Source organism: Elgaria multicarinata, chromosome 5 (genome assembly GCF_023053635.1).
Source record: "Elgaria multicarinata webbii isolate HBS135686 ecotype San Diego chromosome 5, rElgMul1.1.pri, whole genome shotgun sequence".
NCBI lineage: Eukaryota > Metazoa > Chordata > Lepidosauria > Squamata > Anguidae > Elgaria > Elgaria multicarinata.
Genome location: NC_086175.1, coordinates 68,865,583 through 68,937,671, shown reverse-complemented (window position 1 = coordinate 68,937,671; position 72,089 = coordinate 68,865,583). Strand labels below are relative to the sequence as shown.

At 39.2% G+C, this 72,089-nt stretch overlaps 1 protein-coding gene across 1 annotated transcript; it reads left to right on the top strand.

Moving 5' to 3' along the window:
- The first annotated feature begins 13,409 nt into the window (after positions 1-13,409).
- Positions 13,410-64,038, top strand: TRAPPC10 (trafficking protein particle complex subunit 10). The gene is made up of 23 exons (XM_063126566.1): positions 13,410-13,614; positions 28,699-28,780; positions 29,838-29,973; positions 30,361-30,557; positions 35,106-35,301; positions 36,037-36,148; positions 36,382-36,629; positions 40,023-40,169; positions 43,297-43,411; positions 45,083-45,159; positions 46,003-46,094; positions 46,837-46,977; positions 47,909-48,021; positions 49,282-49,796; positions 53,722-53,863; positions 54,954-55,112; positions 56,934-57,157; positions 57,742-57,842; positions 58,307-58,433; positions 60,052-60,222; positions 61,223-61,400; positions 61,520-61,714; positions 62,882-64,038. Exons 1-23 carry the CDS (start codon positions 13,485-13,487, stop codon positions 63,118-63,120), a joined length of 3,837 nt encoding a protein of 1,278 aa, XP_062982636.1. The 5' UTR covers positions 13,410-13,484; the 3' UTR covers positions 63,121-64,038.
- The last annotated feature ends 8,051 nt before the right edge of the window (positions 64,039-72,089 follow it).

Sequence of the window (72,089 nt, the reverse complement as noted above, 5' to 3'; positions counted from 1 at the left end):
CATGTCTTCATCTACTGATAAAACCAAGGGTGAAACCAACTGAAACACTATCTTTAGCCAAAAGAAGATGGCTGCTTTTGAAACAAGCATTCCTACTGAATGGCAAGCTGTTTCTGATCGATAGATCTACAAATGAAACAAAATGTAAATGATGGGAGAGGGGATGTCTATTTCCCTACCACCTACTTTAATAGAAAGCAATGGTCAACTGTAGATCTACCACACCGAAAGCCTGCTTGTTCTTCAGCCAGGAGGTTCTGTTCAGATCATATAAATCTTGCACCTTTTACTAAAGATTTCCATGGAGAGGAACATTTTTGAGATGGTATTAGTATACAAGCCCTATATAACTTGGGACCAGGTTACTTCAAGAAATGTCTCCCTCTGTATCAACTTCCCAGGCCATTTTGATCTTCGGGGGTGGCCCTGTTGTCTGTGCTGCAGCCTACAGATTTCCATATGGTGGCACCATGGAGACAGCCTGCTCTGTGGAATTGTCTCCCTTCTGCGGTGTGCCAGGCCTCAACACTGGCATGTTTTAGATGTTTATGGAAAACTTATCTTTTAAACTTTGGAAATTTCCCAGTCCACGATCTGTCTCTGACTCAGTCCCTAATATACTACTATTTATTGTATTGGATTTATTGTATTCTTTTGTAAATCTTCCGGGATTTTTGCAAATGAGAAGCAGTATAGAAATATTGATGCTGATGCTGATAAAACTGTCATTTAGCAAAGGTGTGCCATTATACATAGTGAGGCAAACTACAAGTGTGTTCTGGGAGGGGAGGAGCTAAATGGGAGCTGGTCTCAGCTAAGCTGATGGAGGAACATTGAAACCTCGTTTCAAACATTTGCATTTCAAACATCAGCACTCATTTCATTTCTTCAACAAATGTTTAAAGGAGAAAGTGTTTTAAAATCCCTCTGTTCTCTCCAGGGGTTACTAGGCTTACATAGTTATTGTTCTGCAGAGGGATTGATTATAACAGTTTGTGAACATTCCAAACTTTGTCAGAAGCTTCATTCAAATAAAATATGTTTTGCATTTGTGGTGCTTTGAAACTTCAGACCTCACAGCTAACTAGGAAGGAAAGAAGGGCAGACAGACAATGCACAACAGTGAACATTCTTGACATGTGATCAAGCAATCCAGAATAATATCACTATAGGTCTCTGTTGACCATGGTAACTTCCTTCTCTTTTGAGCACAGTAGAATTTACTTGATGATGTAGACAAGACATCCTATCATTGGCCAATCAGCTATATCACAAGAAACTGTTGGCTGAAGGCAAAATAATTGTGGACAACAAAGAATCCTTTGTTCCCAGCCATCTAGAATTTGCACTCAGACACAAAAGGTTAAACTCTCTGCCTAGGCTGCCCTAGAATTGCTGTGCACTTAGATTCTCCTTCCCTGGAGGCTAGTTGGATTTGTGGGGAAAGGAATTGATTTGTGTCAAGAACTAGCACTACTTGGGCCTGTTGCCTCTGCTTGGGATACATGCTCAGGCACTCATTTTGAGTTTAGATCTAAACTGTCAATCTCATGGCCACAACATTTGGCCCAATTTGTGGGCTTTCTGGGTATTTCACCATCCCACTTGGTGTGTGTTTTTACCCCCTAGCCACACTTGTACAATGTTTTGTGGCATTTTGGTTGATCTAAGAACATTGCCCAACAGTGGATTTTGGATCCACCTCTCCCCTCTATAGACCAGTGTGGCTATCATTATTTTTTTATGCTCAACCTGTACTTTAATATATTTTTTACTCTCTAAAGTTGCAACTTAGCTCAGAAAGTAAACTCTACCGAAATCAGTATGTATGCTGTGTTGCCTGAAAGTGACCTGTTATAAAAGGAAAGGAAAGGGCCATAGGCAAGTGGTATAACATGCATCAGAAGGTCCCAGGTACCACCCCTGGCATTGCCAGGTAAGTCTGGGAAAGACCTCTCCTGAACTCCTGCCAGTCATTGTAGGCCAATACTGAGACAGATGGCCCAGTGGTCTCACAGACATTTTATAAGGCAGCTTCTTAGGTCGTTTATGAAAGCAATGTATCAGTTACTGCTACAGTAAGGAGAAGTTGGAAAGAACCCTCCTTAATTCCTATCTTCATTTCCATTTGCTTAGCTGACGCTGCATGAAGCTTTGCTCCCATGAAGGCTTCTAATATGGCAGTAGAAACCTTTTAAAGATAGGGAAGCGGAAATGATTAATAGACGAGGCTACTGTTCAGTTCAGTGGGTTAAGACCAAAAGATTTCTGATGTGTGGCTTTAACTTTTCTTCTTCTTGCAGACCACAAAGAAGCTGACACACAAAAGACAGGTACGGAGCCATGGCAGCCCAGGAAATAGATAACAGCAATTCTGAGTACAGTAATAACATCCAGAATTAATGGCCATCAGGATCTATGATCTTGAGTCATGGTAAACTCCTTAGCTCACGATTTGGTTGAGGCAAAGTGAGAGGAAAGAGAAACAGGCTCAGGGTGACACCAGCCATTCTCGGCATTTTCCATACGGTGCTCCTCTCCACCCCTGCTCCTCTTCCCACTTTCGCCTTGATAGCTGCAGCAAAGTATTATCTCATATTTCTAAGAGTAAGGGTTTTTTTGTTTTCGTTTTCAAAAAGAAGAGTTTGTATTTATTTTGCATAATGATTTTATCCATAATTTATTATGGAGGCCTCGGTCATTCTCATCAGAGATCAATGAACAGGCTCACACTAATATGCTCCTTGGCAGCATTCTAATACCTAAAACCACAGCAGGATCATTTTTTCTTCTCCAGTATATTCTTCTACAGTTGATCTTCTTTTTCCGCAAATTGACAATGACCACATTCGCACAATCAAAACAGCCCACCATGAGCTGTTTAAGCCACAATAACATGTGGTATGTGCCAGCCAGCATTTTGCATTTTCAACCCCCGACCATGGGTTGTCATTACATCCAAATCTGGGCTCAATGGCTTATGCGAGGGTTAAACAGCCCTGGTGGGCTGTATTAATCATGCAAACCGGCCTTATATAAACTTACAAGTGAGACTTGTAACAAAATGTGTGGAGGCTCCTATTTACTGCTCCTCCAGTCATTTAGCCAAGCCCTCTGCCATAATACTCCATTCCTCCCACCCCTACACATTTTTCCATTCTCCAGCCCCAACAGCCGGCATTCCATGGCTACTGAACACACTCCTTGGGCTATCTCGTTCTCACCACCCCACCCCAACCATATTTTGTCCTTTTGCAAACCTTAGTGTTACCCCAAGCCAGCTTATTTTTCCCTCTTGTATGTGAATGGTGCCATTTTGAGCTACATAAGCATTGATGCTCATGCTTGGACATCAGAATTAGGGAGAATATAATTCAGTTTACTTTTCAGATATAAATGTTCTTTAAACTATCTGTAGATTCACTTGAAAGGGGTTGGGTCTTATTTATTTTCTACTCTTTTTTTCAACGTATGGCCATAGTTTCAGAATCATAACTTACTATTTGAATTCTTTCCAGCAATTTTCTTTAAAGAGACCACTTTTAAGATCAATAGTGATAAGATGTTCTACTTTGACCCCCAGTTAGGCAAGCCATTCTTAAATTGGCAAGCTGATGATCAAATGACAAAGCTCCGGGGAAGACATGCATCAGAATCCTTTAAACTGAATTCACAAGGAAAGAAGTAAAAAAAATCTCATTTTTGCCAGACCATTTGTGCATATAAATGGCACATATAAATTTTCTAGTGGTTCGGATTTGCCTGTTTGCTCCTGCACATAAAAAGAGCAGCAAAGTTGACTCACCAAACGCATAAGTCCATCAATAGTGAGGTTGTTGTTGTTGTTTATTCGTTCAGTCGTTTCCGACTCTTCGTGACTTCATGGACCAGCCCACGCCAGAGCCCCCTGTCGGCCGTCGCCACCCCCAGCTCCCCCAAGGTCAAGTCTGTCACCTCCAGAATATCATCCATCCATCTTGCCCTTGGTTGGCCCCTCTTCCTTTTGCCTTCACTTTCCCTAGCATCAGCCTCTTCTCCAGGGTATCCTGTCTTCTCATTATGTGGCCAAAGTACTTCAGTTTTGCCTTTAATACCATTCCCTCAAGTGAGCAGTCTGGCTTTATTTCCTGGAGTATGGACTGGTTTGATCTTCTTGCAGTCCAAGGCACTCTCAGAATTTTCCTCCAACACCACAGTTCAAATGCATCTATCTTCCTTCGCTCAGCTTTCCTTATGGTCCAGCTCTCGCAGCCATAGGTTACTACGGGGAATACCATTGCTTTAACTATGCGGACCTTTGTTGTCAGTGTGGTGTCTCTGCTCTTAACTATTTTATCAAGATTTGTCATTGCTCTCCTCCCAAGAAGTAAACGTCTTCTGATTTCCTGGCTGCAGTCAGCGTCTGCAGTAATCTTTGCGCCCAGAAATACAAAGTCTGTCACTGCCTCCACGTTTTCTCCCACTATTTGCCAGTTATCAATCAAGCTGGTTGCCATAATCTTGGTTTTTTTGAGGTTTAACTGCAACCCAGCTTTTGCACTTTCTTCTTTCACCTTTGTCATATGGCTCCTCAGCTCCTCCTCGCTTTCAGCCATCAAAGTGGTGTCATCTGCATATCTGAGATTGTTAACGTTTCTTCCTGCGATTTTAACTCCAGCCTTGGCTTCGTCAAGCCCAGCATGTCGCATGATGTGTTCTGCATATAAGTTGAATAGGTAAGGTGAGAGTATACAACCCTGCCGTACTCCTTTCCCAATCTTAAACCAGTCCGTTGTTCCGTGGTCTGTTCTTACCGTTGCTACTTGTTCGTTATACAGATTCCTCAGGAGGCAGACAAGATGACTTGGTATCCCCATCCCACCAAAAACTTGCCACAGTTTGTTATGATCCACACAGTCAAAGGCTTTAGAATAGTCAATAAAACAGAAATAGATGTTTTTCTGGAACTCCCTGGCTTTCTCCATTATCCAGCGGATATTGGCAATTTGGTCTCTAGTTCCTCTGCCTTTTCTAAACCCAGCTTGTACATCTGGCAATTCTCGCTCCATGATTTGCTGGAGTCTACCTTGCAGGATCTTGAGCATTACCTTGCTGGCATGTGAAATAAGTGCCACTGTCCGATAGTTTGAACATTCTTTAGTGTTTCCCTTTTTTGGTATGGGGATATATGTTGATTTTTTCCAGTCTGATGGCCATTCTTGTGTTTTCCAAATTTGCTGGCATATGGCATGCATCACTTTGACAGCATCATCTTGCAATATTTTAAACAGTTCAGCTGGGATACCGTCGTCTCCTGCTGCCTTGTTATTAGCAATGCTTTTTAAGGCCCATTCAACCTCACTCTTCAGGATGTCTGGCTCTAACTCACTGACCACACCGTCTGAGCTATCCCCGATATTATTATCCTTCCTATACAGATCTTCCGTATATTCTTGCCACCTTTTCTTGATCTCTTCTGTTTCTGTTAGGTCCTTGCCATCTTTGTTTTTGATCATACCCATTTTTGCCTGGAATTTACCTCTGATGTTTCTAATTTTCTGGAAGAGGTCTCTTGTCCTTCCTATTCTATTGTCTTCTTCCACTTCCGCACATTGCTTGTTTAAAAATAATTCTTTATCTCTTCTGGCTAACCTCTGGAATTTTGCATTTAATTGGGCATATCTCCCCCTATCATTGTTGCCTTTTGCTTTCCTTCTTTCTTGGGCTACTTCCAGTGTCTCAGCAGACAGTCATCTTGCCTTCTTGGTTTTCTTTTTCTTTGGGACGTTTTTTGTTGCCGCCTCTTGGACAATGTTGCGAACTTCTGTCCATAGTTCTTCCGGGACCCTATCTACTAAATCTAGTCCCTTAAATCTATTCTTCACTTCCACTGCATATTCATTAGGAATATTAGTGAGCTCATATCTAACTGATCTGTGGGTCTTCTCTATTCTCTTTAGTTTGATTCGAAATTGTGCAATAAGAAGTTCGTGATCTGAACTACAGTCAGCTCCAGGTCTTGTTTTTACTGTCTTTATAGATGTCCGGCACCTTTGGCTGCAAAGGATGTAGTCAATCTGATTTCGGTGTCGGCCATCTGGTGAAGTCCATGTATAAAGCCGTCTTTTCGGTTGTTGGAAGAGAGTGTTTGTTATGCACAGTGAGTTGTCCTGGCAGAATTCTATCAGCCTATGTCCCGCTTCATTTTGTTCTCCTAGACCATGCTTACCTGTAATTCCAGATGTCATTTGACTGCCCACCTTAGCGTTCCAGTCTCCTGTAACGAAAATAACATCTCTTTTTGGTGTATTATCCAGTAGGTGCTGCAGATCCTCATAGAACTGATCTACTTCTGCTTCTTCAGCATCTGTGGTTGGGGCATATATTTGGATCACTGTGATGTTAAATGGCTTACCCTGAATTCGAATTGAGATCATTCTATCATTTTTTTTTGGATTGTATCCAAGCACTGCTTTAGCCACTTTATTATTAATTATGAAGGCTACTCCATTTCTTCTGTGATCCTCTTGTCCACAGTAGTAGATCTGGTCGTGATCTGATGTGAAGTGGCCCATTCCAGTCCATTTCAGTTCACTGACACCCAATATATCTATATTTAATCTTGACATCTCACCAATAACCACATCCAATTTGCCCTGGCTCATAGATCTTACATTCCAGGTTCCTATGGTGTGTTGACCTTTAGAACATTGGATTCGTCGTTCACCACCAGCACCGTCAGCCGCTAGCCGTCCTTTCGGCTTTGAGCTAGCTGCGTCATCACATCTGGGACTAGTTGAACTTATCCTCTGTTCCTCCCCAGTAGCATTTTGACCATCTTCCGACCTGGGGGTCCTATCTTCCGATGGTATACCGACATATCTCTGGTTGTACTGATCCATTTAGTTTTCATGGCAAGAGTACTGGGGTGGGTTGCCATTACCTTCCCCAGGGATCGTATTTAGTCTGACCTCTCTACCATGACCTTCCCGTCTTGGGTGTCCCTTCACGGTTTAGCTCATGGCATCCTTGAGGTGCTCAAGCTCCAGCACCACGACAAGGTAACAATCTCCTTTGCTGGAGCAATAGTGAGGTAAGGTCTCTAAAATTCCTTCTTCATGAATCTGAGAACTAGAAACAGAATACTACAGCATTGTAGAGGATTAGGTGTTTTCAAAAAGAGAGTTCCATCAATCATTGCCTGATGTACACTATCTTTATAAGAAATATTCCCTCTACAGCAATAATATTCCATCTGCCAGGGGAGACATTTAGGACAGTCTTCTGGCTCCATTTCTTTTCAAGTTCAAGGAATTCACCTTTTTCATAGCAGTCGCACACCGGGTTGACAGCTTTGCTGAGTTGTCCACTACAACCCCAAGATCTTACCACTAACTCAGATCGCATCAGCTTATACTTGAAGTTGGGATTTTTGCTCTTTCAGTAGACAGAGGACTCTAAGCTCTATTTAACCTTAATAAATATTAACTTAAATTTAAACTTTGCTGTTTTAATTCCGTATTTTAATCTATATCAATTTTTGCTGTGTGGTTTATCCTGGTTGTGCTTTTTATATTGTATTTTGTATTTGTGTATTTAGAGTGTTGGTCATTTTATTATGCTTTTCATGGTTTTAATTTTTGTGAACTGCCCAGAGAGCTTTGGCTATTGGGTGGTATAAAAATGTAATAAATAAATAAATAAATAAATAACCTATGTCCTCTTGGCAAGAGCCACGCAGGGCAGGAGGAATGACTTAGGTGATTTGCCTCCTGTTCCTCCAAATCACCCCCCAACCCTAAAATCAGCTGGTCCTTTCTAGCTGACTTACCGGCAGTGGAAGAAGGCAACAGAGAGGCCATAAGGTTATTCTGTGGATTTTGGCCTCTCCCCTCCCTGCCCACCCCACCATCCTGCCTCTTTTTTGACCTCATCCTGCCTCTTTTGACCTTGGGCTAGCAACTACTGCAATGCTTTCCATGGTGGCTGGAAGGGGCTAGGGCCAAGGGAATTGCCTGATGTTAGTTTCCCCCTACCAAGGTTGTAGGAATGCCTATGGCCTGGAGGGGGGATCTGACATATTCTCTAGTCCCTGTAATGCTCTCTCAAGGACCAGGGCCAGCCTAGGATAAATACTGTCCTGGCTGAGAAATGCCCTTGGTGCCCCTCCCCTCTGTGGTCAGCTTTGCAGGGCCACCCAGAGGATTGATGGGCCTGCTGCAGGTGTGATGTTGCAGACCCTGTGTACAAAGCTAGGGGCTGCATGTGAGAACTACTGAATGCACAAACTACATCAGAGCATTCTTACCCTCAGCTCTTCCTTGCCCTGGGATCAAGCAGAATGATAGAGATGGTCCATTTTTTCTTACATGGGGAATAAGGGAATAGGGATTGGACTGTGCATCTCCTGAGTACCTCCTCCAAATTCCAAACACCTTCAGGCAGAGCTTCTTTCTGCTTCCTGGGCTCAGCCCCACAGGACTTCTAGTTGTGGTCTGCTCCACTACTCAGGAAGGATTCTTCCCTTAAGGCCTGGCCTCACACCACTCCTACACAATTATTATTATTATTATTATTATTATTATTATTATTATTATTATTATTATTATTATTATTTGCTATGTACTCAGCAAGTTTGCTTCAAACTAAAGCTGTGTTTGACTGATGTTTACCTTGCACAAATGACAGCAAAGTGCAAATTGAAAAATATACTTTAAAGCTAATTAAAGGAAGATAATTTTTGTAGTTAGTACCTAAACAACCTGTAGAATCTTGGGGAAAAGGTTACAGACACTTGCTTTTTGCCACCCTAGTTCACTGCAGGCAGTACATTAAAACAACACGGCTATTGAGCTCAGCTTGGCACCTCCCTTTCAGCTCGGCACCCCCACACGACCACCCAGCTAGCCCACCCCTAAGGCTGGCCTTGCCAAGGACCATAGGATTGCTCTGTTAATGGCTCTGAAGAGTCCTGATTTTTAAACCTGTTCAGGCCATTCAGGTTTTTTCCTTTGGGCAAACCTCACTATTAAGACATTTGTGGGGAAAACAATCTCTCGCATTTTATATGAGGATGAAATATGGGTTGTAGATTATTTGACCTCTTTGGAAATTATCCAAAATAGCTTCGTAGCTTTCCTTGTTCTTGTGTGTTCCTTGAGGCACTGCTGTATTGGTTTGTGCTAAACAGTCACAAAGTTCTACTTCTACACCACCTGAATCCAAGTCATATGCCTGACACCAGATTGCTTAAACTATATCTGCTAGAGCAGCCAGAGGTGTGTGTTTTTTAAAAACAACAACTGAAGTATTAAATGTGAAATTCCTTTCTTATATCATAGTTTGTCCTTGTCAGTTGATGAAGGTAACAGTTTTGGGAAAGGATTCACAGCATGATTTCTAACTGTTTTCCCTGTGATATTGTTACAATGACCATGCCAAAACAACAATATTTACAAGTTCTTACATTCCGTTCTCTGAGGGAGGCTTTCATTAGGCTATGTTGCCAAACTGCAGTATGCTTTTCTTGATGGCAAATTCTCACACATATCCTCCTTCCCTTGAGAATCACTGGTGTATATGCGGCCAGAGGATATTGTACATTATTTATTAAACTTCCCATTATATGATGGCCCAAGATAATTCGTGTTCAAGCTGTTAAGAGTCCTTAATGAATTTTCAGACTTTGTTAAGATTTGCTACTTATCAACCCTGTTCAGATGACACACTAAGCCATGGTGGTTAAGCATTTTGAACAAAACATTATGGCTTAACGTGTCATGTGAACCATTCCTAATATGGTGGCTACATAACCAAAATTTAAACCTGATCACTAACCATTTGCTGCAAAAGCGTTAGCAGCCTAACCATGGCTTTAGCATGTTGTCTGAACAGGCCCATCATCAGAGCAAAACAAGTATATCACCCATAGAACATCTTTATTTCCTTTTTGTAGCTATTAAGATTTGCTATAAATTGGTGAAGTCATTTGATATTTCCCGTACTGATGACAATCTACTATGTTGCTGGTAGATACATTTTGTTCTTTCTATCACTGTGGTCAAATGATTCTGGACCTTTTAATCTGAATGCTCTTTTTCTATTTTGTAATGCTGTGTTTTTTTTACACAATTTCTCAAAAATGACTGTTGGAAGCTTTCAGATGCCTCTAGCTAGTCCTCTCAGAGCTTCAAGTAGTTGAATATGCCTTGAAAACCATTTTCCTGTTCTAGCCTCTAACCTTTGCACTTTGGATATGGATTAATTTTATTTCTTCATTCATTTTTTTTTTAAAAAAACAGAACAGAGGCAATATCATCTATTAAAAGTTTATCTTCATCACCGTGATCTCAGGGTGCTGTGTGATAGTTGATACTGGCCAAAAAGGTTGCATGAATTCTTATTTTATTATTTATTAAAACATTTCTGTTTCATCCTATATCATTGGGATCTCTTTACCTAGGCATGTGCCAAAATGATAACGTGTTGTGTCAATCAATAACTCCACCTCTCTGTCAGCATTCAATGAAGTAAATTTCAAAGTTTAAAACTGCATCATTTTCTGATCGGTTAGATGTGTGATGTGCAATATTCTCTCTAGATCCCTTAGTTTTCCTGTTTCAGTGTATTTGTAAAATCCTTTTTATTGATCTCACATTTCACTCTTTGGGTTGCCTTACTGCCATCCCAATCATAAACACATTTATTTTGAAGCTAAACCCATTGATTTCAAGAGAACCTAACTCCAAACAACACTGGAATCATAGATGCAAGTCCTATTACAATCAAGGATGTGGGCCTGCATATGTGTGTAGCTTTTCTGATTAAACCAGCTTAAGGCTGGAAAGTGAGAAAGTTATCTTTCTCCTCCTTTCTCCTAAAGCAGTTTCAAGGCCATGTTTGAGAGAAAAATAATTCTTACTTTCAATCTATATTGTTTAGCTTTTGCTAACTTATTCTGATGATGATATTATGAAGCAGCTCGAATGAATATTTGTTCAAGATTCAAAGAATGCTTCATTTTGTGCGCCAATGAAAGATTTTTCAATTAGAGTTTAGGACAAAGTGCTTCTTGTAGGCCACTGACAAAAACGAAAACGCATTTGGCCCATGTGTAGTTTTTCAGATTTTATATACTCTGCTTTAAATTTTTATATGATGATGATGATGATGATGTATATAGCACCATCAATGTTCATGGTGCTGTACACAGTAAAAGAATAAAACAGCAACACCTTGCCACATAGGCTTACATTCTAACATACAGTCAAATGTGTCTTTTTTACATTGTTACAACATTTTAGCATTTAGGTTTTATATATTCAAGTTTTAACTGTACATTTTGACACACATATCTCTGTTACATGGGTTTTTTTTTTTAAAAAATGTATGTTTTAGTATTAAACAATTTTAATGGATGATATTCACAAATTGTCCTGTAAATGAGAAATTGTTTTCACTGTAAAGTAATAAAATCATATTTGTAATGTTATGCTTAGTGCTTTGAAGTAAAATGAAAGAGCAGTGTGCTTAGCCAGCTCTTAGTCTGTGCTTTGATTTACTTCTGTTTTCTAGAGACACTCTTAAATGCCTCTTAGTATTTCATGAGAAGCAATTCCATATTCATCAGGCACAGTTCCAATAAGATTCTTCCAAGTGGCAACATTTACTGAATTGAGCCATGATCTTGCAAGTCATAACCGTAATATATATATATATATATAATTATATATATGGTTAAACAGTCATGATATTGGTTGACTTGGGCAGCAATCTTCTGGATGCCTCTACTACTACAGGTGAAGCAGGTGGCAACAGGACATTCTGGGTTGTGGGGCCCCATCGCTAGAATGTTCTCTCTATTAGTGCTCATCCAGCACCAGTTCTAATATCTTTTCAGCACCGGGCAAATAATATACTTTTATTTTCCCTGGTTTTTTAACTCATTTGCATTTTTCTGCTCAATTAAAACAAATTGAGGTTTTATGCTGCCAAGTCCTTCGTTTTAGTTTGCTTTTTAATATTTTTGATTTGTATTAGTTTTACTGAAATTATGTAAACTGTCCTTGAAACACAATGTACTAAAGGGTAGAGTATACATGTCTAAAATAAAATAAATAAAAGTGTACACTACATGGAGTCTTTTCCCCCTCTCTCTGAGCCTTAAACAGGATTGCCTGTCTCATTCCTCCCAATTCTAGACCTCAAAAATGAATATAGAAATTTTTTAGTTAATGGTGCTGGCTATTTTGGTAATGGAATAATTCATTTGTAAAACAGCTGTCCTCGGAGAAATTGCACCCGTGGAAACTTTCACATCAAGTTGCAAAAAGAGTGTTGTGATCCAACATCTTCACTTATAATGTCATTTTTGCAATGAAATTGGGCTTAACTTAATTAATTCGGTTAATTAACACTCTTGTTTCTATGTTATAGGATTGCTCTGATGCACTGATACAAGAATCCTTGGTCCTTTCCTCCCCCCCCCCCATCACTTCCCCTCTATGCACATATCTAATTTATTCAAAGGTTTGCTAGATGGAGCTGCAGTGCCCTCAGCTATTCTACATTGCAACAGGTTGTACTGCTGCAGTTCAACAATTATAGTACAATCCTATGCATCTTTACTCAGAATTAAACCCTACTGCGTTCAGTAGGACTTACTGACCCTGTTCAGACGACATATTAAACCACTGTAGTTAAGCATTTTGAGCTAAACATGATGGCTTAGTGTGTCATGTGAGCCATTCCTAACCATGGTGGCTACATAATGGTTTAAATGCGCTCTCTAGCCATTTACTGCAAAAGGGTTAGCGGCCTAACCATGGCTTAGCATGTTATCTGAACAGGCCCAGTCTCAGGTAAGTGTGTACACAAAATTACACCCTTAATAATATCATGTAATCTCTAACCCTATACACTTCTTTGCAGTGTACCATAGAATTTTACTGGTAACTAGCAGCTAATTCAGAATTCAAGCATAGTAAATATGGAAATGTAAGCTTGATAATGATTCTTGAGAAAAGTGTGTACTTATGCTCTACACAGCACTTGCCTTCTTCTGCAGACAGATAAGCCTGCGCAGATACATGCAAGGTAGGCTACATCCTGATCTTGTCTACACACCTGCTCTTTCTACTCTGTTCACCCCCTCCCTTTAACGCTTTTTAATCGGAGGCCACTGTAAACTCCGCCCTCCCCTTTAACGCCCGTCGCTTCCTTTGGCGGAAGCGGTAATGTGAGTCCAGTGATACAGGAAGCGGATGAGCCTGGGACTCTCTTCCATCTGTGAGGGCAGCGCGCGAGGGGGGCCAGTTGGGGGTTTGGGAGGGGGGAGGGGAAAAGGAGGGTGTTCCCCCCCCATTTCGAGACGGAGAACGCGGCGGCGGCAGCAGCAGCAGCAGCCAACAGGGGGAAGGTGTGGCGGCGGCAGCAGCAGCAGCGAGTCCATGGCGTGGAGCGGGCGGGGGAACCGAAGGCGCCGGGGCTGAGTGCCCTGCCCGCCCATGGAACCCGCCCCGGCGGCGCCGGCAGCAGCAGTAACAGCGGCCACTGAAGGGGCGCTGGGAGAGGACGAGGAGGAAGTGGAGACGCCGCCGGTCATCTACACCATGGAGAACAAGCCCATCGTTACCTGTGAGTGACCTGAGAGTCTGGCAGGGGCGGGCTGAGGAAGGCAGGTCTGCGGCGGGCGCCTCTCGGTGTCTTCCCCGCGGCGATACCAGTGAGGAGCGGGAGCCCTTAGTGCCCAGGAGCGGCGGCGAAGGGGACGGGGGCTCCTCCTGTGTCAAGGCAGCGGCTGCTGTGGCCGGTGGTCCCTGGGTGGCCTCGCCTCGCCGCCAGTCTTTGCCCTGAGCGGCTGGTGAGGTGCGGAGTCTCCTCCACGTGGGAATAACCGAAGCGCCGCGGCTCCTGGGGCCCATTTGGCACCCGAGGCTCGGTGCGGAGGGAGCCTTTGCCGAGTCGCTTTCCCTCACCTCCGCTTTCCTCTGTTTGGACACGGGAAGCACTTTTCTGTGGGGGGAAATCCACGGGACAGCTCCCTCCTTCCATGTGTTGTGTGACACATGCAGCGATTGAATATGTGTTTCCTTCATTGGGTTGCATCTCGTGTAACTCCTACTTAGAGTAGACCCATTGAAATGAAGGGAACTTCAGTTGGATTGCCATTGGCTACAACACGTTGAATGTGCACTGTTAAAGGACGGTTCTGCATGTTTTTAATGTTCTTTCCAACCTCCCCCATACACTTTATACTGAATTTTTTTAATTCTCCCCAAAATAAAGTCAAATAAACTGAAGAGAGTGAAAATGAGAGAAAGGGGTCTTGCCCAAAGCCAAACTGCTGTGTTTGTAGCAAGGCTGGGACTTGAAACTCAAATGCAAGTCGGTGCAAGAATCCACTGGTTCCAGTGCAACGTTAGCATGGTGTGGAGAGCTCCAGGCTATAGGAAGTTCACCAAGATTTTTGCTACATGCTAGCCACAATTATTCCTGCTCTCATAAAGAATTAGGTGGGTGCCCATTAAATATTTGAAGTAAATGCTCCATTTATAGGAGCTCTCACAGTCCTATATGCATGTTTAGACAGAAAAAAAGTCCTACAACTCCCAGCATTCCTCAAGCTTCCCTCAAGCAGAGGTGTACTGGGAGTTGTAGGACTCTCTCCCCCCCCCCCCGCCCAAACATGCATAGGGTTGTGTCCTCAGTTTTTTAAAAAGCAGATGTTAATAATACAAATACAATGTAAAAATGACTATGGGCAACAAAAGTAATTTAGTCTTAGTTTTTCATCAGTAAAATGAATATAACATCCCCACTTGCATATTGTATATTGTTTCTGAGGTTTTCTGCAAACAAGGTGATTGTTTTTCCACAATCCCTTTTCCTATGGTATAAAAATAACTGAGATATCCACTGATGTATTGGTAGAAGTATAGATCCATTTGGGTATAGGCCAGTAACTGACTGCATTTCTGGGAGATGTGTTTAAGATAATGCAGAAATTCTTGTACTACAGTGATTTGCCTCTCCTAACCCAAATGTTTTTCAGTATTAATATTAGTGTTGTTGTTTTATAAGTCCTATTCCATGTGGTTGGGCAATTAATATTCCCACACTGAATAAAATTATTATTTTAAAAAAGTAGAAAGCTTAAACTTGACTTGGTTCTATTGAAGTTGACATAATTGCCATTTGCTGATAATAGTAGGGTTGATAAAACATGATACTATTTTAGAAATCCTTACAATGACTTTAGAAGGTAAGTATAATACTATACTCATGTTGTAGCTTATGTGTATGCTGAGCAATAATGACTTCCTAGTCATACACTAGGAAGTGTATGACTGAGACATATAAACCCAGGGGCTTCCCTGTTCACTACACCAGTCTCATCATTCTTTAGCTAGCGTGGATTTTGTATTGCGATGTCAGTCAATAGTGACTTCTTGTGATATGCTGTAAGTATTGAAGTCTGGATTTGGCTATTTTTATGAACCTCAAAATGTGTGTTTCTGTCAGAGGTTACTTAATGTGTGTTCTCATTATGGATACCTTCTAATAACAGTTTTATAAAGGTCTGCTTGTGTTGCATTTCTAGTGCATTCTAATGAAAATCAATAAAATAAATTTGATCATTTAAATAAACTTTACTGATAGTTTAATGCTATAGCATGACGCTTTACAAGGGTACATGCTTTCAGGGATGTAGGTAAATATTTTGGTTTTTTTTTGGTCCTTTAAAGATTTTCATAAATTGATTTAAATTGAGATTTTAATTGGGGATTTTTACTCAGAAGTAAATTACATTGAGTTTAATGGGATTTATTCCCAATTAAGTATGCACAGGATTGTGCTGTAAGAATATTTTACATAAGTATATAGCGACCATAGCTTCAGAACTGAGAACTTCCTGGAAAAAATAGCAGGGCATTTCTCAAAGCTTACCTTTGCACCACAGTTTGTGATTCATTTATAAAAATGTAAATTGTTGGCAAGAGGTTGCTACTCAATTAGGGCAGTAATTCCATCCAGGGTCTTCATCTGTCCCAATGGCCACAGTCATTACATTCAGATAGGATTGCAGAGGAGAGGGCAAGTAAACTTTTAAATTGCTTCTTAAAATATTACTGTTGTGGGCAGTATTCAGCGCTACTTCTCCCTTATGTTGCGCTAGCATAAGCAACCTCTAGCGTAGCGCCAATAGCGTATGCTGATGTGGTGTGTTTTCTGGGGAAACCCATCAGTGTCAGCGTGCAGTATTGGCATTGCACTAGAGGTTTATTATGCTAGTGCAGTATCAAGGGCATAAGCGGAGCAGGAGCATTGGATACTGCCCTGTGATTGAAGCCTGCTATAGCTTATTTTTGCTCCCTTATAGCAGCAGGTTGTAGAGGCATATTGTAAAATCTTAATGTATGCTCTTAACGATACATTGCTCTCTCATTTATTAAAATGTGTCGTTTCAATCTGTCTAGGAACATGCATGGCAAAAGATTACATGAAAGAGATTGATGTTTAATCAGGATAAATTTAAGTTATTGAAGAGGAGAGAGAACTCAAAAAATGATGGAGTGAATGAAGCTTAATTAGAAGTTAGCTAAGGATCTAGGCAATAGTTTCAGTAATAGTATAATATTTCCTCAGTATATTTAAGTAGATATACTTGACTGATTATTGGCTTGTAGAAACTTTGGGCAGTTGGAGTTACATCGCTGAAATAGCCATGCATTTATAAGTGTTGGCTACTGCCTACTCTCTGGTAAAAAGAGAAGTTACATGGTGACATTGATTCATGGATTGTGACTCAGGTTACTTGAAAGATCACCTCCCGCATATACTTACCCAAACTTTAAGATCCTCTTCAGAAGGCCCCCTTGGTTATGGCACCCTGGCTGTGAAACAGAGGCTCATCTGGTGCCTGTAAAGGCTCACCTTATACCATTTCTTTTAGTTGCCTTTTTATTCACCAATCTGGGCTCTCAGTGTCAGATTTATAATTGTGCATGTGTGCTGCTATATTGGTTTTACCATTTTGTTTTCCTGGTAGAAATATTTTTATGCTTCAGGTTTTTTTTAATACTGTATTTTACTTTTGAGGGAGATGTCCAGTGAACATATGTTGTTTGGCCGTCTCTTTATAGAAGATGATGATAATGCTTCCATAATAGGTAGCAGTAGTTCCCCCATGTTTCTACACAGTTCATACGTGAAGCCATTGCTGTTGTTTGTTGAGTAAGGGTGGTTGTTGTTGTTGTTGTTGAACTAGTACAGAATTTCCAGATGCTGGGAGCGGCGGTGACATTGAGATGCTCTCTGGCTGTGGGGATTCTCTTGGGATGATTATGAGATATGTCATGGGGTTTGGCAGCTTGCTACCTGTGCATGTGCTTTGTACTTGCAGTTGCAGCAGTGGAGATTCCTGGTGGGAGTTTATATCTGGAGTTCTGAAGCAGAGTAACTGGGGATTTGTGAACATAAATTTTATCTGTCTACCCTTCCTTAGTTGTTTGGTTGTTAGTTTTGGCTGATGTTTTTGGCTTGTGCAAAATACTTCCTTTGTGGAAAGTGCCATTTCATCACCATTTATTTATTTATTTATTTATTTATTGCATTGCTATACCGCCCAATAGCTGAAGCTCTCTGTGATTTCCCATCACAGAATTCCCACTTGTGTACTTGTATACTCACACTTTTAGAATTAATAAACATTGTGTTTGATATGTTCGCTTATATATGCTTAGTGCTAAGCCATAATTGGTTAGTTTGTATGCTAGTATTCTGTGTTCCACTAAAGTCGAGAGGCACAGAATACTAACATACAAACTAACCAATTGAGCTCTTGATTAACTCCAATGGGTGTGTTTTTATTTATGATACCTATTTTGTAAATCAAACTATGCTGGAGAAAGGAGTTTGGGGCAACCACAAGTTTAAAAGCTAAGTGGGCCAGTACTCTGATCCTTCTCCACTATGTCCTCATCTTCACCCATCATACTACAATAGTTGCACTGACTTAACACTAGTGTAATATCATTTATTTATTTATTATTTATTAATTCCATTTCTATACCGCCCAATAGCTGGAGCTCTCTGGGCAGTTCACAAAAATTAAAAACATTCAAAGTATAAAACAACAATATAAAACCATAATATAAAATACAATATAAAAGCTCAACCAGATAAAAACAGCAGCAATGCAAAATTACAAATTTAAAACACCAAGTTAAAATTTATTTATAGACTGTTAAAATGCTCACCTGGCGTCTAAAAGCATATAATGTAGGTGCCAAGCGAACCTCTTTAGGGAGCTCATTCCACAGCCAGGGTGCCAAAGCAGAGAAGGCCCTCCTCCTGGTAGCCACATAACTTCACTATGGTGGTATAACTTGGAATTGGGGAATTCCAAGGGAAATTCTAGCATGACTGAGGTGCATAGGGCTTGCTATTGTATTCAAGTCCCACCTGCTTCTCATGTTTTCTTTGCTGAAACCAGAACTTAGGGGTTTCTTTTATGTTGGGGTCCTGGGGATAGATGTACCCTTCACAAGTCCTTTCTCTGGTGAAAACTTGAAAGGGAAACACAGGAGCTACCTGGCCACTTGTTGCTTGTGAATTCCTAACTAAACCAAATATAAAATAATAAAAACGTAGAAGGGGCACTGAGAAGCAGGGTAAGAGGGTGGAGTAGAGCTAACTAGGGAAGGACTGGAACAACCAGGGCTGTTCTTGAAGTTAACCTTCTCAAAACTGCACAGACTGAATACTGGGCAATTTCCAACACTGGGGCTATAGATTTCCTCGGAAAACCTGTCATGCCAGCTTACGCTGTTGCACTAAGGGTCACTAATGCTAGTGGTACATCAGTTGCATACGTGCAGCGACAGGATTGGATTCTTCCCTCTGAGTCCTAGTTGTGGGTCATGTCTATAAAGCACTTTTTTAATGGTTCGTGGAATGCCCTCCTTACCAGACCTCCACTGGCACCAGGACAAGAGAACTTGCACTCCCTCCCCCCAGTTTATCAGCTCATTGCCACAGTTGTTTTAATTAATTTTATGTTTATTGATTCTCCTGTTTTTATTTGCTCTGCCATGTTCTGAAGGTTTCATCAGTTTTTAATATATAGTTTTATTGGATATTATCATTTCATGTGACCTCCGTGGGAGTCTGTCTTAAACACAGATAGGAGTGCATGAAATAAACATTATAGGGGTTTCTCAATAAGAAAATCAGTGATGGTAGATGGGCTTACATGAAAGACAATGCAACAAGAACTGCAATTCTCTGCAACATGTAGAGGTTCTACATGTTGCATGTAGAGGTTCTCTGGCAGGCTAGTTTGTATGGAAAGAGTTCCCAGGAGAAATAAAGCTTGAGGTGTACTCAAGCTGGTAGCTGAAAGTAAGTTATTATTATTATTATTATTATTATTATTATTATTATTATTACTATTATTATTATTAGATTGGATTCAGACTAAATTAGTTGAATTTAGTACTAAATTAAATCACTATTAACTTATCCCATTGATTTCAATAGGAACTAAGTTCACCTAACTTACAACTTGTCATCATCACCTAAAGTGTTTAAAATTTACTATGCAGAGAGATTAAAGTACAAGACAGTTACTGCTTGCAGGCTCACTAATAGACATGAAACAAAAGGAATGGGAAGGGAAGAGGCAAGCAATCAGATTCTTGTAGCAATTTATGAAATAGAACTAGGAGACAAATATACACTACTGAATTATGTTCAAACGCATATAGCCTTTACTACATAGTTATGTCATGGTATCCAGAAGGTAAATATATTGTTTACTTTCCAATTAGCATGGAAGATAAAGTAAAAACGTGTGAAACCTTTTCAAGGGGTTATAATGATATCAATGAGATCATGAACAATTCAGTTAAACACTGGTCTGTATCAGGACTGGAGATCTCTTATTCAAATTAAAAAAGATGGCAGCCTTGAAACAAAACAAATCACAAAACACTATAGCCAAAAGAATAGAGAAAACATGAGCTTTAGTGGTAGTAGTTTTCATGGACCCTTGTGTAGTAGTACTTTTTGAGTGTGAGTTTAGGGGGAAAAAATCAAATTCCTTGGTGTCACCATCCAAATATACAAGCTCATGGTTTTTTTTATAGCCCCCGTGCACTCTATAGTTTGGTGTAAATCAATATATTTTCTTTCCTGGAAAATTCATGTGACCTTTCAGTTCTATGTGTTGCTTCACAGGAATCTTTCCAAAACTACTTCCGTCTCATGAAAGAAAATGTTAATGTTGGAATCTACTCTTAGTGTTCTGTTCAGAAGTGTAAAAACAAGATGTTCAGCAAGTCATATAAGACAGTAAAGGTGGAGGATTGTGCTTGTGATGATAGGTCTATTTAAAAATTAGATGCTGGAAAATTACAGACACAAAAACATTGATTTCTAATTACATAAACTCATGGCAATGGAGTGGATTGTTTTTTAGTGCCCCAGGAGGTTGATTCTATTACAAATATTCTGCGTCTGCTAGATTTGTTCAACTTGTTCTGTCCTTTGAATTTTTTTTATCTGTCAGGGCAATTTCCATGTGTCAGAATTACTTTCTTATACAGTGTGAAACATACCAGCTTTTATAGATATAGATATAGATATAGAAGGATGCCAATTAATAAAGTGTTACTTGTTAAAGTGCATTTTTCTTAAGTTAGGTCTGGTATCTTCAGCAAACCTGACCAAGAATCAGTTATTTTGTACATTTCCTTTGTAATGGATTGTCAAACTTAGTTAATGGTATTATGAGCCATGATCTCTTGTTCAAAACCTTTCTTTAGGTTTCAAAGAACTTGGACACTGTCCATTGTCAGTGTATAATATTATTGTGGTTATTGAATGGTCAATTCATACTCACTTACAGTGGGAGGATATGAAACTGCTTTGCCCATTCTGAATGTGGGGTATGTGGGCCAAGAAATGTGAATAAAGAAGGGTTTAAAAAAATCACACAGCTAATTCCAAGAGATTATTTGGTGACAGAAGCAGGTTTGGGGAGTTCAGTATTTCGTGCTGTGTTCTCCCCCCTAAAAGATCTGCTTAATTGTGCACCTGTGCACAAATAGAATGCTACAGACTGTAAGTTTCAAATACTGCTCCAAAATAAACTGACCCTGTACAGTTTCCTTTTCTTGGGTAAATGAGGAATGTGAAACTATATGCTTGCTTCAGTTAGGTTTTTATATGAATTGTTGACCTCATGCCAAAGCCTATTATAATATTGTGAGGAAGCTACATAATGTTATCCCAAAGGTAGTTCCCAACCTTTCTTAGAATTCCAGCTTTTTAAAATCAGAATTCTGATCCTCAGCTGAGTATAGGTGACAACTTTGTATTTAGAGGTACAGTGACTCTAAAGTATGAGCAGAAACAGATTTCTGCTTACAGATATTTTCTACCATCAAGGCAGCACTTTCACTGTGGTGGTCCGGTTCCCCACATACAAATGCTAACAGATCATACTTCTGGTGGTCTGTATTTATTTTTCATTATTAATATGCCTTCTTTCCAACAAGAACATCATGTAAGCACCCCGTAGGATTCTTCACCTTTGTCTCCTGCTGCACTTTTAGTTCTCTAGAAATTGAGTGGGAACAATTTCCCTTCGCATTCGTATTTACTGTGTACTTTTCAGACCTGTATTTCAGCACTCATTCAGATATGGGATAACAAGTAGCTGTTGTGTTCCAATACCATAAGAGTTTAGTCCAAAAACCATAGACTTCAGTTTGAAATTGAAACTTTCTCTATAAGCTAGAAAACTGTTTTAGATTTTTGCATCTGACTCATAACCTGCCAAATGTAAAACACATAAGCATACATAGGTGAGAAGAAGGGACTATGCAGGAATATTTTTCCCCATGTGCTGCACTCTTGTAAACTACCCACAAAGGTGAAATATCAAGCTGATGTAGAGTTATATCAAGCTTTGAAACTCTTCAAGAGAAACACCTTTTTTAACCTATAGCCTATAGTTATAAATTATAGCCTATAGTTATCAAGAATGCTGGTTCACAGTTGAAGCAACAGATAATAGCTATTCATTTCATTTGAATTTTTGAGTGTGAATTGGTACCAGTGTTCCTTTTCTGTTTTCATATAGTCTGTTTTCTGAAAACTTTCGTTTGTTTGTTTTTGTTGCTATTAAGTGATATGTAGATATGTTGCATATAGTGCTGCATGTCAAATGTCTTGAGTTTCACAAATTAGTAAGAATACAGTTTTGTCACTACTTATATTCTGTTTGTAAGAGGATTTAGAGGAAACATTTGAGACGGAGAAAAAATGCCTAAAAGGAATTTGGTACATCTCGCTTAGATGTTTAGCCTATAAAATTGCAGATATTTGGGACTGTCAATACTATTTTATGTATCTACTCATTCATGAGTCATTTGTGTCAGAGCATTCAAGGCTAGTACAACCATAAAACATAATACAACTTCATTTTAAAATCTAAACTTATCAGTAAAATGAGCAACAGTACAGGTATACTGTAGAAATAATAGAAAAAATGTAAAAACATTAAAAACAGAAGATGCACTGTAAATTTTCGTAACTCAGCATTAAGAGCAGACTTTAATCCAATCAAATAAAATCACTGGTAAAATCAGTAATACAATTTTTAAAAAGTAGTGATTGAAAAACAACAACCATAGAGGAGCCAAATAATAAAATAGTATAAATACAACATCAGTATAGAACTATCAAATACTAGTTTAACCCTGGTCACTGAAGGGTTGTGTGGTGTTCAGAAAGATGGTTATACTTGGGTTTTGTGGAGTTCTGGGTAGCCATGCTGAAGGTTGATCACATATCATGGTTGCACAAGCTAAGGACTTGATTCTTAAACCTGCCTATGGCCAAATTGTAAAGAAGCAACAGTGTTCAGTATAATATGATCTAGCTACCATTGCATTACAAAGTTCCTAATTTACCTACCTTTCTCAAATCTGTGCTGATCATCCAGTTCAGATAGATAGATAGATAGATTTACATTCCATCTTGGGTTAGGTGGCTAACCCAAGACTTGTTCATTGGTTTTTATTGCATATTATAAGAATGAAACAGCAGTGTTCTTTGATGTTCTCCCCTTTCCTATTCCCAGTAGAATTGCTGAAAGAGTCAGTCCTTCTCCCTGTACACTCTTCTCTTTAGACTTTTACTAGGACTATAATTGACCTTGCCCCTTCCTTCATACAAGCAACTGCATATTCTTTTACTTATTCCTCTATTGTGTGTTTAAAAAACAAAATAATTTCTCTCTTAGAATCACTGTTCATCTCTTTGTCTGCAGCCTTCTCTTTCTAGACTACTACACCTGTGATGTTTATTTCTTTGAATTTGGGATATGCATTTCTCTACTGCTTTGATGATACGGTTCAGCACTTGGAGACCTCAGCGCTAAGCCTGGCCTCTTGGTTGCTATCCTAACATCTGGACTGTGTGTGTGTAGTGAAGTTGGTAGCTGTTGCAACAGAATTTATTTATTTATTCATTATTATTTTTATCCTCACAGCAAGCCGGTGAGGTAGGTAGAGTCTGAGAGTTACTGAATGGTCCAAAGTCATCCGGTGAGCTTCATGGCCAAGTGGGGACTAGAACCCAGATCTCCCAAGTCCCAGTCCAGCACTCTAACTGCTATGCTATACTGCCTCTAAAGTGCCACCAGTCTATTGAGATGGTGGGGTTGAACCACCTGGATTGCAGAAATCATGTTCTATTTTTATGATTATGTCATTTCACTCTTCATTGGTTATCTGTTAGTTTCTGCATCAGTGTCAAATATAAAACAGTTCCTCCTTCTATTCCTCCCTCTTTGCTTTACTCCCCATCGCTTCCTGGCTCTATAAAACTGGCTCATAGAACAGCTGTTAGGAGCCCTCTACTTTAGCTGAAAGATGTTCAGATTGAGTGGTGGATTACAGGGAGTCTCTACAGGCATGTAGCTCCACAGAGTTAGTTATTGCTGGTGACAAATTCCCCAGCCCTATTCAGTCCCCAGCTAGGAAGTGCAGGGCTTCAAGAGGAGGGTCTATGACAGCGCTCCCAGTCTCAGCTCCAGAGACAGTTGTCCCTGTCTGGTTTGAGCCAAGGGGCTGAAGCATTAGCTGTCCAGCATGATGGCTGGTGAAGGAGGGAATTTGTTCCTTTACCCTGAAGCCATTGCAAGGGTTTATGCTTCAACCTAACTCGCTCTTCTTTGGCTGAGTTTGTGCTGTGCTGCAAAATGAAGGCAGCATGTATGTGCAGTCCTTGGTCTATGTTGGGTTTTAGATTCGTACGGGGGAGGGGGTCATTTTAATTCATCCCATTTTTTCCTGCTTACTCTGGAGATTCCTTAGCATGGGCAAAGATCTACTCTTACTCATCCTTACCATTTTGTATATGATGCAATTTGACTTTATTTAACGGATTTTATTTTATTTTTAACAAGTATACATAATAAATTAGTTTTGTAATTATAAATTTATCATCATAAAACCTTGTTAGGTTGTTGTAGTAGTGATAATTCTTATACTTCATATTATACAATGGGATACTTCATATTGAGCAGTACAGAATAAAACCATCACATCAATTTAGGGCAAGAGTTTTGATTGGAACAAACATCTCATTTTCTGGACATAGGATATACTGTTTTTAAAGAAGTCTATAGAGCAAAACTATTTCTTACCTGCACCTTATAACAAAAAGTTGAGACCAACCCACCAGGCAAGAATTTTATTTATTCAGTTCTATTCTCAGGAGCTTGTTTTTCTCCCCTGAAGTGTTGTTAAGCAGAAAGATGGTAAGCCAAAGTAAATTCTTTTAAAAACATGCAGTATAACTCTGTCTTCTGTTGAAAACTTCAAAGCACTTTGCAAGTTTATGGCACCTGATGAGAAATTCCACAAATTTAGAGAAACCTGGTTTGTATCTACTTCAGTGGGTCATAATTCATGCTTCAGTCACATCCAGGTTGGACTGTTGCAACATGCTTTACACACCTATGGAAAGCACTCAGATTATAGTTGGTGCCAAGGTGCTGATTGGGATCAGTTATTTCAGGGGTGCACAACCTTCTTGACCCTGAGGGCCATATGCAGTCACAGCTGGGTAGGTTGCATTCACTCTTACACACCCTTGCATGTGCACACACACACCTCTGAGCATGTAGAGATTTAAATCCGCCTGCCTGCCCTGCTGTGATTTAGGGATTGCTGGCAGGTGGTTACAGTCTCTCCCAGGCTGGGAGCTCTGGTCAATACCACTGGCCATCCCTCAGTCTTTGCTGTAGCCAGCAGGGATGAGAAAGGTGGTGGCCCAGCAGTGGTGCTGAATGGACCCTTATGTCTGTATGTGCTGCCACTGCCACCTCAATTACTTGGGGCCTACCAGGGCATTCGTGTGTCAGGAGTGGGGCCGGTGTGAATTAGGCAGTGGTGTCAGCATGTTTAGGCTTGCCAACGGGCCCAGCCATCCCTCCAAACTCACCACCCAGCTGAGTCACATATGCTTCACTGGCAGTGGCAATCCAGCAGCGGTAGTAGTGGGCCCTGCCTGAGCCCTGGCATTTGTCGAAGTATGCTGCATGATGGTACCAGGCATGTTTGTAATGCAATGCTTTTGACACCACATTGTGCAAGGTCCTTGTCAGGCTCACCAGCACTACACCTATATAACTCTTTTTTAGAAATATAGAGTGTAATTTCAGAGATCATATTGCTTACAGCTATTAAACCAACAAGAAAAACCAGATCAAGCACGTATCAGAGCCTGAGGGTAGTGCTAACCAGCCATAGCTATTGTGTTAGAGTGGGGGGAAATCAGTAGCTGTTGGCTAGCCACCCAGCTTTATATGCCACAGTATTCTAATAAGTTCCAGACCAGCACCTTGTCACTTCAATTGTAACCCCAAATGGGCTAAGTTTGGTTACATAAGACCTTAAGCCTTCCATGATAACTGTCAGAGCCACTTCAGGAAGACCTGCTGAAACACATTCAGAATCATGCAGCAGTTTATCACTATGTGTAAAGCCTGTCATGTATCTGGAAGATACATTTAATGGTCTAGTACTTTGTTTTTAAACAAGGACTCCCACAGAAAATTGTCAGAATATAAGTTAAAAAAACATTTGCAACCAGTGTCTACAAATAACTTACAAGAGTAGAAGTATACATACAAGAAAGTATTGAAAATCACTTTTGGATCCTTGATACTTAAAATGGAAAATCATAAGTAATGTGAAAATTGAACGTATAACTTATTTTAGACCTAAAGTTTAGAGACACAAACAATTTACAAGCTGATAGGAGAATTATTTTAGAAGAAAAGGCATAAGTAACTGCCCTGAGAGCTTCAGCTATTGGGTGGTATTTTAAATTTAATATCTAGCATCTAAATGGCATTTTAATTGATTTTATGGCTTAGCTTTTAATTGGTTTTATAGCTTAGTTTTAAATGAAGATATGTTTGTTGATATTGTTATTTGTATGGCTCTGGTCAATTTTTATGGTTGTATATTTTTATGGTTTGTCATTTTTAAAACTTTGGTCTGTAATAGTATTTTAGTCTCTTATGGAAGCCGTCTTGTGAGGCCTTTTCCCCTAAAAGGTGGTTTATAAATATTATAAATAAATAAATAAATGTCAAACCTGATGTTGTAGTTGTGGTCTCCCAGCTCATGACTTTCTTCCTTGTTTTCTGCAATCTTATTCTAGCCAATATATTGCAAATAGAATAAATTAATCTATATGCAAAATGTTGGAGGTTCATTTCGCATAGGGGATGCTTTTCATAAATGTGAACCCAGCTTTAGGAGACATAGCTGCAGCTTTTCTCCATCAAGCTGCAGCTTTTCTCCTTACCTGTTTTTCCAGCTTTGTTGGTGCCTTGTTAAGCTCCCAGACCATTCTAAGAGGTCTCTTCTCCCACAGCTAACATTGCAGGAAAACCAGAATTCTTCTGTTAATCCCTATCTAGCACTAACAGCAATTAAGTAAAACCTGGTGATTAAGCCTGATCTGCCAGCCTTGCAGATAATTTATAATCCCATCTAGCTGTTCCATTAAACCACCACCATCCTGTTCTTGCTTTTTCTTCATAAATCCTCCTTGATTTACTATTTCCCTTTTTCACCTCTGAAAAGAGTGCAGCATACTATTGCAACTATTTTGGTGGGTCCTTTACTTTTCTTCTAAACAAGATTTGTAGGCCTGGTTATAAGCATTCTCAGGGTGTCTTACATCAGGGAATTTAATGATAATAAAACTAAACAAAACAATGCAATGCAGCATAAAATCCAAACAACAGCTGGAAAGGTAAAACAATGGAAGGGTAAAACAGCTTTAAAAGGCTTGGGAAAATAAAAAGGGCTTTGCCAGGTGCTTTTAAGGCCAGGTGAAGCAGCAGCAGTTCCACCCCAGTGTTCTTGACTATTTTCAGCAAGAGAATGATTTCCTAGGGCTGATTATAGGGATCACCAGAGTAGAGTTTTATTCTGGTAGTACGTGTGTCTCCTTTGGGTAGAGGACCTGAACCTGTAGATTTTTAGGTTACTCGGAGGATTGAGAAGTACATGTTGGCAACAGCACACTCTTAATACTTGCAAAGGCTGCATTAAGCTTAAAGTTGCTGCTCTTGACAGAATATCTTTTTGAAGAAACTGTGAGATCCTTATTGCACATGCTTTTTACTTTGTGACTTATAGTTTGATGGAAAATGATAGCTTAAATGACATGAAATGAGAATAGTTTTCCTATTCAGCATCCATTCTCTCCAAATCAAAGTCATTAAAGCTATTACAATTTTAAGTACTCTGCAAGATTTAGCTGGAAGGGAAATTTCAACTAAAACTCAGAAGGCTGGTTGCCTTCCCCCTCATTACTTTGCCCAAATCTTTTAATAATGAAACATTAAAATTGTGCCAGTAGAATTCAAAATCCACAGTGTATCTTTCCCATGCCAAAATCTAGCATAATCCAAAATTACGTACTAGAATTTAAAGAACTGTATTTGCGCAGCTAATTGAAGTAGTAGTTATCAATGATAATCTTAACACTTAATAAACTAATGTGTGATGTTTCTATGTTCCTATAGTAATAGGGCTAGGTTTGTGAAGCTCATCTTGCTGCTCTTGTAGCAATACTTGGTTCCGTTGGTTGTATGATATGACTTCTGTCTCATTCTTTTTAACTTGAGGCGATGAAAATGGGTCCTCCAGTGGTTGTTCACCAAAGACTTAACAGTTAGGCAGAGCTTATAACGAAAACCAACAGCAAATACAATGCAGTCTACATACTGACCCGGTTCACATGATCAAACTATTGGATGTTTTGGAGTGTGCAGGAGTGAGGGAGCATCATGTTTCCCACCTGGTTCTGCTTTGCTAAATAACCCAGGAATGGCACCTTGTGCTCCATGACATCAGAACCTGAACTCTGGGTTGTTGAAGGAGAAACCACCTAGAATTTTAACCCAAGAATAAAACGTTCTTTTTCACTTACTGGTTAAAAGGTTCACTTCCAAGTCTCATTTACTAGTATAACATTTATATACTGCCTTTAGATTCTTGTACTAAGCAATATGTGCTGGTGTCTATTTCAACTCATCAAACATTTCTAATAATTGGAACTTAATCTTTATAATTTTGACAAGAATAATGTTCAGAATTTGATATTTTTGTCTCTTAGGTGCTGGTGATCAGAATCTCTTCAGCTCTCTGTATCCCACACTTTCTCAGCAGCTCCCAAGAGAGCCCATGGAATGGAGGAGGTAGTACCACATTTCTTATTATATCTATTGGGCAAGGAGTTAGTGTATTGATGTACTTTAGCATTCTCTGAACAAGAGATGAGTTTAGAAGCTGACTAGGAATAGACATAAGTTTATAGAGCTGTGAAGTAGCAAGCAGTGGAGAGCTGTTACACCTATATTTCTTCCCAGTTGCCCTTAAACCAATAAGTAGAACTAAAAGGAATTCTGGCTAATGGTCTTTGGATGCCATCAGCACAACATCTTTTTATATAAAATAGATTGTGTGTTAAAATAATAGAAGAACTTAAAGAAATAATTTGAAATGAATCATACCAACTTTCAAATTGTTCCTAAGTTTGGGGCTAAACATGGGATATAATGTTTTTATCTTCCATTAAACACTTCTGTACGTTCAGGTTGGTTTTTTGTAAGAAAACTAACGACAAAGGAGGAGGCAAACTCCGGTGCTCAAAGAAAGGAAGAAAGAAAATGTATTGTTTGCTACACGTTTCGGAGAAGATGGCTCCTTCGGGAGCTATAAAACAAACAATTAAATTAACTATAGAAGTAGTATCATATAGACAACACCCTCATTCTTTTAAACAAAGTTTTAGGGGCTTGTCTACATAAGAATACTACATTTTCTTTAAAAACTTTAGAAGTAAGTACCCACTTCTAATATATAATACATTGTTCCCATGTTTTTACTCCTAGATAATTTTAGACATTAGTGAAAACACTACTTTTTTATAATCACATATCACTTTCAACAAATACACTCCTTACACGAATCATTATCCTCCCCATTCCCACAAACATAAACATAAGCCATTATCCTCCCAAGACCCAACAAACATAAGTGTAAGCCAACCTGTTTTTTGTTCTTTTGAAATTCCTTAATTACAAAAACAATATTTTCTTCTTTTTAGATGCTTGTATATGCTGTTTTAACTCATCCCAGAAGCAAACCTTTGATGTGTCTTATATACTGCAGACAATTGTCATGCATGCCTTCTGTTCTTTTAGCTTTGTTCTGTATGTATCAGCTAACTTAAGTGTTCTAAATACTATCCAGGTCTTATGGACGTGCTCCTAAGATGATTCATCTAGAATCTAATTTTGTACAATTTAAAGAAGAACTACTGCCTAAAGAAGGGAACAAAGCTCTTCTGACGTTTCCTTTTCTCCATATTTATTGGACAGAATGCTGTGTAAGTATTGGTGTGTGTTCAAAGCATTAATACAACAAGCATTAGGTACAGTGATGGCCGAAGATAACTTGCAATTGGTCTTGCATCCTGTGATACCTAAATAGTGGGGAAAGACATTAAACAAAGGAGTAACCAAAATCATGCCTCATGTAGTTAGCAAAATAAGCATTATGGTGCACATGTGAAATAGACTCCCTAAAAGTAAATAGTTTACTTGAAGAATCTTTTAAAGTGAGATCTGCCAAGTGAAAATACTCATCACTAATTCAGCTTAATAGATTTTGAACTATTATTTTCTCCTGGTGTAGCCGAAAGAAAAAAGAAAAAGCCTTTTAAGCTTGCTTATCTAGTAAATTTGATCTTGTGATTCATCATTTATACCCCTAGGACACAGAAGTATACAAAGCTACAGTAAAAGATGACATCACCAAATGGCAGAATGTTCTGAAAGTTCACAGCTCTATGGATTGGTTAATTGTGGTGGTAGAGTGTGATGCCAAGAAAAAAAACAAAACTAATATACTTCCCCGAACATCTATAGTAGATAAAATAAGAAATGACTTCTGTAACAAGCAGAGTGACAGGTAAGATTTTTGTGCTATTGCAAAGCGTAATGAATAGTAATCAACAGCAGACACACCACTGTTGTCTTCAAAAGGACAGTAATTTCTGATGTTTCTCTTTGCTAGGGCATTGCCTTATACTTCCTATTACTCTGAAACACTCTTGTGTGAATACACTGCTACTGCGTGTTCTCAATTATATGTGTGTAATAGCATACATGTACCTGAGTGATACATAGCAATGGTCTTGAAACTAGAGTTACAGTGCACAGTGGTATCAATTGGTACGCTTGAGTGGGAAAAACAAGTGCTAGACCTTGAACCTGGACTCTTTTCTTGAAATAGGAAATTAGCAATGAAACATGAGCCAAAGATTAGAAAACTCAAATACATGTTTATTACATGATTGCATGCACAAAACTTGGATAGAACTGACAGCTAATTGGTTTAGAGGGATCTGGGCACAGAGAATTGATCTGGGATAAGCAGAGTGCCATGCGAGTGATTTTAGATTGAAGAAGGGATGAGGGTGTTGCTTAAGGGAAGAGGACGGCAATAAAAACTAGCTAGACATAGGGTCTACTTAGAATGTATATGCTTTCCCTGTGGAGACATGAGTAGCCTCTCTGAAGGTAGGGAATAGAACTGAGAGAACCAGAGAGAATTGAGGAGGAAAGTGTTGGAGAGCAGATATTACCCCTTCCAATGTGAGAGTCACAGAAGGAGGTTCTCTGTCAGTGTTTTGTCTGGTAAATGGAACTTTGGAGTAGTGCTTGTAGTTCCTTATAAATTATTGATTACCAAATATTGTAACCCTCAAAATACATTTTGCTGAGGGCGCAGAGAGATGATGACGGGGGATGAAATGCTAGTGATTCCTTTTTAGGTCCTCTTGAGCCCTAACTTTCCAAATAAAAAACAATGATAAAATGGAGCTAGGAGAGGAGAATGTAATTGGATAACATGGACCACATTTTGTGGGGAGATGTAAACATTGTTTTTTAAATCCGCTAATTTTGGACTAGTTTGTTTCTGTGTTTGTGAGAGTTCATCTGCTTTACTTGCTCCTATATTGGATTACATCTGAATTCTGAAGATGCTTTCACTGGAATACATTCTTGTAATTGGCGTGATGACTATATCTGTTTTAATGAAGGGTACAAAGAAGTAGATGGAAGAAAGAAGACTATTAAGAGAACTGTTTAAATATTTGATGATACTTCTTAACTATCTGAAGGAAAACAAATATTTCCATGGCTCTATGTTGGATAGTGTGCAACAAAACCCTCAGTAGATGTGTCTTCATTTCTGTGTAAGGAATGAATGACAGAGTAGCCCTCCAAAACTAAAGGCACGCATCTGAGCATTTTTATGTATTTAAATTGTCGGTTATTGGCAGGCCCATATATTATGTCACACTGCATATTATTATTATCATTAATAATAATAATAAATTTATTTCTTACCCGCCTCTCCATTCTGATCGAGGTGGGGAACAACAATAAATGATAAAATACATAAAACTGAATCAAAACATAATATACATTGTTAAAAACATCCTAAAAACATTCTAAAAACATCTTGCCATCTTCATACTTTGTTTAATGCATGTAAGCATGATAATTTATGTAGACAACATAAAAGGTCCTAGGTAATTAAGGCTGTTCTATTCATGAATTCTGTACCTGTGTGGCAACCCTTGGGAAGAATTACCATATTCAATTCTAAGACGCATTCCCCCCCCATATAAACATCTCCAAAAACGGGATGCGTTTAGAATCGCGGGTGCGTTTATTATTTCTTAGAATCAAAGCTTTTTTTCTGTTGGTGGTACTGAAATTAGTGTGCGTTTTACAATCAATGGCGTCTTACAATCGAAGAAATATGGTAATATTTCTCTGGGAAGTCTCTTCTAAACAATACTAACTATAATGGGTCAACAAACCATTGATTCCAAAGAGTGGCGAGAGGAAAATTTTATATTTTACCTAGAGAACACTATTTTGAAGGACAATGGGCAGTACGCCATGTGGTAGATCTTAAATTAATGTCCATCTGTTGCTTCTTTAAGAGAAAGATGAAGGAAATAGTCCTTGATTGTGGAACACAAATGTAATTTCTAGCCTATAAAGCTATAATATACAAATATTTGCACAGAGATGTCTAAAAACTGGGACATAATAACTTAAGACCAAAGGCCTATCGAGTCCACCATCCTGTTTCCCATGGTGGTTAACCACATGCCTATGGGACACTAACAAGCATTCTTAAGGGCAATAATGATCTCCCAGTGTTGTTCCCCAGTGGCTGGTATTCAGAGGCATACTGTCTCTGATCCTGGAGGTAGCATATAGCTGTTATGACTAGTAGCCTTTGAAACGATTTTCCTTCATGAATTTGCCATTTTAAAGCTATCTTAAATTGGTGACCATCACCACATTTTGTGGTGGTGAAATCTATAGTTGAGAGGTGTGTATAGTGTGAAGTACATTCTTCTGTCTGTCTTTAATCTCCAATTATTCATCTTCATTGCATGACACCAGGTTCTAGTTTTATCCATTCCTTCCACACAATGCGTAGTTTTGTATACCTCTGTCATATCATCCATATCCTCTCGCCTCTTTTCTCAACTCAGTAGTCCCAAACATTGTAATCTTTCCTCATAGTGGAGTTGGTCCAGCCCCCTATGGGAAGCTAACAAGCTCTCCCACACTAGAGGCATTCAAGAGGCAGATGGACAACCATCTGTCAGGTATGCTTTAGGGTGGACTCCTGCATTGAGCAGGGGTTGGACTCGATGGCCTTATAGGCCTCTTCTAACTCTACTATTCTATGATTCTATGATCATTTTGGACATACTACTTTAGTTGAGAAGATAATAATAATAATGTAATTATTTCTTACCCACCTCTCCCTCTGGATCGAGATGGGGAACCACATCAAATATAAAAATACTATAAAATATATAAAACTGATTAAAAACATAAAACCAATACTTTATTAAAATAACAGCCAGACATTTTAAAATTCGACTGGGTAGGCCTGCTGGAAGAGATCAGTCTTTATAGTTTTTATTAAATTCGTAAAGACTGTTAAGTTGGAGGATCTCTCCTGGCAGGCCATTCTACAGTCTGGGAGTGGCAGAAGAGAAGGTCCTCTGGGTAATGGTTGTCAGCCTAGTTTTCGCTGACTGAAGTAAATTCTTCCCAGAGGACCTGAGTGTGCAGGGCGGATTGTACGGGAGAAGGTGATCCTGCAGGTAGCCTGGACCCAATCCATGTAGGGCTTTCAAGGTAATAACCAGCTTTATACTTTGCCCGGAAACTAATTGGCATGCACTTTCATGCATGCAAGGGGTGTTCCTCACCCTTGTGCTCTGCAAAAGCTTCTCTGAGGGTTGAAGGATCTGGGATGTGGTACAAAGGGCTATTGAAGAAGTGAGGTATCAGGGGAAATTGGGTGGAGGCAGCTTGGCGTGTCTTAAAAGTAACTATTGGACAAAATGTTTACTTAACTTTTAGTGAAAAAAGTAATTGTGATTATTTCCAGCAAGCTCATTTAGTTTCTTAGATTGTGACCAATGACTGACAAAACTGAAGCCTTGTTAAACCCATACTTACAAATCATTTGGTGGTTAAAAACAAACAAACCCAGCAGATCTTTTTACTCATGAGTGTGGCAAATAGGAGGGCAAAGGATAATATTTCAGAATATTTTTGCTTTCAGTTGGACTACTTTTAGAAAACTTTCCATATTGAAATACACATACATGTTTAGAAAGCAACAGAACAGGCAGAAAAGCTTCAAGTCCTTCTCTGGAAGCAGGAAGAGACGGCAAATGATGCTTCCTACACAGGGTCCTGCTTTCTAGTGGGAAGTGGGATCTTCTTTCTTTCTTGAACTCTGTTCTTTCTCTTACCTAAACACCCATAGCAAGGTTTCTTTGTTATTGGCAGCAGCATTTCTCCTTTCACTAATGCTCCTTTACAGGTAGGGAGGTGTGTGTGTGTGAATATTAGCAAGGCCCCTGTTTGGCTGTCAGAAAATCTTCTCTCCCCTCCCCCCGTTTGCAAGAAAGGAAGGAAAGAATGGTGTATTGGCAAGATGTCTTTAGGCTCCTGTTTTGGACACCCCTTGTTGTCTTAATCAGAATGAGAAGTTGGATTTGCCATGAGGTTCTCTTCTGTAATCAAATAGGAAAAGAGACCACCTCATCTTGCTAGTCTAAAGAGATGTTTTGGGAGGGAGGGCAAGGTCATGTTCTCATGGGTCTCCCCTCAATCCAGGCAATAGGGATCTCTGAGGGATCTCTTCTGACCTATCCTCTTTCAATTGCTTTTCCTCCCCCCCCCTTTTTTTTTTGTTATATTGGGCTGTTTTGTGAGGTTATCTTCTATCAAAGCATTTTACCCTTAGAAACATTTACTACTGAAGCTGAGTCTGGAAACTAAGAGATTTTTCCTGGTTGCTTGGTTCGCCCCTTGCCTGCTCTACTGCTTGTTGAGAAGGGAACCTCCTAGTAAGTCCAGTGTCTAATTTTTGACCAAATATTCATTTATCTCATTACAGATGTGTAGTACTATCTGATCCTTTGAAAGACTCTTCCCGTTCCCAGGAGTCCTGGAATGCCTTCTTGACAAAGCTGAGGACATTGCTTCTCATGTCCTTTACCAAAAACCTAGGGAAATTTGAGGATGACATGAGAACTTTGAGGGAGAAGAGGACTGAACCAGGATGGAGTTTTTGTGAATATTTTATGGTCCAGGTATGGTAATGCAGTATGTGGAAAATAACTTTTTAAAGTAGATCTTTAAAATTGATTATTTACTTTACTAGTCATGCAGAACGGTGCTTTTATATTAGGACTTCCCCCCTGCCCCAAAAAGCTAAAACCATGAGCAAAAGCTTCAGTTCCAATATTGACTTCCATATTGAAAAGTGAGGTGTCTAGCAGTGTCCTTATAGAAATGGGATCTGGAGAAGCAAGCTAGTACCCACTTTGTAGTAGCAAAATGAGCAAGTTTTTGTGAAGAGTCTTCTAAAAAAACCTCACCCTTGATTTCCTTAGAATAGTCTGTAGTGATATGGGGAATAATTCAAGTATATGTATTGTTGTAATTTTTAAAGTGATATACTGTCTTTCTTCGATTCTGAGACACACTTTCCCCCCATATAAACATCTCTAAAAACGAGGTGCATCTTAGAATCGCGGGTGTGTTTATTATTTCTTAGAATCAAAGCTTTTTTTCTGTTGGTGGTACTGAAATTAGTGTGCGTCTTACAATCGATGGCGTCTTACAATCGAAGAAATATGGTATATGTCAGTGATCTCCATTCTCGTGGTGGTAGTCCTTAATAGCCAAAATGATACAAGTATCCTGGACAGGAGAATTCCAACATCTTGTTGTAGATCCTACTTGTAACTAGAAGTTAATACCCTTGCATCACAAACTCAGCAGCACAAATATTAACACACATATTTTTATTTATATGTTAAAAGGAAGAACTGGCCTTTGTATTTGAAATGCTGCAGCAATTTGAAGATGCTTTGGTGCAGTATGATGAGTTGGATGCCCTATTCTCTCAGTACGTTGTCAATTTTGGCGCTGGTGGTAAGTAATTAAATCATAAACAGATCCACTGACTTTTGCTTTGCAAAATCTGACTAGAACAACCCAAGGGGCTAAGTACAGTCACTTGTATAATTGTATAAACTATTTACCCTTCTCACCCCAAATAAAAAGTGGACCTCAATAGAAAGCCTTAACACAGAATTATTTGCTTCTGTTCAATTCAGGTATTCTAATGTGGCATATGTCATTACTTGTGCGTTTGTTTTACATAGATGGGGCGAATTGGTTGACTTTCTTCTGTCAGCCAGTACGAAGCTGGAATGGGTTGGTTCTTCGTAAGCCAATAGACATGGAGAAAAGAGAACTGATTCAGAACCAGGAAGCCACTCTGTTAGACCTCCGCAGTTATCTCTTCTCTCGCCAATGCACATTGCTGATCTTCCTTCAGAGGCCATGGGAAGTGTCTCAGCGAGCACTGGAACTTCTCCACAACTGTGTGCAAGAGCTAAAGCTCCTTGAAGTAAGTGTAATTTCATTAACCAAGTGACTAGTGCTTAAGTTGATTATCATTTGCTCAGAATTAGAGGTGAATTCTAAGGTCACTTAGACCAGGTTTGGACGAGAACCCACAACCCCATGTGAGGGCATTGTGTTTTGCGTACCCAGCAAGCATGGGTTATGCGAGTGTTAAACAACCCTTGCATAACCTTAAAACAGACTTTGGGTTGTCTAACCCTCATGTATCCCATGCTCGCTGGGTTCACACAACAACCACACACACACACCCCGAAGCAATGGTTGCATATTCAAAATTATGGCCGCACACACCCCACATAACAATTTCATAGCTATGGTCATGAAACTGGGCTGCTAGATTGCATGCTCTCTTCTCAGCAGCTGTAATGAAGGGTTCACCATATCTGAGGTGTGACTAGCTCAGCCGTGATTTCAAATGATTCTCCATATGGAGTGGAGGAATGTTGCCTCACCAGTATCCACAGCAATTGCCTTTTAGATTATGTTACTTAACTATCTTTGCTGAAGAAGCTATTAATCGCAAAACAGGGAGATAATATACCAGATACCTGTTCTCTGAAAAAAATTGCTTGCTCTGTATAAGTCACTTTGAAGATATTTCTTAACTTTGTTTAAGTCGACTGAAGAAATCTGTCTACTCTGCACAAATGTCAATAACGCTGATGAACTTTGCCAACTTTGTATAAGTCAGGTAGAAACACTAAAGACAATTGTTTAACTCTGATATCTATCACTTTGTGACCTTCTTCATAAGACTGTAGTCTCTGCCTATTTAAGAATTGTTACACATTAATAGGAATTGCATACCCCAGTTTGATACTGTATTTTTCATATTAGTAGTTGTGTGCCTGCGGCACTATCTGTTGACTTTGACCTTGACAACTACTGCCTTCTTTAATGATTTGACTCTTCTTTCATCTTCACCCATCTCACATTTGAACTTACTCCACTTCAGGGCAGGATTTAGAATGAGCTTATAAAAATAATTTATCTTCTGATGAAAACACATCTCTCTTCAGCTCATTCTATAATTTGTATCTTCTCATGTTCCTGATAACATCATTGAGACAGAATACACGTTTCTGGATGCCAAAAATAAGGAAACTACATTTTCCCAGAGCTCCTGATGCCCACAGTGTTGTAAAGCATTATATGATGGACTGTGAGCTGCCCCCTCACCCAGTTCTTGCTAACATTAGGTGAGAGGAAGAAGTGGAAAGAGCTCATTCCGAAACCAGCCCAAACACTGGACCAATATGGACCAATAGAGAATGGAGTCAAGGGAGTTCCAAATGGGAAATTCATTTCTACACCACTGCCAACCCTTTCCCACTTCATAGTCATAACAGTTGGAAGCTACTTTTGTCACTAGACATTTTCTGTCCACATGCATCTAACTTTGGTTGTGCTTTTCTAGGACTTTCCAGTTTATCCATTTTTGGATGAGGTGATCAAAACTGGAAAAAGATGTTCAAAGTGAGGTTGTAACCTGAGTTCTGTATGTCTTGCATTCACCACTTAGTAGAGTTTAAACTTGGTGTCTTGTGATCAACAGTGCACAAGTATGAAACAAGCACACATACTATCTATAGGGGTGTAAGTATTGGTGATGCTTGCACCCCAGTTGCTCTATCCCATGTTTTCCGAACCTGGTGCGGTGTGCAGCAGGGGTGGCTTCTTACCTTCGCCACAACCCATGGCCTGTAGCAGGGATGGCGCTCGGCTAATTGGGTGATGTTGAGCACTTTCCCCACTTGTCAAGATCACCCAGTTAGCCAAGGACCCCAGAGATTTAAACTGCCACCCAGACCTTTGGGGAGTACATCCTTCCTCAGGTCTCCAGCACCCCATTTTCATATAAAAGTGCATGCCACCCTATTTCTTTACTCCAAGGTAAGTAACTGCTTCTACTTTGACAGCTGTCAAAATAGAAGCGGTTACAGCCATCTTAACAGAAAAATGGGGCGGTGCCACAGGCAGCCTTAAAAACAGGTGTGGGAACAAGGGGCTTTGCAAGGGGGGGGGGCAGTGGCAGCCCCTTTGAAGTTTCATTTGGGTACTTTGGAGGGGCTGCCACTGGCAAGGAGAAAGGGGCACAAAAAAGGGCTTGGACCGTGATTGGTATTGCGGTCGGAGCGGGAACAGGGGCTTGTGGCAGACAAGAAGGATTCTGCTGCTGAGTGCCCTGGAATGCTAGGAGGAGCCAGCTGGAGGACTGAAGGGGAAGAGCAGGGGGAAACAAGCCAACTACTGCGGGTGGTGTGCCTGTGTAGCTTGTCACCCATCGTGAGTGAGGGTATCTTGTGGACGCGCCCAATATCCCCTGTTTCTGGAGTAGGTGGAGAGATGGGAAAGTTTTGAAAAGGTGGAGGACACTAAAAAGTGTCAGTCCAACACTTAAGATAGGGAGAATCATGTCACCGAGGGAGAAATATTGTGTGTCCGCCCCCTTTTGGTGCATTTATTTATTTGTCTCCCCCCTCCCCAATTTTCAGTGCTTCTTAAGTGCGGCACCAGGTCCCTCCTTTCCCTTAGTATTATTTCTCCTCAATCCTTTGCAACTGTATGCAAATTGCTATCAATTTCCTTTCACCGTTTCCTTTGACAATGGAAACAGAGAAGGTCAAATCAATCAATCTGCCAAGTTTGGAAGGAGGGCTGGGTTTTTCCATGCTTCACTGTACTTTGAAAGCACTCTTAAAACCTTAGAAATGCTGTGCCTGTCCTTCTAACCTTGCAACTTGGAACGGGGATTTGTTCCTGATCTTGCACTGAGTTTTGAGAGTGATTCAAATGTTTCTGAAGAGCAGCATGAGGTCAAGAGACAAGAAAATATTCCTATTGAGACCATCCGCTAGGCCTACATATTATGATACTTTTCTAATGTATTTTTTCATAAACAGCTTTTCTTTTCAATTTTACTCAGTGTTGGTTCCTGTTTAATTAGGTGTTTTTACCTCTTGTTTTATGGCTGCCAGTTGCCCTTTGTGTTGGGGCCTTAGTAAACTTTTAGAAACTTGCCTTCTGCTTAGTGACTTTATTTACTAGCCATTGTTAGGCCATATACCAGTGAGGTTGTACTTTTTTGGAGGAATGGGGAACAAACTTAGATCCTTTCCAACTTTTATTTAAAATGTGAAGTTGTTTTATTTATGTTCACTTTACACTTCGTTTATCTTACAACTATATAGTCTCTCTTTTTTATTTACAAATGAACTTTTCTTCATGATATTTGGAGTAAGTATCAAGAACTTGCTTTGTGTTGTATGCAAAACCTTCTAAACGCTTTTTAATACCAATCATGACATTTGCCAAATTATGTTCTGCTAAAATAAGCTTTATATCTGAGCACTGTCTTTACTGTTTTGATCTTAAGGTCTCTGTTCCTCCTGGTGCTTTGGACTGTTGGGTCTTCTTGAGCTGCCTGGAGGTTCTGCAGAGAATAGAAGGTTGCTGTGATCGGTCTCAAATTGATGCTAATGTTTCCCATATGGTTGGCTTATGGAGTTATGCCACTGAAAAGGTAAGTAAAGCGTGTGTGTATGTCATAAGGCTGTCAGTGAGAAAGTTTCATAGGTATTTGTCATAACCAAGATAACTTCCTTTTAATTGGGAGGTAGCTCTTTGCAGTATAATGTTGATGATCTGCTTCTAAAGGAGCAGGCAAAGATTTGGAAGGGCAGTGCACTCCTGTTTTTGTCAGACACTGTTGTATCAGGATACATTGGGCTGGCTGTGTTCCCAGCTAATGCACTATCATACCCTCTGTTTCATCTATGAGAGTGTACAGATTACACAGAAGGATCCTGCACATACAGTAATGCACACATGTACGAACACATGATGTGGGAAACAGATCATTATACTGAGTGGTTGGGCAAGCAAGATAGCAATCACCTCACCATGGTGAACATCTACATAGGAGGTTTGGTTTGCTTGACAGGATGCATATGGACAGGTTGCCAGTTGGACAGATGACAATATAATGAGAGTGATACCACTCAAACCACAAAGGATATCAAAATAGCTTTCATAAATGAATATTTCAGAAATCTTTACAAATTTTTACAAATATACAAAATACAGGCACAACAACATTATTTCACAAAGCCTGTAATAGATGAATTATTCATATGAAGCGTCTTTTTTATATAAACAGAAGTCCGGTTACTATGCTGTTTCGAGGGGTATTAAACGACAAGGACAGATAATGATATAGACCACCTTCTCCGTAGCACAGTTAGAGAAATATTTTAAATCAAAGGTGCGATTATCTGTAGGGTGTTGAAATTTCTTGATTTGTAATGCCAAGTCGCATACTGAACAACCCCCACATTTGTAATGTCCTTTTACGCTATGTGTGGGGTTCTTTGGTGGATCTATATCTGAACGTATTAGATAATCTTTAAGATTCTTAGTCCTTTTCCAGCCAATTCTTGGTGGTGCCGCACATCCTGGAAGATGGTTGATAATATGCCAGTGACGTCTAATAATTCTCGTAATAACATGTGCCGATGGTGAGTACTCAAAAGCACATGAGAGACGGTCAGTAGTTGGACGTGAAGATCTGGTCAGTAGAGAGTTCCTAGAAATGGAGTTCACGCGTCGTTCAGCCTCATTAGTCACCCTATGGGGGTATCCCCTATCTAGTAGTGATTGACGAAATGCTAGTTTTTGATCATTGAAATTTGAGTAATCCGTTGAAATACATTTGAAGCGGAAAAGTTGACCCACCGGAAGATTATTTCGTAAGTGGCGAGGATGGAAAGATGAATAATGAAGAAGGGAATTCCTATCCGTGGGTTTTACAAAAGTTTTAAAGCTATTTATGAAAGCTATTTTGATATCCTTTGTGGTTTGAGTGGTATCACTCTCATAATATTGTTGTTTCCAAACCACAGCCTTCTATTTTCTGTATAGCTGGACAGATGAAACAGATGGCATGATAGCGCATTAGGCTCTATGCATAATGGTTCAATATGCAGGTGCTGGGAGCAAGTGGAGTGGCAAACACAATCCCATCTCCTTTCTATACACAGGCTTAAATATCGGCATAGAGACAAGGAAGCTGCTTGTGCATTCAGGTGAAGCATGTGCAGTCTGGTACCAAAGCAGTGCAATTCCTCCATCATGGGGGAAGAACCACAGCTCAATGGTAGAGCAATGGATTTGTAATGTAAGGGGGCTCTAATTCTGTGCTGGTGTGTACCATCAAAAGGATCTCTGGTAGCAGAGCTGAATGATTTCTGCTTGAACTTGAAGCCTTGATGCTGGTTATAGTTTAATGGACCCCAGAAATGTTGTTTAAATGGATACTGTTGTTTTATACTGTTTTTATATTTTTGATGGTTTTAAACTTTGTATACTTTTTAATGTTCACTGTTTTCAACTTTTATAAACCGCCCAGAGAGCTTCGGCTATGGGGCGGTATATAAATTTAATTCATCATCATCATCATCATCATCAAGTTAATAGGCACATACTTCATGAGGGAGCTCTGTTAGGTCTCAGACTTGCTCTGTGGTCATAGACGTGCACTTTCTGACCTAAGAGAGCAACTCTTCGGACAGTGTAGTTCCAATAACGCAACTAGAGCTATTTAGAACTGCAGGATAGTCCATTTTAATTGGCTTCTCTTGTAACTTTTATGCTTGACTGTTTGTGGGGACAGGAAAAGATACTTGACAGGAACACAGTGTTCTCTTCTTAACCTCTGAAGTAAGCCTGTTCATCTTAAATGAATTCAGAGTTTATTCTGTCATGGTGATCATAGACAATGCTAGCCTCTGCTGTATGCTTCTTCAGTTTCCTTACAAGCAATCTAAGAACATCTTGGATCAGATCAAGGGTCCATCTAGTCCAGCACTCTGGTCACACAGTGGCCAACCAGCTGTTGACCGGGAAGCCACAAGCATGGCATGGGTGCAATACCACCCTCCCATCCTTGTTCCCCAGCAACTGGTGTGTATGTAGGCTTACTGCCTCTGCTACCGGAGGTAGCACTTAGCTATCAGGACTAGTAATCATTGATAGCCTTCTCTTCCAGGATGTTATCCAACCCTCTTTTGAAGCCATCTAGATTGTTTGCCATCACTACATCTTGTGGTAGTGAGTTTCATAGTTTCACTGCACTGTGTGAGGAAGTACTTCTTTTTATCTGTCCTGAATTAGCTTCATAGGATGGCCTTGAGTTCTGGTATTATGAGGGAGCTAACACTTTGACCCTTTCAGTACATTTTGGGACTAAACAATACTTTTTTATCACTTTGTTCCTTCATGCTTCAAAGCCCCAATATGTCTGTCCAGCTGTTGTCTTCACCTGCATCTATGCTGTTGGATCTGACTGTACCATGTAAATTTAAGTTCTAACACTGGACCTTTTAATTGAAGTCTCCAACCATCCCAGGACCCTTCCATGGTCTAGTACCAAATATATAGAACCTTTTTTACCCAAGTATGGTGCATGTATGTACATTACAGGCATTTGTTTTTATTATGTCCTGGAGTAGACTGAAAAAAACTGGGAGAGTTTTCATAAATATTGAGGGAAGATGCTTCAAACAAGACCCATTTGGGAGTTAAAATGGTAAGCACTGATTTTTATCTTGTCATAAAATGCAGTGTCAAAGCTTGATTTTACCTCCCTACAGTTGAAGTCCCTGGGTTATTTATGCGGACTTGTATCTGAAAAAGGGCCCAATTCAGAAGATCTTAATAGAACAGTTGATCTTCTAGCAGGACTTGGAGCTGAACGCCCTGAAACAGGTATTTACAAGACTTTTTATGAAACTGTGTAAAGTTACTGCTTTTCAAGTAAATGTTTGACATTGGGAGAGAACTTCATGACTTATCACACTTCTGATGGACAATTAGTCTTCTGGGGCTGGCCTAACAGTGCTGGGGAAATAATATTAAATGGCACCCAGTCAAAAGGATATATGTATGTATCTATCTATATATATAGAGAGAGAGAGAGAGAGAGAGAAAGGGAGAGTTGTTGTTGTTGTTTTAAAAAAACCTTCTTAGGAAGATGTATATTATTTTGCAGAATTTTAGGAGCCAATTACATTTTCTTGACAGGACTTTAGAAACACTAAGACATGAACATACAAGTGAGAAGAAGGATCTTTTTACTTATTGGAACATCCTAGATTTCTAGATCTCTCCACGCATATTAGCTTGGGTCTTCCTCCGAGTGCTCAACTGAGGAACCATAGCTTAGGATACCTGGAGCCCTGGATTATGACTGAGCTCACAATTTTTCCAGTTATTATGACTATTAATAGTAATTTAATATTACTAATACTATTAATATTACTGTTACTGCTGTATGTTCCAAAGCTAAGCCCTAGGATGGAAAGGCGTTCCGGAGATGTGTGGGAGGAAGCTTTGGCTCAAGTTAAGGCCTGCTTCCAGGGAAAGGTATTTGAGAAAAGGGGGTGAATAAAGATAGGAAACGGGGAGCAAAAACAACTTTAAAAAACTGAACAGGAGAAGTAGGAGAAAAATACTGAATGGTGAAAAAAAAGAAGAAGAAAGGTTTGGAATAAAAAAGATACGTAAAATAATAAAAAGAGAACAAATCTGGAGAAACTAAAGAAGTGTAAATGCAAGGAGTGCAGGGAGAGGAGCTACTTATAAAAAGTAGATTAGAAAGGGGATGACAATTCTGAAAGGGGAGTGGAATGGGAAGATGAAGAACAGAGGGAGCAGTGGAAGAAAAAGGAAACAAGCCTGCTAGAGGGAAAGGTGAACGTTGACCTGGCCTATGGTCCCCAAATTTTGGCTTGGTTTGATTACATCCAAGCCTTTATTTGTGACTGCTACTGGCTCTGCTCTTCACCACATTCTGTGACATCTTCTGAGAGCTTGGGGACGTGTTTGCTCATGCTGCTGCCTTCTGCAGAAGCCCAGTGGGAAGGGAGAGAACCCCCCCTTTCTTGGGGAGGAGGGGTGGCTTTTCTGGGAAGGGGGCTCTGCTGCAGTGAAGTCCACTGAGGTGCCCATGTGGTTAGAAAGCTCTCTGCAAGTGGAGAGTGGCAGAGGGCCATCTTTGCTATATCCTAACTCCAGCCATCAGTGACCAGGGGGTGGGATTTGAAATAGAATTGCTCTGAGTCATCTTTTAAAGCTAGTGCCAAAAACTTAGTGCAGAGTTTGGGCCGGTTCACATAATCAAATAAGCCAAGTGCTGGCAGCCATTATGAATATTCATAATGTTCTAAGGTTATGTGAGGGTTGTTTAACCTTCGCAGAACCCTGGCTGCTGGGTTTGGATGACATGATGAGCCTGGCACATGTGCCAGAGCCCACCATGGCATAAACAAGCCACATTGGGCTGCGGTGATTGTGTGAACCAGGTTGCTATTTTCTCGTATAAATTTGTAGTGTCTTTCTATGGAGGAATCTTATGTCTGTCCTATTTTATTTTTCAAGCCAATACAGCACAGTCTCCTTATAAGAAACTCAAAGAGGCCTTATCATCTGTAGAAGCTTTTGAAAAGCACTACTTAGTAAGTATGTCACATATATTCTCTGTGTAGAACTAAGAGATTAAAATATCAGTATTTATATAATAGTTATATTCATCAAATAAACTGCAATATTTTTAGCAGAATACTTGGGTATGTATAGTGAGTGAGTTTGATTATTAAACCAAATGGATCACTCTTCGTAGTATATTGAATATAAGGAGTGCTAACATTTGGAACATAATGAAATATCCCAGCTACAAATATTAGCCAAGGCAGCTCTAAAATACTAAAGGTATAACTAAATTGTGTCCTATAGTTAATTATTTAAATTTAATTTATAAATTTATTACACTTCAAGTAAGTATTAACGAAAAAGCGTTTGATTGGGCTAACTAAACTACCACACACAAATCAAAGAACTATCTTAAACTCTTTTTCAAGAAATAACTGATCTATTTATTTATGTAATTTCATTTCTTTATTGCCCAATAGCCAAAGCTCTCTCGCCAGTTCACATGTGCCTAATTTTTATTTATAAGTGCCTAATGAAAACAAGTGATACTAATGATTTCAATCCTGTTTAAAATTAGTTATGAACAATTAACTGTAAAATATTTGTAATGTTGAAATCAATAAAAAAAAAAAACTGAAAAAAACCCTTCCAAATAACTGATCAGCAGCCTAAAAGGAAAAAAAATGCACTTGAGATGTCATGAAATCTTGGAGACTTTGTGCTCATGCCAACTAAAACATCTGTGTGGTATATGCTTCTGAATATATTAAGATTAAACATAGAGTGCGTTGTAGGATTCTTGAGCAAAGACCTGTTGTAATAATATTCTTTATTCTAAAACCCCTTTCCTTTCCTTTTCTCTTACATAGGATCTTTCCCATGCCACCATTGAAATGTATAAAAACATTGGAAGAATTCGTTCAGCAAAGCTTGTTGGAAAGGATCTGGCAGAATACTATATGTAAATAAGCTATTTAAACTGGTTCAGTTTTAAAGACCAAAGTTTGTAATATTCTGAATGGGGCATCTCTTTGTTAAGAAGTATGTGTTCCCCAAAATGCTTGCTAACAAAAGCAAATTATCACTAATTTAACCAGTTAGCTTCTACATGCTAAATCAGCAAAGGTATTTGTTTCAAATAATTCTGGCTATTATAGGGCAGTATTCAATAGGGCAAAACTGTTAACATAAACTATGTTGTGTTAGTGTAAACTACTTTAGTGCAATGCTAGTATTGGTGTTGTGCTAGTGTAGTTTACGTTAACACACCTTAATTTACATTATTGGTTGTACCCCATTGGATACAGCTCCCAATAATAACACCCCAGCAACCATTCCCATTTTTGCAGGGCTGTGGAATCGAAGAAAGGGCAAAGTATTCTATATAGTTAAGAAACATATAAAGGCAAGATCTTGAAAGTTTACATGTAGTTTATGTAGAATGAGGTTTTCTGAATATTAAATTAATGGCCAATATCACATAGCTTATAATGAGCTGAAAAACTTTCAGAGGTATTCTAACTCTCTGTTGCATGCACAAATTCTATAATATTGATAGGCACTAGTTACCTGTTCATATTTGTATTAGAGGCACTGTGTGGAGAAAATATATATACATATATTACATATACATATACATATATTAGCTGTTTACAAATGCTTTTTTTACATCTCCCCCCACCCTCTGTGACTTCCATCCCAAGGAAGAAGAAAAGTCCCCAAAAGGCTGAAGTTTATCTTCAAGGAGCATTGAAAACCTACCTTGCGGAGGGATGGACATTGCTTATTACGCATACACGGAAGCAGCTAGCAGAATGTCAGAAACACCTTGGACAAATTGAAAAGTATCCTTCAAAAGAAAGGGGAAGTATACAGTATACAGAGACAACATACATCTAAAAACAACTTTGAGCAGTCAAGACAGATCCAGGACCAGTTAAAATTCATCATGTGCCTGAGAAAAAAAAAAGATAGGTCTTAACCTGACATTGAAAAGATAACTATGTTGACATCAGGCGGATCTTGTTGGGGAGATATTTCCACAGTTGGGGGGCCACCACTGAGAAGGCCCTCTCCCTCATTACCGCCTTTGGAGCCTCCGTCAGAGGAGGCACCAGAAGGAGGACCTTGGATGCTGAGTCCTAAACAACTTGGGACCAGGATAACTGAGAGACAACCTTCTCCCTTACCAACCTGCCCGGTCATTGAGGTCATTGGAGGGCATGCTCCTGGGGTTCCACATGGACCTTTAGAGCCTTGAGTGTGGTGGGCCCTTCTCTTTGGAACTCCCTGCCCCTGGAGGTCAGGCAGGCGTCAATGCTAAGCTGCTTCTGGCGCCTCCTGAAAACAACTCTTTTCCAGGAAGCATTCCTCAACTGACCAGCCACTGTTTTTATTGGTCCTTTGTTTTAAATTGAACAATTTTCACTTGCTGTTTTTAATTTTCTATCTTTCAACTGTTTTATTCCTATGTGCACCGCTCCGGAAACAATTTTAGATATGGAGCAGTATATAAATATTCTAAATAAATAATGATTAATAATATTATTTACGTTAGTGGTAGTGTCATGCTGGATTCTGCCCTATATCATTACTATGCAAGATCATTTAAAAATATTGTATGAAGTGTTAGGTTTATTGAGTTGTTCCTTCGTAGATGTTTCTTTTGATGGAAAAAAATATAAATAGAAAAGGAAGAATTGATTCACTTTGTCTTTGCATCAAGGTGATTCTTTTTTATAATCCTTTCTCCACACTTCCTTATCTCTGTACCAGCTATCTTCAAACAAGCAGTCTTTTAGCTGGTGATAATAACTTAACAGAAGAAGAGCGCAAACACTTCTGCAAAGAAATATTAGATTTTGCCAGTCAGCCGACAGAAGGAGAAGGTAAGATGTGTGAGAGGCGTATTGTAAAACCTCAGTCAGGCTCCCCCCCCCCCCCAAGAAGTGAAGCTACTGATGTCATTGATTTGAATAGCTTCTGAAGCAAAACTTGGTTTCATCGTCTTGTCAAGATTTCAGTTTGCTCTTTCTGGAGAAATTTGTTTTGCAAGTGTTTGCCTTTTGTTGTTGTTGTCTCATTCTGTAGCACGCTGCCGTATTTCTTTCTGCTGCGTTGCTTGATTAACAACTTCAGAAAATTCAAAAATATAAAAGGATATCCTGATTTTAATCATGGTTGAGTAATTCCACGGGAGCATATAATATTTGCAGAATATGGTTTTCATCATTCAGTTTCCTGAGAATTCTGGCTCTCATTTTTATTAAGAGCAGAAAGTCTCTAGTTCTTCTGTTAGAGAATATGTTCTTGAAAGTGTATGAGCAATATCGGCAAAATCTCAGAAGTTGGAGGGATGATTGAATAATCAAGGCTTCAGTGCCCTACATCGCTCTTTGCATTAATCATGGGGAATGTCAATCAGGATAAATTGTGCAAACTATATAAATGGCAGAATAGGAGAAACTATGCAAATTGTTTACTTTACATGAAGGTTTCAGAGTTTGGATTTTTTACACAACTTTAATGTAAGTGAAGCCCTAGTTTTAAGTCACTTACCCTACATCCTACTGTTCACACGTATCTTTCCTTAAATCAAAGCAACATCATTACAACTATATTTATTTTATTTAACTAACAATATTTATTAATTGCTAAAAATTTACATTACATTCACATTTCTAAGTGATGTACAACAATACCTAATAAAACACTGTACAAAAAGCTTAAAAGAGACAAATAGCATAACAAGGCAGGAACAAAATTACAAGTTTGCATTAGGTGCTAAAGTCATTTTAGGAGGGCTCAGAGATTTGCACTATACTTCAAGGCCCTCAGAAATGTTGCTTTCTCTGGGCAGTATCCAAATTGACACTATTGCTAATGTCAGTTACGTTGCACTGGTGTGGGTGACCTCTAGTGCAACAGCAATAGCATTTGCCAGCATAATATATATGCTAGCGCAACATAATTTGTGTTAGCAGTAGTGTTGAATTGGATACAGCCCTCTGAGTCTTGGGATATAGTGTGCTATAAATTTGCATTTATTGCATTATTTTCTCCCTTATGATTGAATGAGGCTGTTGCTTTGGTTAAATGATGTAGCCAATGATGTATAATATAAATCCCATTTTATTGTTTATTTCCAGGTCAGAAAGTTATTCTATCCATGCATTCCTTTGCACAGTTGAAGAACCTACATTTTGATCCTCCTAATGCTGTGGTCCATGTGGGTGGAACATTGTCTATTGAACTGACTTTGGGAAATCAGATGCCCATTCCAGTGAAAGTGGATCAGATTGCAATTAACGTACATTTCAGCATTGAAAAAAATAGCTACCGGAAGACCGCTGAATGGCTTACAAAACACAAGACTTCCAATGGTATTATCAGCTTTCCAAATGAGGTTGTAGGTCTTTCTCTCTCAAGAGGTAGCTTGCCAATGCTGGAGTTGTATGAGATGTATGAAAGGAGTCCCTCGGATAATTCTTTGAACACAACAGGCATCATCTGCAAAAATGTGCACATGCTGTTGCGAAGGCAGGAGAGCAGCTCTTCTCTGGAAATACCCACGGGGCTGACTCTGGAAGATGGTGCCCACGTGTTGAAATGTAGCAACTTAATACTGGAACCAGGGGTCAATAGAATAACTTTCAGAACCCAGGTATGTTTTTACAGAAGGCCAGCTGTAATCTAGTATTGCTCCCTTGCCTCAGCTTTGCAACTCAGCTGCTTCCTTCTTCAGCCCCTCCTGGACCAAGACTAAAGCTAAGCACATCTGGGGGGAAAAATACACAACTTACTGTGCCAGCACGTCTGGCTAGGTTCTAGGGCAGGCATCTGTAGGAATCTAGGATTACTGTTATCCAAATCATTTCAAAAATATTTTTAGTTCTTGTCACTTAAAGGTTAAAGGTTTAGTTAATTGGCTGGAACTAACATTCCACTTCTCTCCCAACCACTGTGCTCATTGTCAAATGTCTTAACAGAAAGTTTTTGTAGCTTTAGTGAAACATACCCAGAACAAATCATATACGACATTTAAGGTGGTGACGAGTCATTAAAAGTACCGTAGTTTGCATTATTAAATCTTTGTGTAAGTACAATCCCCCACAAAGGTTTTTGTGTGTGTGTGTGTGTGTGTGTGTGTGTGTGTGTGTGTGTAATTCCTTCGTTTTAGTACCCCCTTAAATTAAAAGGGAGTTGGATAAATTCCTGGAGGCGAAGGCTATCAATGGCTACTAGCCCTGATGGTTATGTGTTACCTCCAGTATCCGAGGCAGTAAGCCTGTGTGCACCAGTTGCTGGGGAACATGGGTGGGAGGGTGCTGTTGCACCATGTCCTGCTTGGTTGTCCCTGGTTGACAGCTGGTTGGCCACTGTGCGAACGGAGTGCTGGACTAGATGGACCCTTGGTCTGATCCAGCATCAGGGCGCTTCTTGTGTTCTTAGTACTCTGAGGCTTACAGTGTAAAAGTGTGAATTTTGGAAAAATACTTTCATGATTTCTGTGTTCATAGCTCCTAGTGCTCACAAAACAGTTATGCAATTAATGTGCAGAGGTCTAAAATAACTCTATGGCTATAGCATCTTCACCCTGTGGGGAAGAAGATGCGAGGGAGACTGGAGCAGGCAGGCACCATCGGAGCCTGTTTCAGTTGGACCCCCCCCCCCCCCACAGGGCTAACATCTTCACCTTGTGGGGAAGAAGGAGCTGTTGGTTTGCCCCTCCATTGGGAGATGAGAGGACGGAGCAGGGCCTTCCCACCAGCCTAAGCAGTCTCCTTAATTTCTTTTTATTTTCTCCCTCTTCCCTCCCCATCCACTTTTCCTTGTGTGTCACGTCTTTTTTTAGAATGTAAGCCTGAGGGTAGGGACTGTCTTCTTTATTGATACATTGTAAGCTGCTCCAAGAGCCTTTTGGCTGAGGTGCGGGATAAAAATACTCTAAATAAATAAATAAATAAATAGCACATCTGGCATAGCAGTAAGCTCCTAGGTATGGTGGGAGCAGACCTGAGTGTTGGTATAAGTGTATTCTCAGCACCACATAACTATGTTCACGCTTGTGGGTTATGAGCTGGACACTTGAGTGTCTACTTCACTTGATATCTGAGTATCTTCCAAAACCTAAAGGGGTAGTATTTTATTTGGGGAAATCACACATATATTATAAAAACAAATATTTGGCTGATGTGTGATATCATTTGTGTAGCGATAGGTGAGGTCTGAATTCACTCCTTACCATATGTAGAGCTTTTTATCTCTGGGATGAATGTTTAAACTAATCCCTTAGGAAATTTATATGCAGAGAACATTGACTTGCTGTTTCTGACTGAATGTAATGCACTTGCTTTATCATGACATTGTTCAACAGTTTGAAATAATGACCACATGTGGATAATTATATCCTGGTTAAGCTGAGATATGCATGAGCCTTTTCCCCATGCACAAAGACCTTTTGCTTCTCCCTTCACAGTGCAGAGGAATTAAATAACTTCTCCAATTAACCATAGTTTCTATTTTGTCTGAATTGGGAAACTTTGGTTACCAGCTTCGGAACAAGCCAGAATCTTAAATCACAGGTTGAAGTTGGCTTGTTACAAAACTAGATTTATGGTTCAGACAGAACAGGAAACTCGTTAATTAGAAACTTTCTGGTTTGATTGCTGTGTATGGGGTGGGGGGGGGAAGGGCCTGTGCATATCTGGGCTTAATAACCTCGATACGATAATCTGAAACAGGCCAATGGGTTTGGAAGTTTAAATGGTGGTGGCCTAGTTTTGTAGAATTTATTTGTTGTTTCAATCATCATGGTCATATCAACCACAAATGCATAAACCAAAAATACAGAAATAATAGTATACATACACAAATGGTGGCAGTCATTTTGGAGTATTTGTACTAATGATATCAATTTGAATCTTTGGAGTCTTGAGTGCTAAACTGAAATTGTATTTAAGGAAATGGAATTTCTAGGTGTGTTTGATTTTTTTTATGCTCAGTAAAAATACATATGATATAGGTGAAGAAGAAAACAGCAGTCTAGCATGGTACTTCTCAAAATAATAATTGTCAATAGGTGATGACTTGCTGTAATATTGACCAATTCAAATGTATAAGCATGTGATATATCAGAATCCCCCCGGGGATTCTTGAATCTTGTGTGTTCATTGCTTTTAGTCAAATGGAGTATTAGATTAGCCAGTTATTGATGGTTATTTGCTGTAAATGAGCAGATTTATGTAAAATAAAGCTAGGTAATATATGGCACATGGGCTGGATTGGCCTATACATGCTTTCCACAGCCCATGTAGCAGAGTATATTTGGTTTTCCTGGAGTCAGTATCTTTCATGCTCAAAAGGTGGTAGGCAGCAACGGTGAAGTCATTGGAGATGGACTGAAAGTGGGAGGATGCTACAAGCATTTAAACATGATTCTTCTTTAACTTCACTGTGAGCTTGAACTGTCTGACTTTTAAAGATTTGTGACTCTTAAAATGCAATTGGCTAAAAACTTGGCTTCAGCGCCTGAGGAGGAGCCTTTCTTACCCTCAGGGAATGGCTGTGTTGCACCAGACACCTTTCCTGCACACGCCCTGCTGAGCACAAGGTGCAGGCCTTGTGCATTCTCTTTTTCTATTTCAGTTGATCTGAATGCACTATGCTTGTTGTCTGAAGCCAGTGCTAGGATACTGGTGTTGTGCCAAAGGAAGCTTTTGGCAATAGAACATCAAGTGGTGCACCATTCAGTAATTTTACAGTGGTATCATTCAATTACTGGTTAGACACCTCCTGGCTGCAGATAGGAATTGCAAATAAATAAATAAATTCTGTATTAATATATTACCACAACATTCCTGAAGATGATTTAAGTGTACTTTCTCTGATTGCTCCACACCAACCATAAATGCAAATATTGGCAGATGTTCCCAAAATACCACAGACAAGTATACCTTAACAGCATAGCTGAGAACAATTGTTGTTTAGGAGTTAGGCACAAATTTGGATAAATATATGTATTTATGCCACAAAACAGGCTGCTTTCTAGGAAACTTGAATTATCTGCACTTCACTATTTTTGAAGCAAATTAGCAACATCTCCCTTTTTGTGTAAATGTTGTGGACAGTAGAAATATATATATAGCTTCCAATTTCACTCTCATACACTTTTTTTTTGCAGCATGATAATTCCAAGGATGTGTGTTGACAACGTGCAAGTCCATGTTTCTCTCCTCTTCTCTCTGTCTTGATCTCTGCTCTATGTATTATATATTATTTCTTCTTTTTGTTCTTCTTCTTCATCATCATCATCAATTTATACCCCACCTTTTAGGGAGGAAATAAGACAGAATCTTAATTTAATAAAAGCACCCTGGAAGCTCCCCTACATAAAAATATGGGACATACCATATGGACATGATTGACAGTCATTAACTTTTAAAATCAGGATGCAGCCTATTTTGTGTAATTATATGCTGTGTCAATATTAAGATTTTTTTTAAAGCATATGTTCTGTCAGGTGGCTTTCTTGTAGAAATCTTGAAGTCATTCTCAAAGATAAATATATATTTTTAAACTCCTCATAGGGCAAAGAACCTGGGACATATACACTCAGGCAGTTATGCATTTCAGTGGGCAAAATGCAGTTTGCCCTTCCTCATATTTACCCAATTGTGCAGTATGATGTCTACTCTCAGGAGCCACAGCTAAAAGTGGAACCAAGTTCTGGTAGGTAAATTCATTAGAAGCTGTACTTGGTTATTTCTCTTCCTATGTATCAAAACTAGCTATTGCCCAATTTTAACTATGTGGGGAGAGTTGTGAACTAATTTGGAAGACTAAATTCTGTGTAATTAGTTGCAACAGGAGCTGTATATATAAATGCTTAATATTTTGAAATTAATTTTTAATGTAATGTATTTGCTGTGTAGAACCGTGACAGTTTAACTGAAGGGTAGCCTAGATATATCTTTAAATAAATGTAATCAACTAATAAATATAATCAGATGTGGTATGCTCATAATCTTGCCAAGCTGCTGCTAATAATTTGGGTAATTAGGCACCAATGTACTGGTTGCTTTGGAGGTAAAAGCTTATTTTAGTGAGGCTAGGGGGACCTTTCAGTTGACTGCATTGCCAGTTAAATGGAACCACATTTCATTTTAGATAGCTTCCTACAATATCCAATGCAATATCTGAGCATATCCAGGATATGAAACATAGGCCTTAGCTAGACCTAAGGTTTATCCCGGGATCATCCCAGGGTCATCCCTGCCTGCTCCCGGGATCCCCTGTGTGTAATTTACATGAACAGGGATGACCCTGGGACGATCCCGGGATAAACCTTAGGTCTAGCTAAGGCCATAGTTAAATCTGTGGTGTGCCTTGCCTCCCTTTTCTTAGTTGTAGGGAGTTTATTTGAGCTGTTTTAGTACTTGAAGCTATTTGGCTTTTCAATCTTAAACATCTTAAAGAGGGAGGATCTTGAAATGTGGCCTGGGTTGTGCAGCCATTGAGTCGTTTGTGAGGTTGCACAGTTTAATCCACTGAATTTGAAAAGCTTTTATACAATTACATGATAAGCAAAAGTAATGTTGGGAGGGTAGGGTTTTAGATTTTTTGAAGTGAATTTGGCATAATGATTGATACTGATATTTTAAAAAGTTGACCAATGTGGTCAGAAAGGGATTGTGAGTTTGTTCAGAAAAGCCTATTTATAAGTGATTTCTTGGCTTTATTAACTTACTGTAGCTGTTCCGAGACAACAGAATTAACAGTTTTTCTCTTTACCACCACCATCTTGTATTTTTTTTTCTAGACAGCCTTTTGGCAGGAATTCCTCAGAAGGTACAGTTTACAGTCACTACTGGCCATTACACCATAAAGAATGGAGATGCCCTACAGCTAAGTAACGCTGATGCCATGCCAGTCTTGTACCATCCAGAGAGCAAAGCTGTGATTTACTCAAACACCAAGGGTATGCAGTTTGGGTATTTTAGTATTTTGGAGAAGAAGTGATTCCTGCAACCAAGATATAAAAAATACAGACAAGCAGAAAATTGTAGGTGTTAAAGCATAGCAACCTATTTTACAATAACATCTTAAATCTGTAATTACTATAGATTTAAGATGTTAAAGCAAGTTGCTATAACTTGTTTAGGCTTCTAATGACAATTCTGGGCCACATTATCCAGAAATATGGTACAATGTAGTATGTTGCTAGAGTAAAACTACTTCTGGTGTTTTGCTTCTCCTTTCTCTTCTCTGCACAGCACATGGTTTAAAAAAACACAATAGGAAAATTACCCTTGGAAACAGTCTCTTGCCTTAGCAATTCCAAGCAGAGATGTCATCTGTTTGGTATGAGAGTTCCCAATAAGTAAACTGCTTCAAATATTCATGTACTGTTTTTTTCCAATGATGTTTCCCTAATGGCAGGTCTTATGTCAAATCCTCCTGAGTTTTTTTTAAAAAAAAAAAATCAAAAAAATCTGCAGACTTTGTCAGTTTGTTTAGCTGTACAGAGCTGCTAATGGGAAATCACTTAAGGAATTTCTGCATGTTGTGCATGTGAGCCTCTGGATTGCACCGAAAGTATTAGATTGATATGGATATATTTACATAATGATGCTGTTCAATGGCCCAAACGTTGCATTTATTTATTTATTACATTTCTATACCGCCCAATAGCCGGAGCTCTCTGGGCGGTTCACAAAAATTAAAAACATTCAAAGTATAAAACAGCAGTATAAAACAGTATTATGTTGGCCTTGAAGAGAAGAACATGATGCAAACTTTTTATAAGTGGCTTAGTGCAGACATAACAACAAGTCATAGTTTGTGGTAACCATACTTTAAACTCCAAACAGGAATTTAGGGTGTGATCCTATGTGTTGCGCCCTCATTAGATGGAGGCCTCTGATCTTGGAGGCTCCTGAGTAGCCAGTGTCCTGCTAGGCTACTGCCAGCAGTGTGGGAGGAGTAACGGATGCAGTTTTTACGTCTCCATCCTCCTTTTTTTCCCTTCCTCTAGACAGGCCACTGAACCATCTAGAGGAGGGATGGGGACGGCGAGTCCATAGGATTCCCCATATCCTTGCCTCTCCCTTCCCCTTTGGAATAACCCTTTTTGACCTCTTCAAGGTCATACAGGGCTGCTTTTGCGACTTCGGAGAACAGCCATTGGGATTTATTCTGCGGCTGCAAGGGAGGCAGGGGAAGGATCAGATTCCAGAGTCCCCCCTTCCAAGGTTGTAGCAGTGTTTATGAACCTCAGGGAGGAATTCCAGAGAATCCTATGGATGCTCTCTTGGAAACATAGGGTTGCTCTCTTATTTATTAATTTATATCTCCTCTTTCTGCCAAAGAATGGCACTTAAGACAGATTTCTATTCCAGATATAATGTAAACCATAGATTGTGGCTTCCCTCTTCATTCACCTTCCCTAAGAATCTCCAGATGATATCTCAAACAGCCCCCAAGGATGGAATAATGTCAAAAAACAGGGTGGCTTGTTCAGATGCAATGCCAGACCAGTTTGCACAAAACATAGCTTGAAAACAACCTCAGCCCATAGCATGAGATCTAATTTTGGTGGCCATTTGCAAACCTGATTTGTCAGATACTATTGGTTCAGATTTTTCAAACTGGTTTGGCTTTAGATCCGAACACCCTTCTTTAACGCTGATTATTCATACTACTTCCTTCTGAAATGCAACCTTCAAACGTTTTTTCCTGGAGAATACCATGTGAAAGGATGGTTTTAAATTATGGAAATTTATATTTCATGCAATTGTAGAAAAAACATCAGAAGCATCACTAACGATCCAGTCATCTGAGAAAATCACAAGCATCAGCTTACCAATGGCTCCTGCTTATCATGTGATTGCCTTTGAGCTCGAAGTTTTGTACTTACCATCAACCCCAATATGTATGATGGAAAATGAGAATCTAGTTAGTAAAGAGCTAGAGAAAAAAGAGAATGAGACATCTTACAGTTGCATGGCTACAATTGACCAAAAGGTAAGCATGAATAAGGGTTTTTAATTTTAAGGACTTGTTTTGGTTTGAAAATACCAAAATGGTTAACTAAATATGTTGTCAATAATATTTAATGTTCCTGTTATGAATGTTGGTTACCTTTTGGGTGTTGAATTTCATGCTGCAGCGCAAGTTTTCTGTCAAAAGTGTATTTATATTTTAAGGATTCTCCTCTATAGCTTTTTGGTCCATCAGAGTGATGATGAAATAGTACAGTTTCTGCACTATTCTGGGTAAATCACTTTAAAACGTTTTTGTTGTTGTTGAAATACACAAACATCACTTCCTGAAAAGAAAAGTCTTCAAATGATTTGCAAGCCTCCTGTTCCAGCTTGCTTGCTATAAAGCATTTTTCACAATCTATGGTGTATGGAGACTATAGAGTGGCAGGACAATAATCCTGTATCAAAAAGGCCCTGGTTGTTGTCTTTTTAATTGATTTGCTGTATTCTTCTCCTCCTCCCCTTTAAAAAGTTACACTACTTGAGAAATATTGCAGCTGTGTGAAATTAGAAAGGTAAAGTTTTAATAATATCCCACATAATTTTATTCTGTCTTTCCTACAGGTAACCATTGATTGTCCATGGTCAATTTATTCCACTATTATTGCACTTACATTCAGTATACCCTTTAAGGCAAAACATTCCTTATTATCGGCAGGCAAAAGGTAACCTACTCAAGGTCTCTTTCCCATTCCATGATAATGGCATCGCTTATCGTAGCTACAGTTTAATACAATATGAATGGGCAAGGAATTTTTAAAATATTGCTTCACCCAAACCTGGCCTGTGTTCTCTCTTTTGTGGTATATGCTGCAATCCTATACCCACTTACCTGAAAATAAACCCCATTGAATTCAATGGGACCTGGTTCTGAGTGGATATATAAAGTTGGGCTATCAATTTTATATAGTAGGGTATGAGGGCCTAGCCTAAGAACACAATCCAGACATTGTGTGCAGAATTATTGGTTAATTTAAATGTAAATTAGCATGACTAAACAGTAATTTGAATAGAGACTTGCTATTTTCTGACTTTTTAAAGCCTCTTGCGGCAAAAAATATAGTCAAAATGCTTATCAGAGTTCATATCTCTTTGCAATATTAAAATGGTTTTTTCCCTTTATTTTTAGGAAATATATACAGATTTGTGTGCAGAACATGTCAGAAATCTGTTTTGAGTTATCTGACAGTAGTCTCAAAAGTTCTGGGAGTTGCACAGATTTAAATCTTGAACCACTTAATTCCAAAGCTGAACAGGTAAAATGTTTCAAGTTCATTTATTTCTTGTACGCTTGTAGAATAAGAAGCATAAACTGGAATTCAACTCTCTGTACTCCAACATAACAACTTGCTTTCTGAAAAAAGTTGCAGTACCAAGGTACATGGCTTTTATAAGAGAGCTAGCAGAGCTGAAAGCCTGTTCTGAAAACTGAATTATTACTGTGATGCCTGAACTCTTTTGGAAGGAAGGGATAGGCTCCCAAGAGCCCTTTATGCATGTCTAAGGTGTTTTCATACAGGCATGGATATATTGCTGATTTTGTCTCAGACCTGTAGTTCCTTGAGCAACTTCAAATGCTGTTTTGGCAGTATGAGGGATTGTGGTAGGAATAGGGTTCTGGAAAGATCCTTGCCAAGATTTTTTTAAAGAGCAGGGCAGCTCAGGATAGTCTTTTTATTTGAATCCTAATGGTTGCAAATCTGTTGCTGGTTACTTGAATTACAACTTACTTTGGCTTTCTTATTACCTAAGATTTTGTAAAGCTACCTTACAAGTCAGTAAATCCAACTTCAAGTAGTAAATGGGAAGCCTGGTAGTAATGGCATACATGGTAAAGCATTGCCATAATTGTGAGACTGAAATTCTGCACTTGAATCTCCAAATAATATGACCAAAATGACAAAATCTGTGATTAATGTATACAAACTAAGCACTTTTGCATTTTCTATACAACTTGTAAAATGTGCTCTTTCAGTTCTGACTTTTTGGATTCTTATTGCTGGGAACAAAGAAAAAACCATGAATGGGCATGCAAGGGGATAGCTTGTGAAGAATAGGGAGGAAGGAATATCAGTGTTCTTAAGTTTTTACGTACTATGTTTATATATCACCTTTTTGCCAATGTACAGAAGGTGGATTATAGGTTAAAATAATGGTGTACAATCGAAAAGCTAAAATACAAAAGAAGGGCAAAGGGAAATGATACATTCAGGCACTAAATCCAGCACAAAAAATGATGGAAAGCCATTGCAGGAGACAGTTCTAGAAGATGGGAGTCACATGGCAGTTCCTCCCAGTATAGTTGATAAAGGGGGTCTCATTGCTTCTCTCTCTGATGCAGTCAAATAAAAACCAGAGTTGTTGGGCAACTCTGGCAAGTAATTGTGGATTACACAACATGGTAAGTAATTGTGGATTAATTAACTCCTGATTAGACCTGCTGAGTGCGGCTGCCGCTTTGAATATGCGACCTCCAACCAGGGCCATTGGGATTGCAGTGTGTCATGTGAAATCAACCACTGTGAATTAATTGAGGGCTAAACAACCTACACTTAACTCAACTACTAATCAAGGATTAAGTGTAGATTGCTTAACCCACATTAGCCTGTTGTGTCATGAGAACTGGATCATTTTATTTTCCCTGCAACCATGCTTAAGTTGATTTAGCCTGTTTTATTTACATGTCTTAACATAAAGCAATTATTTGTAACAGTAGTTTGATGTCTTGAAAAGTATAAAAAAGCTAAGAAAGCCTCCATTTTTCATGGCATATCATAAAATAATTCTATTTCATTCTTTGCTAGCTGGCACCAGGTTTGCTACTGACAAATTTAATTCATAGTTATTGTACTGATTAAAAACTCTCCTTTGCAGCACATCTACAGCAAGCAAGCAGTATTTTTTGTCTGGGAACTAAAATGGACACAAGAACTTCCCTCATCCTTGCAGTGCCAGTTTTCAATGAGCTTTTGTTCAGCTCCCTCTGAAGAGCACTCGCTTTCTCTGAAGCCGTACACTTATGAATTTCAGTTGGAAAACTTTTTTGTAAGTTACTGGTCCCTTAATATAGAATAACTGAACTGGATTTGGTCAAGGAGACAAATTTAAGAAATGCATATTAAAATCTGTATAGGAAAAGGTGTTTTTAATTGCAATAGTGGAACACAGTAAGGACTGGCTTGTGCTTTGCACTTGCCACAGTGTGGCCTGTTGAAACAGTTGCTGCTTGGCAAGTGAATCTAGCTGTAACTTCAGCATCTAGAGGGGCTTATCTGTGGATTGCCAGAATCTTGAGATATCCACATTGCTGAACTTTTTGATGGTGGCTTGTGATGGTGTAGAGACTCCTCTGAGCTAAGCGATTCTAGATGTTACAGCCGCAGGCCCTGTTCGCACGTCATGGCAGCCCTACCAGCAGGAGGCTCTTGTGTCGTGCTGGGTGCCTGTAGGCACCTGGCTTACCGTGGCTTGTCATGTTGTGTGAACCCAGGCAACAGGGTTGTTTCAGGATTGAACAACCCTCAAATAACCCTAAAACAAGCCATGGGTTATTTAAGGTTGTTTGATCTTCAAATAACCCCTTCCTCCTGTGTTTGCATGGCATAATAACCCACAGCAAACTAGGTGCCTTCAGGCGCCATGCAAAATGGCACCTAGCAGCACCTGGCCCAATACAACAGCCTCCATGGGTAAATAAAGCCATAGTGGGCTGTCATGTCCACTGAATCAGGTCATAATCTGGAGAACTTGCCATGTGAGGCTGATTCGGGCAGCTATCATGTATTTAGTTATCAGTTTTAAGATAGATGAATACATAACTGGAAAAACAATGAAATAACTTTTACAACACATTATTGAATTTCAGGATTTTCCCCTTAGGTTTTGCAGCTTGATTCTATTTTTTTGCAAAGTTATAGGGTAGCAACTCTCTCCTACCTTTTCCATCTGTTTTCAGTTAGATTCTTTCCTGATCAGTTTACATTGTATGGAAAAGATGCATATTCCATATGTGTATTGACCATGAATATCATTGTGCTCCTGCCAGACATTATATAATGTGAAAGCTGAGATTTCTCCACCAGTGGGGACAGAATATTGTAAAACAGGCTCGCTCTGCTCTTTGGAGGTGTCAATAACCCGCCTTTCAGATCTCCTGGATGTGGATAAAGATGAAGCATTAACAGAATCTGATGGATACTGTACGACAAAACTAATGTATGAAGGTAGGCATAGTGGTTGGATTTTATGGTATTGTGTTTATGGTGGTATAAATGCAAATAAGTACGTGAAAAAGAGGTTTCAGTCACTGTTCACGTTTAATACCATTTTCTCTTTATTTCAGTTGTAGACAACAGTAGTAACTGGGCAGTCTGTGGGAAGAGCTCAGGGGTAATATCTATGCCAGTAGCAGTTCAAGCAACTCACAAAGTACACATGGAAGTAATGCCACTGTTTGCTGGATACCTCCCCTTTCCTGACGTTAGACTATTTAAATACCTCCCTCATCATTCGGCTCACTCTATGCAGCTTGATGCTGGTAAGAACGTATTCATTTAAAAGTTATGTGAGAAATGTCCAGCATAAAATCACAGAAACTTTTTTCTATGTATAGCTCATTATTATTATTTATTTATTTATTTATTTATTTGTATCCCGCCTTTTGCCCAATACCATTAAACTATTAAAATCCTGCGTACGTATTCAGCAGTTTATTTAGATGCTCATCTCATCTCTTCTCAAAATGTGGTAGGCATTTTCAATTGAGCACATGGGGAAAAAACTTTGTAAACCTATGGTCTGCAAGCGGTTGCCCAACTGCTTGCACAAAGGAAGATTTAGTTGGGTTCTCCTCTTGCGCATAGTTTGGGACTTGGTTCCAGCTAGCGCTAGGTAATTTTCACTAACATAATGACAGTGTTGGATAATACCCCTTGGGTTCTTATATTTAACATCAGTTAAATCCAAGTCATGGCAGACTTCAGTAACAGGAAACAGCTGTTTGTGATTAAATTTCAAAAGCAATATGCCTTGGCTCCTTGAATTGCCATACTTTAAAGGCTGGAATAGAACCCTTTATTCTGATGACAGATGCATTGTGCACAATTGTGTCCTTGGATGCTACCAATACTTTTATGTTTGGGACTGGCAAATACTTGAATGATGATCTAACAGTTCCTTGTACGTGTGGGAGTTCCAGTAAGTGCACAGAAATCTATACTAGGCCTAATAACTAGGGTTTTCCCATTCACTGCCAGTCCTTTATTTACTGCATTTAGATACTTTCCTTTGCCAAGGCACTTGGCATTATACTAAGAAAAAAAGAGAGACAAAAGACGAAACAATAGAACAGCAGAATTGCTCTTGCCTTGGGTCCATTCAGGAACTGTTAGCACGAGCTCCCTGACATGGGCTTCTCTTTCTGCCTCCTCTTCGAAACACCCAAGTCCTTAGGTGTGAGAAGGTGGGTGCCCCCAGCTGGGCACTCTCCAGCAATTGGCGTTTTTTTCAGGAGTTGACGGCATGTGTTTCCTGGCCTAGGCTTTTCTTCAGAGCACACTTTAGTTGATTTTAAGTGGTACTGTAAATAATAAATGATGCAAGGAGGTCTGCCTTTTGCAGTTGGCATTGAGAGTGAGTAAATTGATTGTATTTACACTGCAGATGCGCATAGACTAAAGCATTGCACTTTTTTGTTTTTAAACAGATAGCTGGATTGAAAATGATAACCTCTCTGTGGACAAAAATATGGACGATCAAGCAGACAGCAGTAGCATAAAGAGCAGGGGCAGCATACATTCAGCAGCCAGTGCAGAGCACAAAGGTCTGCCAATGCCCCGGCTGCAGTCGTTCTCTCCTGGGCAGGTCTTCAACTCCAGCTCTGGCATGCAAATCCTTGTCATTCCCAGCAAGGATGATCATATTCTGGAGGTCAATATCACATGACAGCTCTCTGTAAATGTGTATAGACATGCACATGAGACTTGAATATGAATGCACTTTAAGGGATCACAACCTGATTGTTCTTCATTGAACCATTCTAGCGCTACCAAGGCCCAGGCAACTTGACCCTTACTGGCCCTGGAAGTCTCAGACAATTGTACCAATTTAAATGTACAGTGATGCTTGTGTTGGCTAGTTTATATTGCTACATTAGGGTGTTTGTGTAAAATGAATTTTGAGGTTTTTCTCCATCATCCTGCTGGTGAAATAAAAGATGCTTACTGCGGTTGGTTCTTTAATTTGAGCAGCTTCCTGAACTGCATTTTCTTTGGGAGTAATTCGGTTTCTGTTCAAAGAACATTTCAGGTTGGCATACAATATAAGCCTTGCAGTGTGGCTGTTAATGACTGAGTGTGTGACTTTTTAGTCACACAATAGTCTGGTTTCCTGGACCAGGATAACTTTCCAAATTTCTGTATAATAGAGTGAGTGATTCTTAATCCCACAGGTATTTACAATATTTTAAATAATATGTATATATATTTTCTTGAAGACTTAACTTCTTCTGTGCCTTGGGATATATGAAATTTATTAGCCCACTAGCACTCTTGAATTCATACCATATAGCGAGCCATTACTTAAACTCACTGGGGAAATACACACAAGCACCCCCTTCTCTTGATGCAAGTAGTGAAGTGGCACGTAAGTGGTTAAGTTAGGAGTAAACACTCACTGGACAATTCCCCCCACCGAAGACTGATATTGAAGTGATTAGAAGTTACTATATTGAGTCTGACTAGCTTTTTATTCTATATTTCACTTAATATTTTTAAAACCAAAGTTTGTTTCTTTCCCCGGTCCCAACTACTGTTAACTTATTATGGACTGCAGAGCCATATATATATATATATATATATATATATATATATATATATATATATGCACCTTATTCTAGAATAATCTGAGAAGCAGCAAACAAAGGCAATGGTTGTAGAGAGCCTTACTTGACTGTTTTTCCAGTCTGTTACGGGAAAATTTAAGGTCCTAGTTGAACTTCTGGTCCAGCAAACTGCAGTTATACCATACCAATTGATTATTTTTCAGTTGTAAGTTTACTGTACAAATGATTATTTTAAAAAGTCTAAACTAAACTAACTGATATGTCTGTGTATAATTTGCTCCAGAAATCAAGGATAAAATAAATGTGTTTTTATTGGTGTAAAAGTCGAAGCTTGTAAATAAGTCTAGTATGTAGAACCTTTTCCAGTTCTCAGAAACTATGTATTTTTGTATATAAGCATTTCTCTAAAATTCACTGCTACAATCCTAGCTGCTATTCACTCCTGTTATTAGCTTACACAGTTATTTTCTTCTTGCAACGTATGTAGTCTCTTAGTCTCTGTCATATGAACAAACTTTGCAGGAGCAATTGAGAATCCTTAGTGGTTTCCATAGGTTTTTAAGGCCCTGGATACAGCAGACAATAGGAAACCAAAATCCAAATCCTTCAAAGTATTAGTCCTTGCGTGTTGTATGTATTCCAGCATTGTGCATCTCTGTTCATTCTTGATTACTTTTTTCCTATATTAAGAGTGATTGACGTTTATTTTTAGAGGAAGCATGTTAAATGGTTCCAATACATTTTCCAGTAGTTACTCATTTTGAAATTTAAAATAACAACTGAACTTGTTTTAAATTACTTTTTTTTTCTTCCTGGACTAGAAACTTGAACTTGTATTTCAAAACTTTCTTTTTTTATGCTCATGAAATTATCACTTGAGGTTTGCTGTCTCTTTGTTTGTAATTTGCTTTAATTTACTTAGGAAAAAATAGTGCAAGACTACAAACATTTTTCAGTAAAATTGCCTGTCTTTACCTTTTTCTTTTACTTATAAGGATTAATGAGACTACACAATGTCGATATGTACATACTACAGTTTTCCATTGAAACTAAACTGGAAGTCGTCCTTAAACATTGAACACTTGTAAACCAAGGTTTCAATATAAAAATGCATTTGGAACATCATGAACAACCTGACTTCTTGTGAAAATTCCAAAAACAAGATAGGGTTTTATTAGCAGTTACTATGGATATGTTTTCTCTGGTTTGGTTTTAGAACAGCGTAAGAGTTTCATGTTTATGCTGAAATGATGACGTTCACTAAACTACAACAGATGTGTAATCTAACACTACTTGAGGGGATACTTGTGTACAGAAGGGAAAGGGTAAAGATGGGTAAAGATGTAAATTACTCAATTTGGAATGTATATCTAAAATTATGAATTATCCTATTTATAGATATATTTCAAGCTTGTAAATACGTCAAATGGGTTAAAGGAGTACAATTTTTGTGAATTTCACAGGTTTGTGACTGGAAAAATTAACTCCTACTCTGGAAATTGTTGAACTTAATGTGACACGTGGTATTTCCTACCTGCAGTTCTGTACAATCCTATTATGGTCCATAGAGGATTAAATATAGGAAAGCAAATAGGAGAGAGAGGATATCCAGAAACACTATTACCCAATTTTATTTCTGATTTAAAGTGGTGCCATGAAACTTAGGAAATAAACTGTCTATAAAAACACAGAAGCAGTGGATAAAGTGAATAAAAATATTGAATATTTTAAAACATTTTTTACGGTTCTTCTGACATTCAACCTTTGTGTATATGTTACTTCATTTGAGATTTCTGGGTATTAGGAGGCCTTAAATCTGTAAGCTGGGCTAATGGTCAGTTATTTCAGGCAGCTTTTCTATTAGTAGCATCTGCTATGTCTCCCTATTAATTTCTCACACAAGATCAAGCTGAGCTGCAAGAGTACCAAGCTACCTTAAGGTAATTAACTTAAATGTGGTGCATGAGACTTAACCCTTGAATTTGCCTTATCTCCTTTAGGGAGAAACATTATTCTCCCATGGAATTTGTTGGTGTCTTGCAAAACTAGATACCAAACTATCATTTGATATGTCTATGTTTCATAGTTTTGGAAAGCATACATTATAGTAATCCCTGGTCTATGGAGCCATTGCAGATGAATCTTGGGGACTGGCTTACAGTAGCTCTTTTAAATTAGTGTGCACAGCTCACGTTGTGATGAACCTTTTGTGTGAAGTGAGGGTTAATCATAAAAGCATAATGTGGAGTTGCTAAAGGCTATCCTATCATCGTAATAACTTACTGATTTCAATGCATTTCCTGCTTTTCCCCATGGCCTCAAAGTGGCATACAGCAGTTTTTCCTAAATATGAATAGATCTCTCCCCTACGGGCTCACAATCTAAGCCAACAAAGAGGATGGAGGAATGAAACGTCAAATTAAAACATATTCATGAGGGGTAGCTATGCTAGTCTGTTACAGCAAAATCTTTTTTGTTTCTGGGAATCCATAGGTTTTTTGGTTTTTTTTACAGTTCTTGGGTTTCAATTTCTTGAAATATGAAATTCCTAATTGCACAACTGTGGATTTCGTTTTTTGTTTTTCTCATGGACTAGCATGGCTACTTTGTTTTGAGTAGTTTGCTTTTTAAATTACCAAAATTAGAAACACAGTTACAGGTAAGCAACCTATCATTTTTTTCTCTAGATCCGTAAATTGGAACTAGCTTCAGGGTGGATAAAGCAGGTTGCAGCTCTTTAAGGAATGAATCTCCAACCCTAGATAATGCTTACTTCTAAGTAAACATGTTTAGGATTACACAGTAAATTTTATATGCTCCTGAATATGTTCCCCATCCCAGTTGTTTCCCTACCCCACATAATTTTGGGTATAATCTCAGTTAACTTTTCCCACCCAACAGGCTGGCCAAAAGACAATTTATTGCATCAGGCAGAGCAGTAAATTGCACTTCCCCCAATCCTTACAGCAGTGAAGATGCATAGTGGTACTCAAAGCCAGTCAAGCTGTTTGGACCCCTGAGGCAGGAAATCCTACAAGTACCTCTCCTCCTGGCAGTGAAAATACAATCATAATAAAGATGGAATAATTTGCTGCTTTTTCATGACATCCCGCAGTTGCCCCAGACTCTAAAAGATGTGGGTGGGTGTACGTGTCTTCAAAGGTCCCTATCACTTAAGGACATCCCTATTTGTAAAAATGGGTGTATGGACAGGGGAAAGGAGGGCATTAGATTTCGGGGGTGGGGGGAGAGGAATCTCAAGAGGGAAAGCAAATGTGGGCAAAAAGCTAGCTAGTCCAGGGTGATCAGATGGAACAGAAATTGTCAGGCCTCCTATACCTTTATTTCAGCAAGTACCATTTGTTTCCAATTAACATAAAGAGCAACATCTTTCAAAATAACTTTCTGCTCAGTGTACCCCTGTCCATGAAGCTTATGATGCCACAGTAAATTTGTGAGTCTTTAAGGTCCCACAAAGCATTGTGTCTTTTGAACACAAAAGGGAAAGAAACCCCTATCCTCCCACATGTATTCAGCTTTCTCTAGCCTAGTGCAAGCCTCTGATGCCAAGGAGGAGGACCATCACTCACTAGGTTGCCCACATGGATCATCCAAAAAGTAGGTTCACTCCAAAAAGGAGATTGTAGAGTCAAGGAGTTCCAGATGCAAGCAAGCCAGGATAAGCCACAGAGATAGTCATTACCCTGCTCCAAATTCAAATACTGCTCCTCATTCAAACCCTTTTTGCCAGCAAACCCACTCATGCTTTCCCCCAAGGTAATGGGTCTGGACCATATTGGAGGAAGAACAGATGAAGACGTCCTCTGGCAGTCCGTTTGATATGTGATCACCCAGCACACCTGCTCTTCTCTTTTTCAGGGCTTCACTGCCTACAATGGCTCAGGGCACAAAGGCAATTGTCCAGGCAGGTCTCTGCAGTGTCAGGCACACACTGAGAATACCAGGTGACAATGGTGATGTTAGGCAATTTTGGACTCTGGAATTAATGAAAATAATGAGTGGGTTATGGAAGGAAAGGTGGCAACCTCTCCACTTTAGAAGGTAGGTACCTTCAGGTTACATTCCCTAGTAGTCTGCCCAGGGAGTAAGCCCCTAGGTCTCCTAGCATCTGCAAGGCTACTGAGTTCAGAGGGAAGAAGTAGGCCATTCGGACAACTTTAAAGATTCAGGACACAGTTCAGAAGATCCAGGGCCCATGTGCAGGTGCCCCTCATTACAATGCCTATGCCCTGAAGTATTTTCAGATAATAAGTGCTGAAAATTGGCCTTCTGTAGAGACATAGAATATAGAACCGGTCAATTTTGCCCTTAAATGCTACCTACACTATATTTTCTGCAAACATTCATTCAGTAATATGGGAGACTGCCATTTCCAGGCCATTGAAATTTTGGCAAGTGTTAACAGATACCAGATCCAAATTTGGTCTGGGTGCACAAAATTATTCAGAGACCCAAACGGTGTAATACACTCTGGACAAAACCGGTGTAAAACTTACAATACATAGCCCTCAGGGGAAAATGTCTAGAGTTTGATCCCTTTTCAATCCTAAAGGACTACAGGAGGAAGGGAGGTTTGTAGGAGGCTGAGAAAACACCAGGACAAAGCAATAGTGAGTGGTCCCCAAACTTTTTGAGTCAGTGGGTACATTTTGGACTTTGAGAAAGTGTCATGAGCTAGCCTTGTCCATTCACAAACCTTGTCCATTCACAAAATGGCTGCCATGGTGGGCTTGGGGGGGGGGGCGGAGTCACAAAACATTCAGTTCCCAGAAGGCAAACTAGTGAGGCTAAAGAAAAGTAGTTTGCCCAAGAACTTAAGTCCAAGGTAGAGGTGGGGTCCAAGTGCTAAAACACAAAAACATTCTTTATGCACTGTATGAAGAAGTACTTCCTTTTATCTGTCCTGAATCTCCCACAAATCAGCTTCATGTGATGACCCCGGGTTCTAGTGTTATGGGTGAGGGAGAAAAATGTCTCCCTATCCACATTCTCCATACCATGCATAATTTTGTACACGTCTATCATGTCTTCCCTTAGCCACCGTTTTTTCAAGCTAAACCCTAGCAGTTATAACCTTCCCTCTTAGGGAAGATGCTCCAGGCCTCGATTGTTTTAGCTGCTCGTTTCTGCACTTCCTCAAATATCTTGTTTAGGTGTGGTGACCAGAACTGTTCACAGTATTCGAAGTGTGATCACGCCATAGATTTGTATGATACTGGCAGTTCTATTCTGAATTTATTCTCTGTTGGGTGGTGTTTATACTCTTTCCTCACCCGAGAGGAAGGAGACCGTGGATTCAAGCTTACTCCCTCACGCTGCTGTAAAGATAAGTTCTTACACCAAGTAGGTTAATAGGAGTATAGCTTTACTTTTCAGCATTGGCAATAGAACAACATACAATTCTTTACATTGCATATTTGGATTGCATAGTTCTTTTCCCTTTCTTCTGAGAACTTTTAAACCATCTTTCCTACCAGCAATTAGTCTCTGGGAGTTTCATTTTTCAGACCTTTTGCTTTGAAGCTTTCCTCCCGTGCCAGCCAAACGATGCAGTATCAGCAACTTTGTTTCCAACTCCTTCTGCAGCAATTTTCATTCACCAATTAGTTCCTTTCATCAATTCTTTTCCTCCTTCCGACCCCCTCCTACCAACTGTTTAAGACACTCCCTTTTTAAACTGTTAGCAAACTGACATCAATTAACTCAGGTGTTTCTTGCCTTCATTACAGTTGTTGTTGTTGTTCATTCGTTCAGTCGTTTCCGACTCTTCGTGACTTCATGGACCAGCCCACGCCAGAGCTTTCTGTCGGCTGTCGCCACACCTAGCTCCCTCAAGGTCAAGTCTGTCACCTCCAGAATATCATCCATCCATCTTGCCCTTGGTCGGCCCCTCTTCCTTTTGCCTTCCACTTTCCCTAGCATCAGCCTCTTCTCTAGGGTATCCTGTTTTCTCATTATGTGGCCAAAGTACTTCAGTTTTGCCTGTAATACCATTCCCTTAAGTGAGCAGTCTGGCTTCATTTCCTGGAGTATGAACTGGTTTGATCTTCTTGCAGTCCAAGGCACTCTCAGAATTTTCCTCCAACACCACAGTTCAAAAGCATCTATCTTCCTTCGCTCAGCTTTCCTTATGGTCCAGCTCTCGCAGCCATAGGTTACTACGGGGAATACCATTGCTTTAACTATGCGGACCTTTGTTGTCAGTGTGATGTCTCTGCTCTTAACTATTTTATCAAGATTTGTCATTGCTCTCCTCCCAAGAAGTAAACGTCTTCTGATTTCCTGGCTGCAGTTTGTCCACTTTGTCCACTTTGTTTTATGTACATACAAGGATCTGCTATACCCTGCCTAAAATCTAGGGATTTTAATATCTGGTCTATTTTAGTATTCCAGCACTTAGCACTTTGCTTTAAACCATAGATGGATTTGTTTAATTTGCAAACTAGGTTTGGATTTTTGTTAAACCCTGGTGGTTGTTCCATAAATAATAATTCTTCTAAATCTCCATAAAGAAAAGCAGTTCTAATGTCTAAATGAAACACCTGTAGACCTTTCATGGCAGCTAATTTTAGCAGTAATCTAATTGTTTCATGCCTCACTACTGGGGCAAATACTGCATCAAAATCTTTACCATGCTTTTGACTGTAGCCTTTTGCAACCAATCTTGCTCTAAACTTTTCAATCTCACCTGATGCATTTCTTTTGATCTTATAAATCTATTTGCATCCTATTGCTTTCCTGTTTGGGGGCAATTGGGTTAATGTCCAAGTGGAATTATGTTCCATGGCATTTATTTCATCTTGCATGGCTTTTTCCCATTTTTTAGCAGTTTCAGGAGGTAATTTTTCTACATCTGCATACTTTTCAGGTTCTAATTTTACGCAACATGCTATTGCTTCACTTACTTGAAATCTTTCAGTAGGTTTACTAAAATTAGTTATTTCTGACCTTCGTAAAATTACTGGAGATGGATCTGACTGTGAGCTTGATTCAGTTTCCTCTGCCTCCTCCTTTTGCACTTTCTGTGATAATTTTTCTTTTGTTTCATCTTGCTTAGCCTCAAATGGTTACCTAACAGTTTGTTCAGATTCATAATCTATTTCAGAATTATTGACTGTCTGCTATTCTTTTGCCTCAATTTCTAATTGTACCTTACTGAACTTTCCCACTGTTTTCCAATCCTGTTCAAATGTTTTTATGCTTCTACTAATTGCTATTCTTCTCTCTTGTGGCAACCACACTCTGTAACTTGAATTCTCAAATCCTATTAGGATACCCTTTTTTGCCCTGGCACCCATTTTTCTTTTTGCCTTTGGAACATGTATCCAACAATCTGATCCAAATGCTTTTATATGGCTAATCTTAGGCTTAGCCTTATGAAACTTTTCAAATGGTGTAGAGTCTATTGTATTTGAATAAATTCTATTTTGGATGTAATTAACATAGCATTCACCCCAAAACTTTGTGGGAAGTGGGGAATCATTTATCATTGTTCTAACCATATCTTGTAAATATCTATTTCTCCTTTCAGCAATGCCATGATGCTGTGGTGAATATGGTGCTGTTAATCTGTGTTTAATTCCTTTTTCAGACAAAATTTTTTCAGATGTGTTGGAAATAAATTCACCTCCTCTGTCTGATTGCAATCCAGCTATTTCGGTGTCATATTTTGTTTCTACCCACTTTACAAAATTCTTTAGTGTCTGTTCAGCTTCTCCCTTATGCTTTAACAAGTAAACAAACCCAAATCTGGAAAAATCATCCACAATTATGAGGTAATATTTAGCTCCTCCTAATGTTTTCTGAAATGGACCTGCCAAATCAACATGCAGTAATTCTAATATTTGTTTGGTATTTCTTTCACATTTTGTGTTGAAGGGAGCTGTTATGGATTTACACTATCTACAAGCATTCCATTCCATAAAAGAATTACATGATTTCATTTTCATATCTAAGCACAGATTGGGCATCTTCCCTATTGTCTTAAAATTTGCATGTCCTAATCTTCTATGGAATAAATGTATCATGTGGAGGCTTATTCATCATTGTT

What these genes read in the sequence shown, in the direction of transcription:
- TRAPPC10 (XM_063126566.1), top strand. Translation starts at nt 13,485, where the DNA reads ATGGAACCCGCCCCGGCGGCGCCGGCAGCAGCAGTAACAGCGGCCACT. An exon ending in GTGAATATTTTATGGTCCAG is followed by an intron (nt 35,302 to 36,036) that starts GTATGGTAATGC and finishes ATATGTTAAAAG; the next exon opens with GAAGAACTGGCCTTTGTATT. An exon ending in TCAGCCGACAGAAGGAGAAG is followed by an intron (nt 48,022 to 49,281) that starts GTAAGATGTGTG and finishes GTTTATTTCCAG; the next exon opens with GTCAGAAAGTTATTCTATCC.